This window comes from Papio anubis, chromosome X (assembly GCF_008728515.1).
Source record: "Papio anubis isolate 15944 chromosome X, Panubis1.0, whole genome shotgun sequence".
Taxonomy (NCBI): Eukaryota; Metazoa; Chordata; class Mammalia; order Primates; family Cercopithecidae; genus Papio; species Papio anubis.
Window position 1 is genome coordinate 84,440,385 of NC_044996.1, and position 72,089 is coordinate 84,512,473.

The following is a 72,089-nucleotide window of genomic DNA, read 5'->3' on the forward strand; positions in this document are numbered from 1 at the left end:
TCACAATTGCTTCAGAGAGAGTGAAATACCTAGGAATCCAACTTACAAGAGATGTAAAGGACCTCTTCAAAGAGAACTACAAACCTCTGCTCAGTGAAATAAAAGAGGACACAAACAAATGGAAGAACATACCATGCTCATGCATAGGAAGAATCAATATCGTGAAAATGGCCATACTGCCCACCGTAATTTACAGATTCAAAGTCATCCCCATCACGCTACCAATGTTTCTTCACAGAATTGGAAAAAACTGCTTTAAAGTTCATATGGAACCAAAAAAGAGCACGCATTGCCAAGACAATCCTAAGTAAAAAGAACAAAGCTGGAGGCATTACGCTACCTGACTTCAAACTATACTACAAGGCTACAGTAACCAAAACAGTGTGGTACTGGTACCAAAACAGAGATATAGACCAATGGAACAGAACAGAGTCCTAAGAAATAATACCACACATCTACAACCATCTGATCTTTGACAAACCTGAGAGAAACAAGAAATGGGGAAAGGATTCCCTATTTAATAAATGGTGCTGGGAAAATTGGCTAGCCACAAGTAGAAAGCTGAAACTGGATCCTTTCCTTTCTCCTTATACAAAAATTAATTCAAGATGGATTAGAGACCTAAATGTTAGACCTAATACCATAAAAACCCTAGAAGAAAACCTAGGTAATACCATTCAGGACGTAGGCATTGGCAAGGACTTCATGTCTAGAACATCAAAAGTAATGGCAACAAAAACCAAAATTGACAAATGGTATCTAATTAAACTAAAGAGCTTCTACACAGCAAAAGAAACTACCATCAGAGTGAACAGGCAACCTACAGAATGGGAGAAAATGTTTGCAATCTACTCATCTGACAAAGGGCTAATATCCAGAACCTGCAAAGAATTCAAACAAATTTACAAGAAAAAAACAAACAACCCCATCACAATGTGGGCAAAGGATGTGAACAGACATTTCTCAAAAGAAGACATTCATACAGCCAACAGATGCATGAAAACATGCTCATCATCACTGGCCATCAAAGAATTGCAAATCAAAACCACAATGAGATACCATCTCACACCAGTTAGAATTGTGATCATTAAAAAGTCAGGAAACAACAGGTGCTGGAGAGGATGTGGAGAAGTAGGAACACTTTTACACTGTTGGTGGGATTGTAAAGTAGTTCAACCATTATGGAAAACAGTATGGCGATTTCTCAAGGATCTAGAACTAGAAATACCATATGACCCAGCCATCCCATTACTGGATATATACCCAAAGGATTATAAATCATGCTTCTATAAAGACACATGCACACATATGTTTATTGCGGCACTATTCACAATAGCAAAGACTTGGAATCAACCCAAATGTCCATCAGTGACAGACTGGATTAAGAAAATGTGGCACATATACACCATGGAATACTATGTAGCCATAAAAAAGAATGAGTTCTTGTTCTTTGTAGGGACATGGATGCAACTGGAAACCATCATTCTCAGCAAACTATCGCAAGAACAGAAAACTAAACATCGTATGCTCTCACTCATAGGTGGGAACTGAACAATGAGATCACCTGGACTCGGGAAGGGGAACATCACACACCGTGGCCTATCATGGCGGGGGAGGGGGGAGGGATTGCATTGGGAGTTATACCTGATGTAAATGACGAGTTGATGTGTGCTGACGAGTTGATGGGTGTAGCACACCAACATGGCACAAATATACATATGTAACAAACCTGCACATTATGCACATGTACCCTAGAACTTAAAGTATAATAAAAAAAAAAGTGCTGAGTGCTCCAACCTATCAATATATACATGTGTAATAACGAAAATAAATGCTAGATTAAAAAAAAAAAGAAGAAGAAAAAGTTCCCTACTATTCATGTATAAGTGTATTATTTCCCTCTAATTCTGTCAATTAAAAAATATTTGCCTCATGTTTTGGAACATTGATTTCAATGTGTATGTGTTTATAATTTTCATATCTACTTAATTAATTGACCTTATTATTGTTATATAATATCAGATTTTTCTATACTAACAGTTTTTTACTCAAAGTCTATTTTGTCTGATATTAGTAAAGTCAACCCAGCTTTCTTTTGATTATTGTTAACATGGATATCTTTTTTCATCCTTTCATTTCAGCCTATTTGTATTATTACATCTAAACTGACACTCTTGTACATCCAACTATACAGGATTTGTTAATGTCTTCATGTAATTCTCTTTGCGTTTATCCTAGTTTTTGGTAAATTCATGTCTTTGCTCAAATTTGAGAATTTTTTTTCATTATTCTTTCTTCAAACAATCTTTTTGCCTCTCTCTCTCTTCTTCTAGGAGTCCCATTATATGTATGTTTGTCTACTTGATGGTGTCTCTCAAGTCCTGCAAGTTCTGTTAACTTTTGTATATTCAATTTTTTTCTCTGCTCCTCTGAATTTCTAATTTAAATTTTATTTTCTTCAAGTACACTGTTTTTCTGCCTATTCAAATCTTCTGTTGAAACACAGAAACTTCACAGCCAGTCAGACTAGGGTTAGAATCCTAGTTTTGTCACTTACTAGAGAATAGTCATTAGGGAAATTACTTCATCTCTTTGAGTTTTAGTTTCCAAATCTGAAAAAAACACCCACCTGTATCAGAGACTGCTAATTATCCTCTTACAGTTATATTCTCTGATTACATGGCAATAAAAATTTTAGCTGGTATGTAGTCACTCAGCGAAATTTTAGATTTTTGATCCTCCTTTGGATGTTGGTATGGCTATATGACTAATGATTGGCAAATAGATATGAATGGAAATGACATAAATAGCTTCTCAGCAGCTCCCTCTTTTCTGGGTAGAATACAGATGACATGGTGCGAACTGGGGCAGTTGCCTTGAACCATGATTAAAGTCCTCACTCTACTGAATACTTGGCAAGTAATTTTCCATTTCCTTTTCTTTTTAAATTATATATTAAGTTCTGAAATACACGTGAGGAACATGCAGGTTTGTTACATAGGTGTACGTGCCATGGTGGTTTGCTGCAACCATCAACCCATCATACATATTAGGTATTTCTCCTAATGCTATCCCTGCCTTTGACCCACCCCTCAGCAGGCCCTGGTGTGTGATGTTCCCCTCCGTGCATCCATACGTTCTCATTGTTCTACTCCCACCTACGAGTGAGTACATGTGGTGTTTGGGTTTCTGTTACTGTGTTAGTTTGCTGAGAATGATGGTTTCCAGCTTCACCCATATCCCTGCAAAGCACATGAACTCAATGTTTTCTATGGCTGCATAGTATTCCATGGTATACGTGCCACATTTCTTTATCCAGTCTATCATTGATGGGCATTTGGGTTAGCTCCAAGTCTTTGCTATTGTGAATAGTGCTTCAATAAACATATGTGAGCATGTGTCTTTACAGTAGAATGATTTATAATCCTTTGGGTACGTGCCCAGTAATGGGGTTGCTGGATTAAATGGAATTTCTGGTTCTACATCCTTGAGGAATCGCCACACTGTGTTCCACAATTGTTGGACTAATTTACACTCACAGAAACAGTGTAAAAGTGTTCCTATTTCTCCACATCCTCTCCAGCATCTGTTGTTTCCTGATTTTTTAGTGGTTGCCATTCTAACTGGCATAATATGGTATCTCATTGAGGTTTTGATTTGCATTTCTCTTACGACCAGGCATGATGAGCTGTTTTTCATGTATTTGTTGGCCACATAAATGTCTTCTTTTGAGAAGTGTCTGCTCATATACTTTACCCACTTTTTGATGGGTTGTTTGTTTTTTTCTTGTAAATTTGTTTAAGTTCCTTGTAAATTCTGAATATTAGCCTTTTGTCAGATAAATCAATTGCAAAAAATTTCTCCCATTCTGTAGATTGCCTGTTCAATCTGATAACAGTTTCTTCTGCTGTGCAGAAGATCTTTAGTTTAATTAGATCCCATTGACGAATTTTGGCTTTTGTTGCCATTCCTTTTGGTGTTTTAGTCATGAAGTCTTTGTTCATGCTTATGTCATGAATGGTATTGCCTAGGTTTTCCTCTAGGGTTTTCATGGTTTTAAGTCTTACATTTAAATATTTAATCTATATTTAGTTAATTTTTGTACAAGATATAAGGAAGGGGTCCAGTTTCAGTTTTCTGCATATGACTACCCAGTTTTTCCAAAACCATTTATTAAATAGGAAGTCCTTTCACCATTGATTGTTTTTGTCAGTTTTGTCAAAGATTAGATTGTTGTAGATGTTTGGTGTTACTTCTGAGACCTTTGTTCTGTTCTATTGATCCATATATATATTTGGGTACCAGTACCCTGCTGTTTTAGTTACAGTAATTTTGTAGTATGTTTGAAGTCAGGTAGCATGTTGCCTCCAGCTTTGTTCTTTTAGATTAGGATTGTCTTGGCTATACAAACTGTTTGTTGGTCCCATATGAAATTTAAAGTAGATTTTCTAGTTCTGTGAAGAAAGTCAATGGTAGCTTGATGGGAATAGCAGTGAATCTATAAATTACTTTGGGCAGTATGACCATTTTATGATATTGATTTTTCCTATCCATGAGCATGGAATGTTTCTCCATTTCTTTGTGTTCTCTATTAGTTCCTTCAGCAATGGTTTGTAGTTCTCCTTGAAGAGGTCCTTCACATACCTTGTATGTTGTATTCCTAGTTATTTTATTCTCTTTGTAGCAATTGTGAATAACAGTTCACTCATGATTTGGCTCTCTGCTTGTCTCTTATTCGTGTATAGGAATGCTTGTAATTTTTTCATATTGATTTTGTATCCTGAGACTTTGCTGAAGTTGCTCATCAGCTTAAGGAGTTTTTGGGCTGAGATGATGGGGTTTTCGAAATATAGAATCATGTCTTCTGCATAAAGAGACAATTTGACTTCCTCTTTTCCTATTTGAATACCCTTTATTTCTTTCTCTTGCCAGTTTGTCCTGGCCAGAACTTCCAATACTATTTTGAATAGGAGTGGTGAGAGAGGGCATCCTTGTCTTGTGCCAGTTTTCAAAGGGAATGCTTCCAGCTTTTGCCCATTCGGTATGATATTCGCTGTGGGTTTTTCATAAATAGCTCTTATTAATTTGAGATACTTTCCATCAATACCTAGTTCATTGAGTGTTTATAGCATGAAGCGGTGTTGAATTTTATCGAAGGCCTTTTCTGCATCTATTAAGATAATCAAGATGTTTTTGTCATTGGTTCTGTTTATGTGATGAATTAAGTTTATTGATTTGTGTATGTTGAACCAGCCTTGCATGACAGGAATGCAGCCACCTTGATCTTGGTGAATAAACTTTATAATGTGCTGCTGGAATTGATTTTCCAGTATTTTGTTGAGGATTTTCACATCAATGTTCATCAGGAATACTGGCGTGAAATTTTTTGTTGTCGATGTGGTGTGTCTGTTAGGTTTTGACATCAGGATGATGCTGGCCTTGTCAAATGATTTAGGAAAAATCTCCTCTTTTTCTATTGTTTAAAATAGTTTTAGAAGAAAAGGTTTCAGCTCTTCTTTGTACCTCTGGTAGAATTTGGCTGTGAATCTGTCTTATCCTGGGATTTTTTTGGTTGGTAGTCTATTAATTACTGACTCAATATCAGAACTTGTTTTTGGTCTATTCAGGGATTCGACTTCTTCCTGGTTTAGTCTTTGGAGGGTTTATTTTTCCCAGAATTTATCTATTTCTTCTACATTTTCTGGTTTATTTGCATAGAGGTGTTTATAGTATTCTCTGATGGTAGTTTGTATTTCTGTGTGATCAGTGGTGATATTTCCTTTATCATTTTTTATTGTGTCTATTTGATTCTTCTCTCTTGTCTTCTTTATTATTCTGGCTAGCAGTCTATGTATCTTGTTAATCTTTTCAAAAAACCAGCTCCTGGATTCCTTGATTTTGGAAGGGTGTGTGTGTGTGTGTGTGTGTGTGTGTGTGTATCTTCTTCAGTTATGCTCTGATCTTAGTTATTTCTTGTCTTCTGCTAGCTTTTGAATTTGTTTGCTCTTGCTTTTCTAGTTCTTTTAATTGTGATGTCAGGGTGCCAATTTTAGATCTTTCCTGCTTTCTCATGTGGGCAGTTAGTGTTATCAGTTTCCCTTTAAACACTGCTTTACCTGTGTCCCAGCGATTCTGGCGCATTGTGTTTTTGTTCTCATTGGTTTCAAAGAACTTATTTATTTCAACCTTAATTTCATTTTTTACCCAGTAGTCATTCAAGAGCAGGTTGCTCAGTTTCCTTGTAGTTGTGCAATTTTGAGTGAGATTTTTTCCTTTTTTTCCCCAGCAATCTAATACTTCATTTATTTATTTATGTTATACTTTAAGTTCTGGGATACATGTGCAGAACGTGCAGGTTTGTTACATAGGTATACACGTTCCATGGCGGTTTACTGTACCCATCAACATGTCCAATATACATTAGGCATTTCTCCTAACACTTTCCCTCCCCTAGTCCCACACCCCCTAACAGTCCCTGGTGTGAGATGGTCCCCTCCCTGGGTCCATGTGTTCTCATTGTTCAACTCCCACTTATGAGTGAGAACATGTGGTGTTTGGTTTTCTGTCCTTGTGATATTTTGCTGAGAATGATGGTTTCCAGCTTCATCCATGTCCCTGCAAGAACATAAACACATCCTTTTTTATGGCTGCATAGTATTCCATGGTGTATATGTGCCACATTTTCTTTATCCAGTCTATCATTGATGGACATTTAGGTTGGTCCCAAGTCTTTGCCATTGTGAACAGTGCCACAATGCATGTGTCTTTAGAGTAGAATGGTTTATAATCCCTTGGGTATATACCCAGTAATGGGATTTCTGGGTCAAATAGTATTCCTGGTTCTAGATCCTTGAGGAATTGCCACACTGTCTTCCACAATGGTTGAACTAATTTGCACTCCCCTCAACAATGTAAAAACATTCCTATTTCTTCACATGCTCTCTAGCCTCTGTTGTTTTCTGACTTTTTAATGATCACCATTCTAACTGGAACGAGATGCTATCTCAGTGTGGTTTTGATGTACGTTTCTCTAATGATCAGTAATGATGAGCTTTTTATTAAATGGTTGTTGGCTGCATAAATGTCTTCTTTTGAGAAGTCTCTGTTCATATACTGCACCCACTTTTTGATGGAGTTGGTGTTTTTTGTAAATTTGTTTAAGCTCTTTGTAGATTCTGGATATTAGCCCTTTGTCATATGAATAGATTGCAAAAATTTTCTCCCATTCTGTAGGTTGCCTGTTCAATCTGATGATAGTTTCTTCTGCTTTGCAGAAGCTCTTTAGTTTAAATAGGTGCCATTTGTCAATTTTGGCTTTTGTAGCCATGGCTTTTGGTGTTTTTGTCATGAAGTCTTTGCCCCTGCCTATTTCCTGAATGATATTGCCTAGGTTTTCTTCTAGAGTTTTGTGGTTTTATGTCTTACATTTAAATCTTTAAATTAGCTTGAGTTAATTTTTGTATAAGGTGTAAGGAAGGGGTCCAGTTTAAGTGAGTTTCCTAATCCTGAGTTCTAATTTGATTGCACTGTGGTCTGAGAGACTGTTTGCTACAATTTCCATTCTTTTGCATTTGATGAGGAGTATTTTACTTCCAATTGTGCCATCAATTTTAGAATAAGTGCTATGTGATGCTGCAAAAAATGTATATTCTGTTGATTTTGGGTGGATATTTCTGTAAATCTCTATTAAGTTTGCTTGGTCTAGAGCTGAGATCAAGTCCTGAATATCCTTAATTTTCTATCTCTTTGATCTGTCTAATATTGACAGTGGGGTGTTAAAATCTCCTATTCTTGTTGTGCTGGAGTCTAAGTCTCTTGGTAGGTCTCTAAGAACTTGCTTTATCAATCTGGGTGCTCCTGTATTGGGTGTATATATATTTAGATTACTTAGCTCTTCTTGTTGTATTGATCCCTTTACCATTATGTAATGCTCTTCTTTGTCTTTTTTGATTTTTGTTGGGTTAAAGTCTGTTTTATCAGAGACTAGGATTGCAACCTCTGCTGTTTTTTACTTTTCATTTGCTTGGTTAATCTTCTTCTATCCCTTTATTTTGAGCCTATGTGTGTCTTTGTATGTGAGATGGGTCTCCTGAATATCACACACCAATGGATCTTGACTGTTTATCCAATTTGCTAGTGTGTACCTTTTTATTGGGGGCATTTAATCCATTTATATTTAAGGTTAATATTGTTATGTGTAAATTTTATGTTGTCATTATGATTCTAGCTGGTTATTTTGCCTATTAGTTGATGTTCTTTCTTCATAGTATCAATGGTTTTTACATTTTGGTATCTTTTTGCAGTGGCTACTACAGGTTTTTCCTTTCCATATTTGGTGCTTCCTTCAGGAACTCTTGTAAGGTAGGCCTGGTGGTGACATAATTCCTCAGCATTTTCTAGTCTGTAAAAGGTTTTCTTTCTCCTTCACTTATGAAACTTAGCTTGGCTGGGTATGACAGTTGGTGTTGAAAATTCTTTTCTTTAAGGTTGAATATTGACCCTCACCCTCTTCTGGCTCGTAGGCTTTCTGCAGAGAGATCTGCTGTTATTCTGATGGGCTTCCCTTTTTGGTTAACCAGAGTTTTCTCTCTGGCTGCCTTTAACATTTTTTCCTTCCTTTCAACCTTGGTGAATCTGACAATTATGTGTCTTGGAGTTGCTCTTCTCGAGGAGTATCTTTGTGATGTCCTCTGTATTTCCTGAACTTGAATGTTGGCCTTTCTTGCTAGGTTGGGGAAGTTCTCCTGGATAATATCCTGAAGTGTTTTTTCCAACTTGGTTCTATCCTCGTCATCACTTTCAGGTACACCAATCAAATGTAGGTTTGGTCTTTTCACGTAGTCACATATTTCTCAGAGGCTTTGTTCTTTTCTTTTCATTCCTTTTCCTCTAATCTTGTCTTCATGCTTTATTTCATTAAGTTGATCTTCAATCTCTGATACCCTTTCTTCTTCTTGATTGATTTAGCTATTGGCACTTGTGTATGCTTCACAAAGTTCTCGTGCTGTGTTTTTCAGCTCCATCAGGTCATTTACATTCTTCTCTATACTGGTTATTCTAGTTAGCATTTCCTATAACCCTTTATCAAGGTTCTTTGCTTCCTTGTATTGGGTTAGAACATGCTCCTTTAACTCAGAGGATTTTGCTATTACCCACCTTCCAAAGCCTACTTCTGTCAATTCGTCAAACTCATTCTTCATCCAGTTTTTTTTTTTTTTTTTTCCCCTTGCTGGTGAGGAGTTGTGTTCCTTTAGAGGAAAAGAGGCATTATGATTTTTGAAATTTTCAGCCTTTTTGTACTGTTTTTTCCTCATCTTCGTGGATTTATCTAACTTTGGTCCTTTGGTCTTTGATGTTGGTGATCTTCAAATGGGTTTTTTGCCTGGTCATCCTATGTTTTTATGCTGATGCTATTGCTTTCTCTTTGCTAATTTTCCTTTAATAGTTGGGCCCCTCTTCTGCAGGTCTGCTGGAGTTTGCTGGAGGTCCATTGTAGACCCTGTTTGCCTGGGTATCACCAGCAGAGGCTGCAGAACAGCAAATATTGCTGCCTGCTCCTTTCTCTGGAAGCTTCATCCCAGAGAGGCACCCACTAGATGCCAGTTGGAGCTCTATATGAGATGTCTGTCAATCCCTGCTGGGAGGTGTCTCCCGGTCAGGAGGCTCAAGGTCCAGCAACCCACTTGAGGAGGCAGTCTGTCCCTTAGCAGAGCTCAAGCACTGTGCTGGAAGATCTGCTGCTCTCTACAGAGCCAGCAAACAGGAATGTTTAAGCCTGCTGCAGCTATGCCCACAGCCACCCCTTCCCCCAAGTGCTCTTTCCCCGGAAGTTTGAAGTTTTATCTATAAGCCTCTCACTGGGGCTGTTGCCTTTCTTTCAGAGATGCCCTGCCCAGAGAGGAGGAATCTAGAGACACAGTCTGGCTACAGAGGCTTTGCTGTGCTGTGTTGGGCTCTGCCCAGTTCGAAATTCCTGGTTGCTTTGTTTACACTGTGAGGGGAAAACTGCCTACTCAAGCTTCAGAAGTGGTGGATGCCCCTCCCCCGACTAACCTCGAGCATCCCAGGTTGACTTCAGACTGCTGTGCTGGCAGCGAGAATTTCAAGCAAGTGGATCTTGGTTTGCTGGGATCCTAGAGGGGTGGCATCCACTGAGCAAGACCACTCAGCTCCCTGGCTTCAGCTCTCTTTCCAGAGAAGTGAACAGTTTTGTCTCACTGGCATTCCAGGTGCCACTGGGGTATGAGAAAAAACTCCTGCATCTGCCCAAACAGCCACCCAGTTTTGTGCTTGAAGTCCAGGGCCCTGGTGGTATAGGCCCCCAAGAGAATCTTCTGGTCTGTGGGTTGTGAAGATTGTGGGAAAAGCATAGTATCTGGGTCAGATAGCACTATCCCCCATGGCACAGTCCCTCACAGCTTCCCTTGGCTAGGGGAGGGAGTTCCCTGACTCCTTGCACTTCTTGGGTGAGATGACACCTTACCCTGCTTCTGCTCACCCTCCATGGGCTGCACTCACTGTCTAACCAGTCCCAATGAGATGAACTGGGTACCTCCGTTGGAAATGCAGAAATCACTCGCCTTCTGCATTGGTCTCACCTGGATCTGCAAACCAGAGCTGTTCCTATTCAGCCATCTTGCCTAGGAATCAATTTTCCATTTTCTGCATGTATAAAATGGCGACAATATTGACCTTTTAGAGATGTTGGTAATGTTCAGTGAGAGAAGGATTTCAAACATACATTGGAGATGGTCAAGTAATTATGATTATTTTTAGGAATAAAATACAACCTGAATATATGGAAGGAGACTTCAGATTTAAAAATCATTAGGGTCTAATTTCATCTCAGTCACTTATAAATTGTGTCATACTATGTAGAGTCCATAAAATTTCTCAGCATCATTTTTTCAACTGTAAGATGGGAAAAATCATACTTCCTCTTAAAGATACAGAAATAAGTCATTGACATAGTTTCTGTGAAAGTGGCACATAGTAAGTGCTCAGTATTATTTTTTGTTTTTCCTTCTTTTCTTTTATAGACATCTACTGTACACAACCCTGTCTGGGTAAAGACACTCATGGACATCGTGAAGACAATTAGGTCCTGGTGAAGAAGTGAGAAATTTGGTAACATTGGAAGATGAACGAAAAGCAATTTGAACATTGGCCCATTCTGTTTTATTTTGTATAATTCCTCTTGAGCATTTGTTTTGTTCTCCTTAACATGAACTGAGCATTAACGTAGTAGGTCATTACTGCAGTTACTTTGCAACATAGACACTTTTGGCAGTCTGATAAAGTGTACTGACCTTTCTTAGAATAATACTTTGAATGGATAAAATAAAATATAGAAGATTACAATGAAAACAAATTGTGTTTAAAAGTACTTATCAAATTATACAAAACAAAGTTTGTGATAAATAAATATATATATTTCTTTATTAGTACACTAAATAGCAATATCTAATTACAGGTTTAATAACCACCATAATTTCAAAGTAGTGATGAGCATACATGATATTCCAAGATATGCAACAACAGTTGTGTGATGTGAGCATTTTGTGATGTCTACTGGCTGTAGAACTCAGACATTATCAAAACTACTCTGGTTTGTTGTGTACATTCATAATTGAAGGGAAAGCTAAGTTTCAGTTAAACGTTAGTGAAAGTAAAAATGTACATGTTTTCATTTATGTTTACAGATACCTGCCTTAACCTCCGCATGAGAGAGCCTTTATGACAAATATTTTATAATATGGAAAAATACGACTGACAGGTAAAATTAAAAATGAAAAAAATCCTTTGAACATATTTGGTACTACATATACCAAACTGATTGATAGAAAGCAGAATTAAACTTGTAGGAGATCTTAGAAGCTATTTATTATATCTACTCTATTTCATAGCTTATGGATGCAGAAGTGAAATGAGTTGTTTATGGTTGCACAATTAGATAGTGGTAACAAACCAGAACACAGATCTCTTCAGTCCCAGATCAATGTTTTAATTACATGAAATTAATTTTGAAATATAGATATGTGACAGTTTTGCAATCTCAGAAAGGTAAGTGATCAACAATATGAGGCAGCAATGTACTCTCTATGCATTTTATACTGGACTTAAGTCACTGATTTTATTACTCAGACTACCAGACTAAAAGTTTAATATAATCACTTGCTTAGAGGGTATCTCAATTTTGGCCTAGTGTTTGGCAAAGTATCTAAGGATATTTCTATTGATATGATTGAGAAAGAATGCACTTGACAGTGCAGTGAAGATTTGTAAATGGCTAAAGCCTCATAACCAAGTAGAGTCAATTCAGTCAACCCAGTTGGAGTTTTTTAAAGTGTGCTGCAGGTGTCGGTCCTTAACTCCGACTCAAAAATTTTTAAATAACTTTTGTTGAGGACTTTAATAGCATATAACAATTGCAGATGATAAAAAGCTGGGTCAGGGAGTATAGAATAAATGAATTAGGAGATAAAGTCAGGATCCTAGAAGATGTCCACAGGCTACACAATGACAGATTAGGTAGAACCAGATGGAATTGAAGAGAGGTTTGTGTGAAGCTGCCATTTGGTCTTGAAAATTGCACAGACACAGAAAGGGAAATTCTGGGGTGGCATTGGTATGTGAGGAAAAGTAAGAGAAGGTGTTTCAGCAAAGCTCAGCAGTGGAAAGTGTAGCTATAAAAGCTATTGTGTGTATGTTTAGCTAAGGTAACAAAACTGCTTTGAATAATAATTCTGAAACCTCAGTCACTTAACACAGTGATTTTTTTCACCAATAGAAAGTTTAATAAGTGGCAACAGAGAAAGGTACTGATCTTCACGCAGTTACTGATCTTCATTCAGACTGACTGGAGGTTCTGCCATGCTCAAAGTGTGACTCTCAAGATCTTTAATGGGAGTTAATACCCAGCTGGGAGTTTAGAAAAAAAGTATGGAAGTATTTACATGCCAGGGCTAGAAGTGGTGAGTATCACTTCTACCTATATTCCATTTCCTAGAATTCAGTTAAATGGCTACACGCGGCAACAAGAGCGGTTAGAAAATGTAGTTAAATGTGTGACAAGCAGTAAAGTAAAACATGTTAAATGAACATCCAGTCTGTCTTTGCCTTAGGCCAAAATGGCTAAAAGTGGGTTATGATGGTTCTGATCTCTTCTACCCTGACTGTGAACTTTAAAGGAGAAACAGACTAACTGTATAGGAGTAAGTAGGCTGGGGACAAAGCTGAATTTCAGATTCCAGAAATAGTGGTTGAAAGGAGCTGGGGCAGCATGTCTAGAGAAGAGAAGGTTCAGAAATGTGGTCTCTGTCTTCAGACCTCTGAAGAGCTGTCATTGTAAAGAAGAAGACGAGGTCTGCTGTGGCCTGAATGTGTCCTTCCGAATTCATGTGCTAAAACATAATGGCCAATGTGATAGTATTAAAAGGTGGAGCTTTTAGGGGATAAAATTAAGTCATGAGGGCAGAACTCTCATGGCTGAGATTAGGGATCTTAAGGAAGGAAGGCCTTTGGAGAGCAGGTTTGTTCTCCTCTGCTCTTCACTATGTGAGAGCACAGCATTTATCCCCCTTTTGCCTTAAAAAAATTCTTTCCACCATATGGGGATGCAGCAAGAATGGCGTCACTAGGCACTAAATGCTAGCAACTTGATATTTGACTTCCCAGGTTCCACAGCTGTAAGAAATAAATTTCTTTTGTTTATAAATTACCCATTCTATGGTATTTTGTGATAGCAGCATGAATGGACTAAGACAGGAACTGTGTGATTACAGGTTGTAGAGCTCGGACTTGTGGGTGAAAGCCACAGGGAGGTTGGTTTCAGCTCAATAGGCGGAAGAATTGTCATCAGATGAAAGAAGCTGCTTTTGGAAATAGTGAGCTGTTCAACACCAGAGATATGCAAAGATTGGATGATGCATCTCACAGGGATAATGTTGAAATGATTCCTCTATTGTGTGGAAGATTGCACTACTAGATCTAGGACTCTTTACACTTCTGAGATGCTGTAATTGTACATTTTTCCCTGCTGTAGTTTTAGGCTTATTTGTCTCTTTCTAGTATGTGAAGAAGAATATTAGCTGAAGAAAATGAATAAAAATAAAAGTTTATGAAAAAAATCAAGACAAAAGGCAGTATTAGCTCACTGTCAAACTATGGATGAATTGCACTTATCAACTATGACTAACAATAGAAAAATTGTGTCTTTTAAAGCAGAGCTTCATTGCAAATTTTAAGATAGAACTATCCAAGTGACTAATCTTTGAACAATTTGCTAATTTCAGGTCTATATTCATACCAAGTGGCTACTGGAGGATGTAACTAATTCTGAGTGCCAGATCTGAGATATCTATTGGATTTAAGCTGGCAGTTTCTAGTATACTTTATCCAGAAAAATTCAGTGATTGCAGAAGCTTACCCTAAGCAATAATATTAGAGAAATGAGTCCCTATCACATTACCAAAAGAAATAGTAAAATGGCTGCAGTAAAATGATTAGCAGAAGTCTCTGAAGTTGCATTTTATGGCATGTCAGGACTGCATACAAGTTCAGACAGTCATGCAAGGAATCCAACCCCTTAAACCTAAACATAAAGACTCAAAGGGAGATGACTTTTAGCAGGAGAATCAGGGGCACCTTTGTAGAAAGGGTGACATTTAGCTTCAGTATAAAAGATGGGTATAATTTTCTCAGGTAATAAGAAGACATATTTATTCAGTTCTTTATTCATTTAATAATACAACAAACATTTATCCACCAGACATTGGTAGGCTCCAGGGACACAGCTTGTCTTTGTCCTTGTGAAGCTTACATTGTAGAGAAGTAGATAGGTGAGAAATAAACAAAGAATTTCCAATGGTAATACATGCTTTGAAAAAGAATAAGGTAGAGTAATGCGTCAGGGACTATATCAGGTGGGATTTTGTAGACCACAGAAAAGAACTTAGTTATTGCTCTAAATGGGAAGGTATTGAAGGATTTCAAGAAATATTACACTTAACTGCTATTTTAAAATATGTGTTGGAGAAGGGCAAATTACAAGTGGAGGGACCAGTTGGAATACTGCAGGAGTAGGCCTGGGAGGTGGACTAATTCTGAATACAGAAATTTCTATCACTCCAGCTCTTTTTAGAATAGCCACTCAGCTCCCCAAGAGGTAGCTGAATTCAGTTTCTTAACTGTTGGAGCTCTCCAGTTTATGTAATCTATGTGACACTAAGGGCACAACCTAGCAGCTATCGTCCCAGATGTCAACTCAGGAAATACACTCAAATAAGCGTATTTGGTTTATTTCAAAGAATTCAGGGTGTAGCTGGGAGAAAACTTGCCTCAGATTACTTGGTCATTAGCAGGGAAGCATATGTGAATAAGGAGTAATGCAAGTATTAGGGCTCTGCAAGTCTCTGTGGGCTCCCACAGTTCCCGGACCTCCCCTCTGAGGATGTTGATCACACCATTTGGTTTTTGAATGGTTTTTAGCCTGCCTTGCCTCACTAAAGGGTAAGCCTCCCCTCAGCAGGACCTAATTTGCAAATATTTGTTGAGGGAATGCATACAACTATAAAAGAACCTTGAAATTTAACCTGCCACTTCTGCTTTGTATTATATCTACACCAGCATGATTTGTAAAGTTGTGTAAGAACTTTGCAAATTTGGCCATTCAGTGTTCTATCATACTACAACTGTTTCTTCAGCTTCCCAACTCTTTAGCAAAATGTCAAATATATTATCTTTTTACTAATCAGCATTGCCTTGCTAGAGTAGCCTATTTACAAACCAACTCATTCCCCTTTTCCTCCTGCTTATCCCCATTAAAACATTCATTAGCCTCTACTGTAATTGTCTAGTTATTTGTTATTTTTCCTGCTTGACTTGTGAGAACTTGTAGACTTTCCATTCTGCTTGAGATCTGGGATCACACCATTCATTTGCGCATCTCTAAAGGCTTAATGGCCTAGAGAAGATAAGGCATGTTTGAACATTCTCATACCATGCTGAGCTATATCTTTTGATATTCACCCCCATTTCCTCCAGTGTCATCACATTTTCTCCTCACAATAACACTTAGTTCTCTGTCTTCACTATGGTTACCTCCTCTATGTTAGGCAGACATCATACTTCCTCTTTTTGTTGCCTAACTTCAAGGAGAAGCCTTAACTTGATACCTCTATTTTCCACCACTGTGCTTTTCCTGTTATACAGTCTAGCTTTGAACTCCACCAGTGCACTGAACCTCCATCCTTGAAGACTGTGTTTAAATATTTCTTGTTAAGCCCAGTGTCCTGTTTTGATCACCTTTTTCTCCTAATCTTTTGCGGTACTTGACAGTGTTAATAACCCTTGTTCCTCAAAATCTCCTGTAATATAAAAATTTAACATGACTTAGTAAACCTTAGCCACACTGAATGTTTGGTTATAAGGCTTAAATTAAATCATATATGTGCACAGTCACTGGCAGAAAAGGTTCATTTTCTCTAACAGCAGTAGGGCCTAGGGCAAGGATAACAAATAGAGGCCCACAAATTATTTGCTTAAATATTTAGAAGTCAATCAAGTCGACTAACTGTTAAATAAGATGTTAGCTTCCTACCTTGACAAATACATTTTTCTGACAACTTTGAAGACCATATTTAAATGTAGAATTCTTGGGTGCATTTGAGTGCCATGCCAAAATGTGTTAGTATGTGGGAAAGCTGTCCCTTAGCCTGCAGTTCATCCATGTTCTCTTCCCATGACTGGCTCTGCCCAAGACGAGAGAAATTTTCCATAGACATGTGTAGAACCCTGCAATGTGGCCTGAAAACAGAAGTGTAGACTCTTAATGGGCATGTTCCTAGGGTTTATAAACTCTTCACCCTATGGATAGAAGCACAGTTAGAGGAGGGTTAGGATAGGCTTCAAAACTTGGATAATCTTGTCTGACTCATTGTAGATATTCAGTACATGGTTGTTTACTTTTAATGCAGCACACATATTAGTCATCTTTTCTCCCTATCTGTTCTCCCTCCAAGTTTCTTTATTTTTGACAATAACAGCACCACTCTATCATTTAGACTAGAAATTCTGGAGTTTGTTGGGAATCATTCATTTTCTTCATTGTCTGTATCTTTTCAGTCTTTAAGTCCAGTCCATTGTATCTTCTACCTGTAGATTCTTGTTTGGCCATCTTACTCTCAGCCTTCTCATCCAGCTGACTCATTGCCTCAAGTCAGAATTATTTTAATGAGTGTACCTAGAATTTTCTGTTTATTTGGCATCTCTTCCCCTTGGCTGGGAACCACTTGAGATGAAGAGCCATGACATTCATGTCAATATTCTTAGAAGTTGTCTGGACACCTTTAGCCTATTCGGATATATTTTGAAGTATCCAGAGTGCTGGTGGAGTTTCTTGACAAGGGTCTCATTCCAAGAAAAATTAAGAAGCTTTATGAAAAGCAAAAGTGACTGACTACTTCTGGGGCTGATAGCCAGACCTCGTGGATAAGAACTTTGAAATATCAGGTTCATAGGTCACCCCTGTGTCTTCCCCTGGCCCCATACCTCCTCCCAAGCTAAGACCTTGGCATAAAAGTAATTTACCTTTTTGAGAAGGTGAAGTACACAAGTTAGGGATTGAAAGATCATATATTGCAATAGAGAGAAGGTACTATTGGCTATTTCATGTTGAACTGTTCCTTTTGAATCAGTTTCAGTTCCCTCAAGAAAGAGGGTACTGACCATAAGCAAATGACGTAAAAGATGCCTCATTTAATTATCTACATGAAACAGAAAGGATGCTGCTGTTGTTTGTTGCCTCAAAAATTTATGTTGAAATTTAATTGCCATTGTAACAATAATAACAGGTGGGACTTTTGAGAGGGAATTAGTCCATGAGGACTCTGCCTTTATGGATGGAATTAATGCCATCATGACAGGATTAGTTACTTCTGCCATTTTTTCCCTCTTGCCTTCTCTTGCCCTTCTGCTATGTTAGGACACAGCAACAAGGTGCCATCTTGGAACAAGGTGACATCTTGGTACTGATCAAGGAATCAGCAGCTTCAATGTCTGAAGAGAAGATTCAGACATTGAAGCTGATGATTTCTTGATCTTGGACTTTTCAGCTCTCAGAACTGTGAGGAATCATTTGCTTTTTTTAATAGATTACCCAATCTCAAGTATTCTATTATAGTAACAGAAACAGACAAGACAGATGGCAGGCATGGTTTTATGGTTGGATGTCAAGTGTTCAATTTCAGCGTTGGAGCTGTTAAAGGGGAAAGAAAGGCCTATGAATTGTATACAAAAATAACATTTTTCCATATTATGTGGCTTCTTTCAGTACTGGACGGGGTGCTAGATTGGCAACAATAGCAGCATGTCATGCTACTGAATACCTAAATATCCTGCAGGCCATGTAAGGACCTGAAGAAAGAAAGTGTCTTGTCAGACTAGGTAAGAAGTATGATAATTTAGCTTCAAGTAGTAGAAAGCAAAATGAAAGAGACTTAATTAAATACTTCTATTGGTTTGTACCAATGTAAACCCTAGTCCTTTCAACAGAAATATAATAAGGTTGGCTTCTGGATTGGCTGTATCCAATCTTTGGTAGTGCCCTTAAACCAATATATTAACTTAATTTAGATAATAATTATTTATTCAAATTCAACCTATCCCAAGTCCTATTGACCGTCCTTTGTTCAAACCTATCCAACTTCTACTTTTCCCATTTTTGCAACTGGCAACACCAATCACCCCACCACTTCAGCTGAAAACTTTGGAGTCTTCTTGGAATCTTTTCTGTTTCTGTATTTCTGCAGGTTCCTTGGTTGTTTCACCTCTGCATGTTGATATTTCCTTCAGTCTGGATTTTTTTGTGGAAGCAAAATGGTTGTAGCACTTCCAGGCCCATAATGTCTACAAAAAGAAAGGGTATAGCCATTGTTTGATTTTTTTTTTTTTCCTACAAAAGTCTCCATCAAAACTTTTCTCACATTGTGTTGACATGAATTGAGTCACATGATCATTCCTGAGCCAACTGTTAATGGTTAGGAGAATGCCACTCATTTGTCTTCTTAAGCCTGGAGCTCTGAACTGACGGTGCAAGGGGGATAACACCCACAGACTAGTCTACCCTGGCCCTAGTACTGAGGTTAAGGCTGAGGGGAGAGCTCAGGTTGGACTAAATTTCCCCGAAGCACAGGAATGCTTGGAGGGAGAGATGGATACTGAAAGAACATCAGAGGCATAGAAAGTGAGAAAAAGATGCCAGGTAGACAACCAACAATGTTTGCTACAGGCCCGTTGATCCAGAGAAACAGTTGTCAACAGAATGGGTTTTCTAGAGATCTGGATCTAGATCAGTTGCTTTGTTATGGGTTTCTTTGTGTGTGTGCATGTGATAAGTTTGTTCTCAAGTGTAAAAGTCTTTAAAGCTAGCAGAAGGTTGTCTAAGAAGGTGGGACTCCTGGCCTTCCAAGACTCTATACCACTACAGAATAATTTCTCTGCAAATTCATGGACTTTTCCTCCAAAATTATCTCTGCTAGCTTGAATCATGTATTTTCTCCTTTAGAATCGTATTTTGGTTTCTTCCTAATTCTTGTTCAGAATTGGGCTTTTGCCTCATGACTTGATGCCTAATCTCAGCTCTCCTCTTGTTTCTGCTCTCACTCAGCTAGCTAAGATTTGCCATCTTGACTATTGTCTTCTGATATCTGGCTGGGCTCAGTTTACCTCATATTTACCATCTCATTACTATTGTCATGGCCTTGAGCTCTATGGAACCCCATCCTGCTATATATTGTAATAAATGCCACAGGGTTGGGCCAGTTTGAGTGAAGGGAACAATTACTGTGAACTCAATTTCAGCTTCTTAAATAACAAATAACAGCCACATCTGTCTGAAATGCATATTAAACTTTTAAAATATTTTCAGGTCTTAAGCTTCACACAATCATTCTACTATATTATCACAGAGTTTAGATTACATTACAATTAAAATTTGAGATAGATAGAATATTCATCTACTCAACAACATCAATTGAGCAAGACTGTCTAAAAAATAAAAAAATTAAGTTCAGTGTTTTCCCAGACAGCTCTCTTCCATTAATTTTGTAGGGAATCAGTCTTTCTCAATGTTTTCTCCATTCACATAACCTGTGTAATCGTCCCACTTTCCTTGGGCTAGCAAAGTTAATTACATGTCTAGGCCCCAAGTGTTTTGTAACTTGTGCTACATCTACTGTAGAAAAACTATGTAGGCTTCACCACTCTGAATTCAGAGCCTAGAGGCACAGGAAGCCCAGTCAGTTAGAATGAAGCTTCCAAATTAGCTCCAAGTGACCTAGAGCTGCTCTAGGCATAAACTTTGCTCCCAATTCAGACCACATCTATTTCACCTGCAAGAAGGGAGGCCAATTTATATAGAAATGAGTTTTTCTACTTGAGCACAAGCCATGCAAAGACTCTAAATAGGGGAAGTCATGGGGTATCTGTTTCTTATCTCAGATGACAAGGTAAAACAAGAATGCAGTCTTGAGGAACTCCTTAGTTACAAGGTAGGGAATATGCTGCCTGTCACTGTGAAGACATGAGCTGAGGACACAATGACCTTAGGAAGACTCTCCTGAGTCTTTTTATCAATACTTATTAAATGAGCTGGTCATCTGTGACTTCTTTAGCTTTGTACTAGTCACTGTGGCATTGTACTAGTCACTGTGGTGGGGAAGTAGAGATGAACAAGATACAATACTTTAGGAAACTCACATCATGAAATGTATAATTAAGAGCCAATTATGATAAGACTAGGGAAAGGGTGGTCAGGGAGAGCTTCAGGGCTTCCTGCAAGAGGTTGTGTTTGAGTTATATCTTGAAAGAAGAGTTAGTGTTTAGAGATGTGGGGAAAATAACTGCAAAGAATGGTGGGAGCAAAGGTGCCTAGGTGAGAGTGGGCACTGTAGTGACCAAGCCAAGGTGGCATAGGTGTGTGGAGAGTAGGGAAAATAGCCATTTTTGGAAGGCTGACTAGGTTGTAGATGTCCACTCCTTGATCAGAGAACACCCTTGGCCAAAAGGTAAAAGTCTAAGAGGGGCCATGAGAAGAAGAACTGTATTTTCCAGATCAAATAAACATAAACTTAAAAATCAGGCTAAACATCTTAGAAATGCAGAGACCGTTTGCCAAAAGGTAAGAACCAAAGAGAGACATGGGCCCTTGGAAACACTTTCAGGCTCTCCTAGGTTCAGAGGGGGATGAGGTGGTATCACATATGCTTAAGACAATGAGTTTTCTATTGAAATGTCCAAAGTTTATATTCCACCTCTTCTGTATTCTGTGTGACCTCTCTGTGCCTTGGTTTTCTCATATATAAAAAGGAGGATAAAAATAGTTTCTTTCTTATAGGCTGTTCTGAGGCTTAAATTACAGAATGCACATAACAAAGCACTTAGCTCATGCTTGTCCTATAAGAAGTACTTGGTAAATTGTGGCTCCTATTAGTTTTTTTTTAAATTGATATTATGCTCAAGTTTATATAGTGGCCTGGCCACAGAGATGACTCTCAAATACATGCTTTTTAAAGTTTGGTACAATACTAAGGTATTTATCCTGAGAATACCCCAGGGCACACATCCACAATTTCTCCCTGGTGACTCATTCCCTGGCTGACTGATGGTGGGGAAAACATATCTCAGTATTCAATTAGATGATTATTGTGATTGTCTGGCTCTGACAGGACCCATGAAATTTCTAATCCACTCAGTTTATAATAACTGCTATTTCCAAAGTTTTTCACTGTTTGCAAAATCCTTTTATCTCTGTCATCTCATGTGGATTTGACAAACTGGGCCATACGATGGTCAGGGACAGGTGGCTTTACTTTACAAATCAAAAACTGAAGCTCAGAGACATAAAGTGATTCACCCAAGGCCACACAGCATGAGGTGACTCTCAAACTCAGATCTTTTGATTCTATTTCAGTGCTCTTTCCCTTAAAGGACCTTGACTAAATCCTCCAGGATTAAATGAAGACTCAAATTGAGCCTTTAACTTGTCAAGTTGCCCAGGCAATGTGTGTGTGTGTAGGAGAGCAGAGTTTGGTAGAGAGAGAAATCAGGAACCTAGTCTGGACTTGGGAGTGAGGAAGGTTTGAACCCACCTATCTAGATTGGACCCAAACAAAAAAGAAAATTTACATCCTTTTAATCTATTTTGTGAAGAAGAGAGAAGACGAGGCTAAAAAGAGCACCATGAGATATGCAATAGGCCAAACATTAGAGCAACTACAATAGATTCCCCCATCCTTGAAGGAGGCTATGGATGGGTGTTTGGGATCTTTGATGTGGCACAGTGAAAGCTCTATCTCCCCTCTCTCTTCTGCTTCCCCAGCTGTACCATCAGCACCCATGTATTCTATCAGGCTTTATATTACTCTCAACAAGTTTATTGCATTGGTACTCCAAGTTCAAGAGTCCAGGCTTGAAAAGGTATTGAGGTTGGGCCAGTGCCTCCACACACTTTTGTACTTAGGCAGATTAAAGACAAGGGAATTCCCAGCACATCTATTAGATAGAGACACTTAAGCCTGAACAAGTCATGTCTCCATTCCCCTGCCCTTTGCTTGTCAATTAAGGCCTGTCTCTAGTGTGTCAGGCCAAAAAAGAATCAGCACACTGGGGGATGCTTCTTCTGGTACAATCTGAGTCTTACTACATACTAGGCTTCTGCTTCCTAGTGAGGTAGAAGACAGGGCTCAACTTTAGAGGCAAGGCTTAGACACTGGGCCAGATTGGGGACTAGGTAAAATGGCAGGGGAGGAAGCAGTTTTCAATGAAACATGCCCACCAGCATGCCATGTCAATTTACCTTTGCCATGGCAAAACTCAGGAGCTACTGCCCCTTTCCATGACAATGACCCAATGACCCAAAAGTTACTTCCCCTTCTGTGAAAATTTCTGCACAAAACATCCCTTGATCTGCATGCAATTAAAGTAGGTATAAATATGACTGCAAAACTGCCTTGAGCCCCACTCTTTGCCTAAGGGGTAGCCTTTCTCTGGTACAGTCACAGAGCTTTAACACTGCTGGAACTGTAACACTGCCTCTTCAATAAAGCTGTTTTCTTCTACTTCTAGCTTGCCCTTGGATTCTTTCCTGGGCAAAGGCAAGAACTCTCATGGACTAAGCTCCACTTTACGGCTTGCCTGCCATACATCGCCAGGAGAAGGCCTCTGGGTGGACCAGAGAGTCCTGACTTGGCAGTCCACTTTGCTTCTGACCATGAACTTCTGAAGTTCCAAGAGCAGGAAGGAAAGAGCTGAGTGCTAGCTTTTGCCTGAAGCCTGGCACAGAATTCAGGCAACTCCCAGTGTCTTGGCATAGCCATGTGGGACAAAGTCAACCGTGCAGGACATATTTGGTGGCTTCACATGAATTACTGTTGTATAATAAATATACAAGAACAGAGCTCAATTGGTCTTTTAACCATAGCATTAAAGCTTTTCTCATACCTTGGTCATCCTTCTGCTTGGGCTGGGATCTCGTTTATAAGCCCACTAAAGGTTTGCAGGAATCAAGGAAAGCCAATCTTTCTGATATCATCTTTCCAGTGGTAAGTAAAAGGCAGGAGTGATCACTCCACTGAAGCCAATTAGGAATGTTTTATTTGTTTTAAATCTTCCAAATTTCTTTGTTCTCTTGACAAATGGGCATGGCCCTTTTGGACAGGTCGACTTGGCCAAAATTCCTCAGAAGGTTATCTGTATTATTAATTTTTGTTAAATGATGTGAGATAAGTTCTGATGAATTGTGATTCTTACTTTAGTCCCCATTATCAACCAGCCCTATATTGATAATACCTGGATAAGTCTTGAATCCCTGACCCTATTATTTGTACCAGAACAGAAAGCACATCGCTCATGTTGAAAGAGTAAGTAGGAAAAAACTTAAATGTCAAGGTCTCTAAAAGCCTTCAGTGCCATCCTCATAAAAATTCATCATAACTTGCTCTCAGTAGCGATCACGAAATAATTCTTTTTTGCGGAGGGCGGAGGGCGGAGGGCGGGGGGAGCGGGGGGCGACGAGGTGGTCCTTATGTGAGAAAAGACAGTGGTTCCAGCATCCCAAACACTCTTTTATTGAGGAATTGGCTCTTTCATTTTCATTACTCAGCCTGAGCTCTTCTCAGTTGAAACCTACGAGATGCTTGGGTTTTTATACTGTAGAAAAAGATAGTTTTTTTCTTAATCAGGCAAATGGAGTGGGGATAGGTAGTAGGGAAATCCTGTCAAGAGAGAAGAATGGATAACTTAAGAGCTGGGGATATATCCTTTGGGATTTTTAAATTAAACTATTTAAGATCAAGAAGGCAGAAAATGTCACAGTCCTGGGTTGTACTTCAGATCCTTCACATGGAACTAGTGCAATTCACAGAGGTGTATTGCTATGGGAACTTGAAACTTCATGGGATATATTTTTTGTAGTGTACAACTGATGTGTTTCAGCTAGTTACTTTGGGCTCTAGGCTCCTTCAGCCAATTGGTGGCTTTCAAGAAGTAACTAAAAATCTCTCCTCACCACTTCTCTGTCCCCCTCTGAAGATCAGAGTCCTAGCCAGCACCAGCGTTTTGGCCAGGCATGAATTCTGTAATCCAGCACAGGAGAATAGGAAGCTCACGTGATTGCTCTGAATCATTGTGTGCATCATTCATTTCTATATTTCCAGTGTCTAGAATACTACCTTGCATATAATAGGTGCTCGTGAAATGTTTATTGAGTAAATTAAATGCTTAAATAAATATTTCTAAGTACTGCTCCTGCCAAGAACAAAAGACTAATCTTTTCTCAGAGTACTTTCCCATTTCCCACCTCAACTTTTCATGTGCTAAATTCTTCCCAGTTATATCAATGAAGAATGGACTTATGGATAAAAGTGGAAGAAGATGTGGATGGGCCATAATGAGCTCCAACTCAGAGTAATTCAAATAGTTAATTAGAACATTTGTACAGTATAAATTTCCCACTAGTGAGAAAAAGTCTTACTTTGCTCTTTCTTAAGTATTTAACAGAAGGAAAATACCCTCAAAACCAAAGTCTTGAGGTTCTACCTAAATATCTTACATTCCCCAGATTTCCCAAAGGCTTAACAACTCATCCTTGGAGTCTGTTTCACTCTCTAGCCAAGTCTCACAGGCATACAAAGTATTCCATAAAGAATTGATTGCATAGAATGATCAAGTGTCAAAGCTGAAAGGTAATTTAGAAAAGTCAGAGCCCAATTCCTTCTTTTTATAAGTAGGGTACACTGGAACCCAGAGAGTGGAAGACATTGGAAGCTTGGTCTGCTGACCATCAGGCTAGTGTTTTTCTCATCATACCACATGATTTCCAAGTGTTGGCCAATTTTACAAAAGGACTACAACCCCCCTCCCCTCCTTATAGGGTTATAGAATACAGGTTTCTAGGTTGGAAACACTACATGGACAGGAATAAGAGGGCCTGTGTTGCATTCAAGAACCACATTGACTGCAAATTGTAGGTTCACTTTGGCCCAGAATGTGCTATTGATGTGCTCCTATAGAAGGACCAGAATCCATGGGCTCTGTCTCCTCCCCCCAGTAAGCTAAGCCAGGTGTGCCAGGGCTTGTTGACACAGCACCCTCTCCCATGCATTGCTTTTCTGGAACACAGGCCTCAGGCCAAGTATATATTAATGCAGCTATGCATAGTATCTAGGGTTCTCAGTTCCAGAACTGGGAAGAAATGAGGCCAGGTAGAAAAGAAACCAGACTGTGAGGGAAGAAGATCTGTAATGAAAGATGAGAAAACAAGCCTCAAAGCAATTAAGAAAAGCACTGGGCTTCCAGGACTCACAATATTAATTTTGGCTGGCCCTAGTCAAGACACTTAACTTCTCTGATCTTGGTTTTCTCATCTGTATAGTGGAGGAAAATCAGATCTGGTTCAACTATTTGTATGGAACTATGAAAGTTATTTAGAAGTGATGGTGTTATGCAACAGTTCCTTGTGACTGGATCTGAACATTTTTAATCCTTTGAGTCAAGTAACTCCAGTAGAAGATATCACTGCCTTTATTCAGAAAAATGTTTGAAAGAAAATCATAGAATGGTTAATGAGTGATCGTGGGCTTACTTTGAAATTAAATATGGTGCAAAACACATGTTTCTAAACACACTGGTGTTCAGACAGGCTAAGAAGAATCACCAGGAAAATGTTTTAAAAATCCAGATGCTTAAGCTCTAACTTGGATCTGAGGTTCAGAACTGAAAAGGGAGGAAGTATGAGTTAGGCAGGACATCTGTATTTCCAACTATTAACCCCTAGAAGATAGTAATATTTAATCAATTTGGAAATCAATGATCCAGTAGACTGATTAAAGTGGTGAGATATAGGAGAAAGAGGCCAGGTTCTGGCTCCAGGCAGACAAAGTTCAAGTCTTGATCTGGAGTGAATCACATCCCTTCACAGAGCCTTCAATTTTGAATCAATAAAATAGAATTATGTACCTAGAGGTTACTGTGGGGATTGAAGGTGATAATGTAGGTAATGTAGCAGGCACTCAACAGTGTTCTCTCATTTATTGGCGTGTCTTTTCCTTATTTTGGCCTGGTTTGTTGTAAACTCCTACATGACATGGACCCCATCTGTTCAACTCATTCTGCATGATGCTCAAAGACGTAGGGTGAGAGTAGGCAGAGTTATGCAGAGGTAGCAGCTTCATAGCTGCTTTGTGATTGTTTTAGTCAGGGGCAGAGAACTTCAAGTAAAGGGGAGTTTATTACAAGCATATAGGAGACATGACATAGAAGAAGTTAACCTAAGAAGCTACAGAGACTTCAACAACTAGGGGTCATAAATGGCTTTCATTAGTGTTATCCAGCTGTCCTCTGTTTCTTTCAATTCCCTTATCAACAGGATCTCCAATAACTTCAGTGTGAACACAATACAAGAACCTTTTCTGCTCCAACTCAATCTGATGCTCCAACTCAATCTGATGGCTTTGGTATTTTAAAAAATATGTCCTAGTTCCAATATGAGAGTCAGAGAGAATCTGATTGGCTAAGCTTATCTTTTTGTGACAAGAAAACTTATAGGTTCCAGGTCTGCTTAAATATTGGTTACCCTTGGGTCGGATTCAGTTGGAGTGAGGTCATTTGGTGAAAAACCTGGCAGCCCAGGTTTTAAGAACAGTTTATCTTGGAGAGAGATATGGTTTGGGTAGGGACCATAAGATAGGATTGGCATAACATTGTCCTCTGGGGTGGAACAGTTGAGGAGACATGAACAGGGACTTGGCACTGCATGTATGCTTATTAGGTAATGCCATGACATCTCTGTTTTGGGTGGTAGTGTAGTAACCATTCTCTGGGATGTAACAAAGCTATCTATTTCCTGGAAATGGTATAGCTACCCATTCTCTGGGCTTTGTGTCTAAACCAGCAGCAGTAAAGACAAGGAGAATATCTAAATAATGGAATCTAACTTCCAGACTGCACAGAATGATGATCCATCAATGTTTAATGAGGGTCTTGGTAGAAGGATGAATCCTTTCCCTTTCTGGTAAAGAAATTGAGTATAAAAAGAGAAGCATCTCAGAGCTAAGAGCTAGAAGTCAAACATGGTCTGGCTGTTTCTCAGTTCCATACTCTTTCCATTTTACCCAAGTTTGGTCTTCCTTATTATAAATCTGAGAAGCTACAATGACTTATGCTAGTTCCCATTTTACAGGTAGAGAAACTGGAGCATAAGGAAACGCCATGGCTGGATGTGCACTGAAAAATTAAGGTAGATAATTGACAGCTTTTTTTTGGGAAAATTCAGATGAAGTTCCCACTTTCATTGCATTTACCTTAAGATACACTGGATTTCCTTGGAGGGCTTGTTAAATACAGATGGCTAGGCCCTACTTTCAGAGATTCAGATTCTGTAGGTCTGGGATGGAGACAGGGAATTTACATTTTTAACAAAATCCCAAGTAATGCTTATGCTGTTGATCCAGGAGCCACACTTCGAAAACTGCTGTTGTAAGCAATGTATTGGTTTAAATGACTGGCTTATGACATCAAGCTTTCATGCACCAGCCACTAGGATGAAGTAGTTAAAAAATATTTATATGCGAGATCCCAGACCATCTCTGTTAAAGACATCTGATGCTACCCATGACCTTCTTTTCTATAGACTCTAGCAAACACAATGATGAGTACCTAGTCCTTGATGTCAGACAGATGGGGAACAATTTCCTAGCCATGTGACCTCAAAAATATTATATGACTTCTCTGAGTCTCAGGTTCTTCATTTTTAAAATGTGGGTAATGATGTTGCTACATAGGGCTGTTGTGAAGATCATAGAAACCAATGCATGTAAAACCCTTGAAGACAAGAAGGTTTTGCATCAGTTGAAAGACATTTTTAAAAAGAGTAACAGATTTCTTTTTCTGGACCACCTCTAATTCTTGGCATTTTAAGACTCCTTGGGTGCCTGTACTTTTGTTGCAGAAGGTGGCAGACAGGAATGTCTGTAAGTGGCTGTGGAGGAGCCATCCTAGATGCTGTAGGTGTTTATTCATTCCTATGAACACAGGGTAAATTCAGGTTTCCTATGTTCTTAGCCCTGGATCCTTTTAATATGATGCCTCCAAAAGCCAAGCTGCTGCTGTTCCAAAAGCCTGAGAAACGCAGATGGTCCTGTAAATCTTATCATCCATTTTTCATTTTTAGAGGACTGACTGTTTGGAAAAAAAAAGAGGAATTCCTTAAAAGGTAGACAGAAGATATAGTCTTGTACAACTGTGTCCGATTGTTCTCTGTTAGAGAGTTAAGTGGAAAGGCAATCAGAGTCGGGAAATTTGGGTCCGAGAAAATGTTCTGCAACTGACTCACTGTGTGGCCTTGTATAAATCTCTCCTGCTTTTCAGGCCTCAATATTTTGTCTGTAAGATGAGGTACAGTACTCAGATTCAGTGGTCTTGAAGGGCCCTGCAAGATCTAAATTCTAGATTCAGCAAGACAGAAAACTTGTTCCTAGCCATAGCTATATGTATGAGCTCATTATGTGACAGAAAATCCCTTCTCATCTCTGAGCATTAGTCTTCTCAGTTACAGACTTGGGAATAATTATAAACCGTGCCTTAAATCCCGTCAAATATTTATGCTATGAACCTAATACGTACTATTCAAAATATCTAGTATAATCTAATAAGAAGTTGATATTCAGAATATATGAAGAACTCCTACAACTCAACAATAGATAAACAAATTTACTAAAAATTTTTCCAGGAACTTGAATAGACATTTCTCCAAAGAAGATACACAAATAATGGACAAGCATATGGAAAAATGTTTGACACCATTGATGCAAATCAAAACCACAAGGAGATACCACCTCATATCCATTAAGATAGCTACTATGAAAACAAAACAGAAAATAACAAGTGTTGGCAAGGATGTAGAGAAATTGGAATACTTGTGCATTGTTGGTAGTATTACAAAATGGTACACTGCTATGAAAAGAGTATGACAGTTCCTTTAAAAATTAACAATATAATTACTACATACAATCCAAAAATTCTACCTCTGGATATATACCAAAAGTGATTAAAAGCAGGCTCTCAAAGAGATATTTCCATACCCATGTTCATAGTGGCATTCAAAATAGCCAAAAGTGAAATCAACCCATGCCCACTGACAGATGAGTGGATGAAGAAAATGTGGTATAGACGTATGAAGGAATAGTATAAAGTTTTTTTAAAAAGAAGAAAAGTCTGACACATGCTGCAGCATGAAAGAATCTTGAGGACATTACACTAAATGAAATAAGTCAGTCGCAAAAGGTCATATACAATATGATTCCCTTTATATGAGGAGCCTAGAGTAGTCAGATTCACAGAGGATGGGGGTAGTGGGGATTGGACTGTTACTGTTTAATGGATAGAGTTTCAGTTTTGCAAGATGAAGGGGCACTGGAGATAGATGGTGGTGATGGTTGCTCAACAATGTGAACGTACTTAACACCACTGAATTATACACTTAAAATAGTGAAGATAGTAACTTTTGTATTACGTGTATTTTGCCATAATTAAAAATAATAGATTTCTTTGAAAACTGACAAGTGCTCTATAAATTTGGGAGTGTAGTTTGCTCATCAAGTTTATCAATTTTTTTGTTTTAGGAATATAACTTCACTTTCATTCATTTTATAATTCTTTTAAATTGAAGTATAACTGACATACCAAAAACTGTACATATTTAATGAATACATATCAATGAGTTTGAAAATACATATATAGCCATAAAACCATCATAAAAATGCCATAAACATATCTATGATCTGTAAAATTTCCATCCTCCCTCTTTTTTTTGTGACAAGGACATTTGACACACAATCTAACCTCTTTACAAATGTTTAAGTATACAATACATTATTGTTAATCACATGCATTGTGCTGTACAGTTGATCTCTAGGAGGTTTTCATCTTGCAAAACTGAAACTAGGTACTCTTTGACCAACATCTCATTTCCCCCAACTCCCAAATCCTGGCAACCACCATTCCACTCTCTGTTTCTATTAGTTTGACCGTCTCAGATTCCTGATACAAAAGGGATTATGTAGTGTTTGTTGTGTGTCTGGCTTATTTCACTTAACATAATTCCCTCCAAGTTGATCCATGTTGTCACAAATGGTAAAATTTCCTTTTTTATTTATTTTTTAATTTCATCTCAATAGTTTTGGGGATACAGGTGGTTTTGGTTACATGGATACGTTCTTTAGAGGTGATTTCAAAGACTTTTTTTTGCACCTGTCGCCCAAGCACTGTACACTGTACCCAATATGTAGTCTTTTGTATTCTTCACCCCCCTCTCAACCTTCCCTCCTAAGTCTCCAAAGTCCATTATATCTTCCTTATGTTTTGCGTCCTCATGGCTTAGCTTCTGCTTATAAGTGAGAGCATATGATGTTTAGTTTTCCATTCCTGATTTACTTAGAATAATGGCCTTTGGCTCCATCCAAGTTGCTGCAAAAGACGTTATTTTATTCCTTTTTATGGCTAAGTAGTTTTCCATGGTGCATATATACCACATCTTCTTTATTGACCCGTTGGTTGATGGATGCTTAGGTTGGGTTCATATATTTGCAATTGAGAATTGTGCTGCTATAAACATACATGTGCATGTGATCTTTTCATGAAATGACTTATTTTCCTTTGGGTAGATACCCAGTAGGGGGATTGCTGGATTGAATGGTAGTTTTTTAGTTCTTTAAGGAATCTGCATACCATTTTCCATAGTGGTTGTACTAATTGACATTCCCACCAGCAGTGTAAAAGTGTTCCTTCTTCACCACATTCATGCCAACATTAATTGTTTTTTAAATTTTTAATTATGGCAATTGTTGCAGAAGTAAGTTGGTATCTCATTGTCATATTAATTTGCACTTCCCTGATGATTAGTGATGTTGAGCATTTTTTCCATATATTTGTTGGGTGTTTGTATATCTTCTTTTGATAAATTGTCTGTTAATGTCATTTGATTATGTCTAGATGGGATTTTTTTTCTTGCTGATTTGTTTGAATTTCTTGTAGTTTCTGGATGTTAGTCATTTGTGAAATGCATAGATTGCAAATATTTTCTCCCATTCTGTGGGTTTACTCTGTTGATTATTTCTTTTGCTGTGCAGAAGCTTTTTAGTTTAGTTAGGTCCCATTTATTTATTTTTATTTGTGTTGCATTTGCTTTTGGGTGCTAAGTCATGAAGTCTTTGCCTAAGCCAATGTCTAGAGGAGTTTTTCAATGTTATCTGCTATAATTTTTATGGTTTCAGGTCTTAGACTTAAGTCTTTGATCTTGAGGTTTTTTTGTTTTTGTTTTTGTTTTTGTTTTTGTTTTTGTTTTTTTTTTGTATAAGGTGAGAGATGGGGATCCAATTTCATTCTTCCTCATGTGGCTTGCCAATTTTTCCAGCATCATTTATTGAATACGGTATCCCTTCCTCACTATATGTTTTTGTATGCTTCGTCAAAGATCAACTGTATGTAAGTATTTGGCTTTATTTCTGGGTTCTCTGTTCTGTTCCACTGGTCTACATGCTACCACAACCAGGAAATGACATAAAAAATAAAAGTACAAACCAGTGTCCCTGACAAACACAGATGCAAAAATTCTCAAGAAACTACTAGTTGGCTGAATCCAACAACATACCAAAAAGATAATTCATCATGATCAAGTGGATTCATACTAGAGATGAAGGAATGGTTAACATACACAAATCAACAAATGTGATACATTACATAAAAAGAATTAAAAACAAAAACCATGTGATCATCTCAACAGACCCAGAAAAAGCATTTGATAAAATACAGCATCCCTTTATGATTAAAACCCTCAATAAAAAGCATGGAAAAAACTTACCCCAAAGCCATCTATAGCAATCCCACAGCCAACATCATACTGAATGAGGAAAAATTGAAAGCATTCCCTATGAGAACTAGAAAAAGACCAGGATGCACACTTTTACTGCCTCTATTCAACATAGTACTGGAAGTCCTGGCCAGAACAACCAAAAAAGAAGAAGAATAAAGGGCGTCCAAATTGGAAAAGAGGAAGTCAAACTGTCACTGTTTACCGATGATATGATTATATATATCATCAACGAACAGCTTTTTGTTTCATTTATTTTTTGTAATTTTTTGGTTTCAATTTTATTTAGTTCTGCTCTGTTCTTTTTTTTTTTTTTTCTACTGGGTTTGGGTTTGGTTTGTTTTTGTTCCAATAGTTCTTTGAGGTGTGACATTAGATTATCTATTTGTGCTCTATCAGACTTTTTGATGTAGGCATTTAATGCAATAAACTTTTCTCACTTTTGCTGTATCCCAGAGGTTTTGATAAACTGCGTCACTATTATCAATCCATTCTCATTTTTAATTTCCATCTTGAGTTCATTGTTGACCCAAAGATCATTCAAAAGTAGACTATTTAATTTCCATTTATTGGTATAGTTTTGAGGGTTCCTTTAGAAGTTAATTTCATTTTATTCCACTGTCTTCTGAGAGGCTACTTGATATGGTATTTATTTTCTTAAATTTATTGAGACTTGTTTTGTGGTCTTGATATCATATGGTCTATCTTGGAGAATATTCCATATGCTGATGAAAAGAATGTACATTCTGCCATTGTTGGGTAGAATGTTCTGTAAATATCTGTGAAGTCCATTTATTCTATTGCATAGTTTAAGTCCATTGCTTATTTGTTGACTTTCTGTCTTGATGGCCTGTCTAGTGCTGTTGGTGGAGTACTGAAGTCCCCCACAATCATTGTGCTGCTGTCCATCTCATTTCTTAGGTCTAGTAGTAATTGTTTTATGAATTTGGGAGTTCCAGTGTTAGGTGCATGTATAATTAGAATGATAATATTTTTGTTTCAGACTAATTCTTTTATGATTATATAATGTCCCTCTTTGTCTTTTTTCATCGTTGCTGCTTTAAAGTCTGTTTTGTCTGATATAAGAATAGCTGCTCCTGCTTGCGTTTAGTTTCCATATGTGTGGAATGTCATTTTCCACCCCATTAACCCTAAGTTTAAGAGCCGTTATGTGTTAGATGAGTCTTTTGAAGACAACAGATACTTGGCTCATGAATTTTTACACATTCTGTCATTCTGTATTTTTTTAAGAGAAGCATTTAGCTTACTGAAATTCAATGCTAGCATTGAAATTTGAGGTACTGTTCTATTCATCATGTTAGTTGTTGCCTAAATACCTTGTTTTTTTTCATTGTGTTATATTTTATAAGCCCTGTGAGCTTTATAAGTAGGTTCCACTTTGGTGTAGTTTGAGGTTTTGTTTTAAGATTTAGTCCTCCTTTTAGCATTTCCTGTAGTGCTGGCTTGGTAGTGATGCATTCTCTCAGCATCAGTTTGTCTGAAAAAGACTTTATCTTCTCCTTCATTTATAAAGCTTAGTTTTGCTGGATAGAAAATTCTTGGCTGACAATTACTTTGTTTAAGGAGACTAAAGATAGGACCTCAATCCCTTTTGGCTTTAAGGCTTCTCCTGTGAAATCTACTGTTAATCTGATAGGGATTTTTAAGAAGTTACCTGATGCTTTGGTCTCACAGCTGTTAAGTTCTTTTCTTCATCTCAACTTTAGATAAACTGATGACTATGTGATTTGGTGACAATCTTTTTGGGTTGAATTTCTAAGGATTTCTTTGAGTTTCTTTTGTTTGGTTGTCTAGATCTTTAGTGAGGCCAGGGAAGATTTCCTCAATTATTCCCTCAAATAAGTTTTCCAGACTTTCAGATTCCTCTTCTTTCTCAGAAATATCAATTATTCTTAGGTTTGTGCTGTTTAACATAATTCCATATTTCTTGGAGGCTTTGTTAATTTTTAAACTCTTTTTTCTTTTTGTCTAATGTGGTTAATTTGAAAGCCTTGTGTTTGACCTCTGAAGTTCTTCCTTCTCCTTATTTTACTCTATTGTTGAAACTTTCTACTACATTTTGTATTTCCCCAAGTGTGTCTTTCATTTCCAGAAGTTGTGATAGTTTTTTCTTTATTATACTTATTTCTCTGGAGCATTTGTCATCCATATCCTATATTATTTTTTAAATTTCTTTAAGTTGGTTTTTGCTTTTCTCTGGTACCTCCGTAAGGAGCTTAATAATCAACCATCTGAATTATTTGTCTGGAATTTTAGAGATTTCTTCTTTGTTTAAGTCCATTGCTTGGGAGCAACTGTGATCTTTTGGGGGATATAGAACTCTGTTTTGTCATACTACCAGAATTACTTTTCTGGAGTCTTCTTGGAAAGATATGTAAGTAGCCACTGGTAAAGACACAGAGGAAACCTAGAAAGTTGTTATTAAAAATTGGGGAAAAAATCAGAGAGAGAGAGATATCTCCCATGGTTTGAGGCAAACAGACTGTTTTTTTGTATATATATTATTATAAATGTAATTGCTTTCTTAATTTAATTTTGGATTTGTTTGTTTATATATATATATATATATTTGATTATTTTATACAGATGTTGTATCCCCAAATCTTGCTGAACTTGTTTAATATTTCTAATAGTTTTTTGCTGATTATTTACCAATTTCAACGTACAATATTATGTCATCTGTGAAGAGATAGTTTCATATATTCGTTTCCAATCTTGGTGTCTTTAAAAATTTTTTTCTTGCTTACATGCTACAGCCTCCACTTTAATGTTAAATGAAAGTATTCTAGAGTGGACATCTTTGTCTTCTTCCTGATAATAGGGGTTAGTTTTTAGTCTTTCATCATTAAGTGTGACACTAGCTGTGTAGTTTTCATTGATGCTGTGTATCTAGCTGAAGAAGTTTTCTCCTATTTCTAGTTTGCTGAATGTTATAAACAACATGGTGTGGAATATGACCATATACACATTTTTGTAATTTCTCAAGGTGGAATTATAGGGTATAAGAAGATAGTCATTTTGAAGGCATTTGGTACATATTGCTGAAATCTGACCAGGGTAGGGAATCCATTTTTCCTTCTTCCAGTAGTGGAAGTGACACTGGGTCTTGGTAGTAAGGCCCACAAATGAGTAGACCCATGTGAAACACTGAGTCCTTGCATGGAGTCTACCTTGCAAATGCCTTTGTAGTAGTTATCTAAACTAGGGAGCTTTAGAATAGACATTCCTAGCAATTACCACTCTGAAGAACAATAGGTCAGAATACTTACTTAGTACAAGGGAAGATTTTAGGAAAGTCTTCTTGCCTGATGAGCAGTTGGGAGAACGAGTAGACCCTCATGCACTATACATAGGCCCTTCAACCACAGATAATTTGGCTTGATGTTGAGAATAATTAGTTCAATATGGAGCCACATAAAAATACATAACTAAAACTCATTTATCTTGGAGTGAGGAAATGCTATGTCCCATTTTTCTTGCTGTTCAACCTTGTGCAAATTACTTTACTTTCATGAGTAAATTTTTAAACCTATCAAATGGTAGTGTTGGTGGTGAGTAATTACCACTACCACTCATGTTGTGAGGCTCAGGTGAGTAAATAAATGTGAAAGTATTTTAAGAATTATGAGTAAAGGTAAACATTGTGGGGATACTACAAAAATATTTATGAATGAAGTAGTTTGTTGTCAGGCTCTGACTTCCCTTTCCCTCTCCTTCACTTCTATTGCCAACCTTTTATGAAATTCTGTTGGTTCTAACTCCAAAATATATTCTGCATTTATCTATTTGTTTCTACTTTTACTTCAACCCTGGTACCCTAATCCAAGCCACCATCACCTGCATTGATCTCTCTTCTTCCAATTCTCCCTCTTCCTCTCCTCACTGCAAAGTCAAAGGGAGCAGTAAAATCAAGTCATATCCTGTCACTTCCCTGCTTAAAACCTTCCTCTGGTACCACATCACAATTAGAATGCACATCAAATTTTTTTCTTGCCAATAGCCCCATGGCTTCTATCCTCATCTCACACTTATCGCCTCTTCACTTTTTGCATGTACTACACCCTTACCACACTGGCCCTTATTGTTTTCTCTAATGCACCCTGCTCCTCATCACAGGAATTTAGAATGTGTGTTCTCTTTGTATGGAATGTACTTTTTCCCTTGTTTACACAGTTAACTATTTAGAACTTCAGCTCAGTCATAATTTCTCCTAAGAAACCTTTTCTAAACCCATTAGATAAAATCTCCTTCTTATAGGCTCCCCTAATTTATAGCTAAATTAGCTACAAAGCATAAACTTACAGTGACAGGAGAGTAAGTATATACTTACATTGATAGGAGAGCCAAGAGCCGCATCTGGCTCTAAGCTTTATGAATTGAAATTTTATATGTATATGAAAATACAATATTCAAAATTAAAAAAAAAAACTTCATGGATGGGCTCAACAGGAGAACGGACAAATCAGAGGAATGAATGAGAGAACTTGAAGATAGACTAGATTATATTACCTAATCTAAACAACAGAGAAAAAATAGACTTAAAAAGATGAACAGAACCTTAGAGACCTGTGGAAGTATAACAAAATACTTTTGTCATCAGAGTCTCAAAGAGAGAGTAGAATAAGGATGGGTCTCAAAAAATATTTGAAGAAATAATGGCTGCAAAATCCTCAAATTTAGCAAAAAATATAAACATATGTCTTTTCAATAAGCTGAGTGAACTGAAATGGGATGAACACAAATGAATTTATGACAAGACACATCAGAGTCAAACTTTTGAAAACTAAAAAAAATGAATATTTTGAGGGAGAAATGACACTTTACCAAAATGAATGAGAGGATTTATCATCCAAAATCGTGGAGGCCAGAAAGAAGAGGCCACAACATTTTTCAAGTTCTGGAATAAAAGGTAACTATCAACCTAGAATTTTCCCTATACTAAAATATCCTTCAGGAATAAAAGGTAGAACAAGATATTCTAAGAGGAAAAGAAACTAAAAGAATTTGTTGCCTGCAGACTTTATTTAAAATATTGGTTGGGTAGATCATGGCGGACAAGAGGCAGGACTAGACTGCAACTCCAGATAGAGCAGCATTGTGCAGGCTTTCATTGTGAATTTTAGCTTCAGATCCACTGCAAGAACAAATCAGCAATCCTGAAAGGACCCACACACCCTCTGAAGGAAGTGGACCTCTCCTGCAGAATCTGGGAGACACCACAAATACTCTGAGTGCCCCAGCTGCAGAAGTGGAAGAGGGAGACCCTCCTGTCCCGAACACACACCCCCACTGGAGGAGCTGAAGGTCTGTTTTCAGGAGACTTTCCCTACTTTCCCCGGAGCTGAGTCAGTTTAGACAGCCAAACCCAGTAAAATACAGCGGTGGAGGAGGCAGCAGGGAGGTCCTGGAAGCTTGCTGAATCCGCAAGTAGCTCATTCCTGCTTGGCACCACAGGGATCCATTAGGAGGGAGGCCAGAGGAGCAGGGCATAAAACCCCACCTGGGAGACGGACTACCTGAGCTGAACTTTGTAACAGTTTGAGCTGGGCAAGAAGCCCCCTGGCCAGAACTTGGGGAAAGGTACGAATCCCACTTGCAGATTTCACAGATGGGGGAAGAACTAAAGTCCTTTTCTTTTGCAGCTTGGAGGTGGAAAGTGTCGGGCAAGTTTTCTTTTTTCTTTTTCTTTTTTTTATGCTTTAAGTTCTAAGGTACCTGTGCACAATATGCAGATTTGTTACATACGTACAGGTGCCATGTTGGTGTGCTGCACCCATTAACTCGTCGTTTACATTAGGTATTTCTCCTAATGCTATCCCTCCCCTCTCCCCCAACCCAACGTCAGGCCCCGGTGTGTGATGTTCCCCAATCTCTGTCCAAATGTTCTCATTGTTCAATTCTCACCTACGAGTGAGAACATGTGGTGTTTGTTTTTCTGTCCTTGCATTAGTATGCTCAGAATGATGGTTTCCAGCTTCAACCATGTCCCTACGAAGGACATGAACTCACCCTTTTCTATGGCTGCACAGTATTCCATGGTGTATATGTGTCACATTTGCTTCATCCAGTCTATCATTGATGGACATTTGGGTTGGTTCCAAGTCTTTGCTATTGTGAATAGTGCTGCAATAAACATACGTGTGCATGTGTCTTTATAGAAGCATGATTTATAATCCTTTGGGTGTATACCCAGTAATGGGACAGCTGGGTCAAATGGTATTTCTAGCTCTAGATCCTTGAGGAATTGCCACACTGTCTTCCATAATGGTTTAACAAGTTTACACTCCCACCAACAATGTAAAAGTGTTCCTATTTCTCCACATCCTCTCCAGCACCTGTTGTTTCCTGACTTTTTGATGATCACCATTCTAACTGGTGTGAGATGGTATCTCATTGTGGTTTTGATTTGCATTTCTCTGATAGTCAGTGATGATGAGCATTTTTTTCATGTGTCTGTTGGCTGCATAAATGTCTTATTTTGAGAAGTGTCTGTTCATATCCTTTGCCCACTTGTTGATGGGGTTGTTTGATTTTTTCTTGTAAATTTGTTTAAGTTCTTTGTAGATTCTGGATATTAGCCCTTTGTCAGATGAGTAGATTGCAAAAATTTTCTCCCATTCTGCAGATTGCCTGTTCACTCTGATGGTAGTTTCTTTTGTTGTGCAGAAGCTCTTTAGTTTAATTAGATCCCATTTGTCAATTTTGGCTTTTGTTGCCATTGCTTTTGGTGATTTAGGCATGAAGTCCTTGCCAATGCCTATGTCCTGAATGGTATTGCCTAGGTGTTTCTTCTAGGGTTTTTATGGTTTTAGGTCTAACATTTAAGTCTCTAATCCATCTGAATTAATTTTTGTATGAGGAGTAAGGAAAGGATCCAGTTTCAGCTTTCTACTTATGGCTAGCCAATTTTCCCAGCACCATTTATTAAATAGGGAATCCTTTCCCCATTTCTTGTTTTTGTCAGGTTTGTCAAAGATCAGACAGTTGTAGATGTGTGGTATTATTTCTGAGGGCTCTGTTCTGTTCCATTGGTCTACATCTTTTTTTTTTGGTACAGTGTCGGGCAAGTTTTCAAGACTGCCCTCCATCTGGGAACAAACTCAGAGCTGTTGCTGGTGGCATGGTGGGAGTGGGACCAGCCCTTCAGTTTCCATGGGAGGTGGGTGAGGCCTGTGACTGTCAGCTTTTCTCTACTTCCCTGACAACCTGCATGACTCAGCAGAGGCAGCCATAATCCTCCTAGGCACACAACTCCAGTGACCTGGGAATCTCGCCCCATCCCTCACAGCAACTGCAGCAAGACCTGCTCAAGGAGAATCTGAGCTCAGACACACCTAGCCCCACCCCCACCTGATGATCCTTCTAAAGCTAACAACTTTCACAGAGTCCATTGCACCCTCCACCACCTCCACTGGAACAGGCGCTGGTATCCATGGGTGAGAGACCCACAGATGGTTCCCATCACAGGACTCACCCCTCATCACCAGCCAGGAGTTAGGTAAACATACTGGATGGCTAGACCCAGAAGAGAGACAAAAATCACTGCAGTTCAGCTCACAGGAAGCTACAACCACAAGAAAAGGGCACGAGTACTACATCAAGGGAACACCCTGTGGGACAAAAATATCTGAACAACAGCCTTCAGCCCTAGACCTTCCCTCTGACAGAGCCTACCCAAATGGGAAGGAACCAGAAAAACAACCCTGGTAATATAACAAAACAAGTCTCATTAACACCCCCAAAAATCACACTAGTTCACCAGCAGTGGATCCAAACGAAGAAGAAATCCCTCACTTGCCTGGAAAAGAATTCAGGCGGTTAGCTATTAAGCTGATCAGGGAGTGACCAGAGAAAGGCAAAGCCCAGTGCAAGGAAATCCAAAAAAATGATACAAGAAGCGAAGGGAGAAATATTCAACAAAATAGATGGCTTAAAAGAGAAAACAATAAAAACTTCAGGAAATATTGGACACACTTTTAGAAATTTGAAATGCTGTGAAAGTTTCAGCAATAGAATTAAACAGATAGAAGAAAGAAATTCAGAGCTCGAAGACACGGTCTTTGAATTAACGCAATCCAACAAAAACAACGAAAAAAGAATAAGAAAATATGAACAAAGCCTCCAAGAAGTTTGGGATTATATTAAATGAACAAACCTAAGAATAAATGGAGTTCCTGAGGAAGAAGACAATACTAAAAGTTGGAAAACATATTTGGGGGAATAATTGAGGAAAACTTCCCTGGCCTTGCTAGATACTGAGACATGCAAATACAAGAAGCACAAAGAACACCTGGGAAATTCATTGCAAAAAGATCTTTACCTAGGCACATTGTCGTCAGGTTATCCAGTTAAGACAAGAACCCTAAGAGCTATGAGACAGAAGCACTAGGTAACCTATAAAGGAAAACTTGTCAGATTAACAGCAGACTTCTCAACAGAAACCCCACAAGCTAGAAGGGATTGGGGGCCCATCTTCAACCTCCTTACACAAAACAATCTTTAGCCAAGAATTTTGTATCCAGCAAAATTAAGCATCATATACGAAGAAAAGACACAGTCGTTTTCAGACAAATGCTGAGAGAATTTGCCTTTACCAAGCCACCACTACAAGAACTCCTAAAAGTTCCTCTAAATCTTGAAACAAATCCTAGAAACATATCAAAACAGAATCATTTTAAGCATAAAGCACACAAGACCCATAAAACAGAAATACAAGTTAAAAAGCAAAAACAAAAAACAAAGTATGCAGGCAACAACAAGCGTGATGAATGCAATGGTACTTCACATTTCAACACTAACATTGAATGTAAATGGCCTAAATGCTCCCCTTAAAAGATACAGAATTGCAGAATGAATAAGAACTCACCAACTATCTGCTGCCTTCAGGAGACTCACCCAACACATAAGGACTCACAGAAACTTAAAGGGGCGGGAAAAGGCATGCCATGCAAATGGACACCAAAAGTGAGCAGGGATAGCAATTCTTATATCAGACAAAACAACTTTAAAGCAACAGTGGTTAAAAGAGACAGAGAGAGACATTATATAATGGTAAAAGGCCTTATCCAACAGGAAAATATCACAATCTTTAACATATATGCACTTAACACTGGAGCTCCCAAATTTGTAAAACGATTACTAATGACATAAGAAATGAGATAGACAGCAACACAAAAATAGTGGGGGATTTAAACACTCCACTGACAGCACTACACAGGTCATCAAGACAGAAAGTTAACAAAGAAACAATGGATTTAAACTATACCTTGAAACAAATGGACTTAACAGATATATACAGAACACTTCACCCAACAACTGCAGAATACACATTCTATTCAACAGTGCATGGAACTTTATCCAAGATAGACCATATTATGGGCCATAAAATGAGCATCAATAAATTTAAGAAAATTGAAATTATATCAAGCACTCTCTCAGACCATAGTAGAATAAAATTGGAAATCAACTCCAAAAGGAACCCTCAAAGCCATGAAAATTCATGGAAATTAAATAACCTGCTCTTGAATGAGCATTGGGTCAATAATGAAATCAAGATGGAAATTAAAAAAATTCTTCAAACTGAATAACAGTAATGACACAGCCAATCAAAACCTCTGGGATACAGCTAAGGCAGTGTGAAGAGGAAAGTTCATAGGACTAAACACCTACATCAAAAAGTCTGAAAGAGCACAAACAGACAATCTAAGGTTATGTCTCAAAGAACAAGAACAAACCAAATCCAAATCCAGCAGAAGAAAGGAAATAACTAAGATCAGAGCAGAACTAAATGGAATTGAAAGAAAAAAAAATTACAAAAAATAAATGAAACAAAAAGCTGATTCTTTGGAAAGATAAATAAGATTGATAGACCACTAGCAAGATTAACAAAGAAAAGAAGAGAGAAAGTCCAAATAACCTCACCAAGAAACAAAGAAGCAGATATTATAACTGACACCACTGAATACAAAAGATTATTCAAGGTTACTATGAACACTTTTATAAACATAAACTAGAAAACCTAGAAAGAGATGGGTAAATTCCTGGAAAAATACAACCCTCCTATCTTAAATCAGGAAGAATTAGATAACCTGAACAGACCAATAACAAGCAGAGAGATTGAAATGTTAATTAAAAAATTACCAACACAAAACAAATCCAGGACCAGACAGATTCACAGCAGGATTCTATCAGACATTCAAAGAAGAATTGGTACCAATCCTTGTGATACTATTCCAATAGATAGAGAAACAAGGAATCCTCCCTAATTCATTCTATGAAGCCAGAATCACCCTAATACCCAAATCAGGAAAGGACACAACCAAAAAAAAAAAAAAAAAGAAAGAAAAAGACGGATATCCTTGATGAACATAGATGCTAAAATCCTTAACAAAATACTAGCTAATGAATCAAAAAATATACCAAAAAGATAATCCACAAAGATCAATAGTTTCCATAGCAGGGATGCTTTAACATACACAAGTCAATATTTGTGATTCACCGCATAAACAGAATTAAAATGAAAATCACATGATCATCTGAATAGATGCAGAAAAAGCATTCAACAAAATCCAACATCCTTTTATGATCAAAACCTTCAGTAAAATCAGCATGTAAGGGACACACCTTAATGTATAACAGACATCTATGACAAACCAATAGCCAACATAATACTGAATCGGGAAAAGTTGAAAGCATTGCTACTGAGAATGGGAACAAGACAAGGATGCCCACTCTCACCACTCCTCTTCAACTGGAAGTCTTAGCAAGAGCAATTTGAAATAAGAGAGATGAAGGGTATCCAAATCAGTTAAGTGGAAGTCAAACTATCCGTTTGCTGACAATATGATTGTTTACCTTGAAAACCCTAAGGACTCCTCCAGAAAGCACCTAGAACTGATAAAAAAATTAAGCCAAGTTCCCAGATACAAGATTAACATACACAAATCAGTAGCTCTTCTATACACCAACAGTGACCAAGCAGAGAATCAAATCCAGAACTCAATCCCTTTCACAATAATTGCAAGAAAACAAACAAACAAACAAAAACCTTACAAATCTACCTAATAAAGGAGTTGAAAAACCTCTACAAGGAAAACTACAAAACACTGCTAAAAGAAATCATAGACAACACAAACAAATGGAAACACATCTGATGCTCATGAATGGGTAGAATCAATATTGTGAAAATAACCATATTGCCAAAAGCAATCTACAAATTTAACACAATCCCTATTAGAATACCATGATCATTTTTTACAGAGTTAGAAAGAACAATTCCTAAATTCGTATGGAACCAAAAAAAGAGCCTGCATAGCCAAAGCAAGAATAAGTAAAAAGAACAAAGCTGGAGGTATCACACTACCTGATTTCAAACTATACTATAAGGCCATAGTCACCAAAACAGCATGGTACTGGTATAAAAATAGGCACATAGACCAATGGAACAGAATAGAGAACCCAGAAATAAACTGAAATGCTTACAGCCAACTGATATTTCACAAGGCAAACAAAAAAATAAATTGAGGCAAGGACACCCTTTTCAACAAATAGAGCTGGGATAATTGACTAGCCACATGTAGGAGAATGAAACTGGATCCTTATCTCTCACCTTATACAAAAATCAACTCAAGATAGATTAAAAACTTAAATCTAAGACTTGAAACTATAAAAATTCTAGAAGATAACTTTGAAAAAAACCCTTCTAAACGTTGGCTTATGAAAGGATTTCATGATTAAAAACCCAAAAGCAATTGCAATATAAACAAAGACAAATATCTGAGACCTAATTAAACTAAAGAGCTTCTGCATGGCAAAAGAAACAGACTGCAGAGTAAACAGATAACCCACAGAGTGGTAGAAAATCTTCACAATCTATACAACTGACAAAGGATTAATATCCAGAATACACAACTAACACAAACAAATCAGTAAGAAAAAGACAATCAATCCCATCAAAAAGTGGGTTAAGGACATGAATAGACAATTCTCAAAATAAGATATACAAATGGCCAACAAACATATGAAAACCTGCTCAACATCGCTAATGGTCGGGGAAATGCAAATCAAAACCACAAAGAGATACTACTGTACTCCTGTAAGAATTGCCATTATCAAAGAAGCAAAAAACAGTAGATAGTAACTCAGGAATGGAAAACAAAACATCATATGTTCTCACTGATATGTGAGAGCTAAGCTATGAGAATGGAAAGGCATAAGAATGATGATAAGAATGATGCAATGGACTTTGGGGGCTTGGGGGGATGAGTGGGAGGTGGCCAAGGGATAAAAGGCAACAAATATCGTGCAGTGTATCCAGCTCAGGTGATGGGTGCACCAGGTTCTTACAAATCTCCACTGAAGAACTTACTCATGTAAACAAATACCACCTGTATCCCAATAACTTATGAAAAAAATAAAATGCTGGCTACAGAATGTTCTCTAAATAGATAAGATAGAATAAAAGAAGGAGCCTTGCAACATCAGGTGGAAGAAATAAACAACAGAAAGTGCAAAAATATGTGTAAAGACAATGGACTTTTCTTCTCCTTTTGAGTTGTCTAAATTATGTTTGACAGGTGAAGCAAATATTATTATACTCTCTAATGTGATTCTCGATATATGCAGAGTAAATTTTTTTGAAAATTTATTGAAAATCAGAGAGGGTAAGGGCATGTAAAGGGAGGTAAGGTTTTTATATTTTATTTGAACTGGTAAAATGTTGATATTGATAGACATGATGGGTAATTTATATATAATGTAATGTATAGAGCAAGAAAGTTATATGAAAAAGCTATGCAAAGAAATATTTAAAAACTCCAGATAAATCAAATGGAATTTTAAGAATGTTCAAAAAATTCACAGGAAGGCAGGAAAAAAAAAAAAAAAAAAAACCACAGAAACAAACAAAAAACAGAGAACACAAACAGAAAACTAAAACTAAAGTGACAGACTTAAGCCATAAAACACTATAAATTACATATAATGTAAAGAACCAACATACACCAATTAAATACGGAGATTGGTAAAGGAGATTAAAGACAAATATCCAACTATATGCTGAAGGGGGTGGGGGGCTAGGGGATGGATACCTTTAGGAGAAATAGCTAATGTAGATGATGGGTTGATGGGTGCGGCAAACCACCATGGCATGTGTGCACCTATGAAGCAAACCTGCACGTTCTGCAAATGTATCCCAGAACTTAAACAACAACAACAACAACAATAATAATAATAATAATAATAATAATAAAGAATACAACAGGGATGCAATCCACAGAACTCAGACCTGAGGGAAACGCTACAGGACAGACAGACGAACACAAAAACAAAAGCCAAAAAAAAGTAAAAATCACCCATTTCTTCAACAAATACATTTTAAGGAAGAAAAAAATATGAATAGCAGTGGGTCAAAAAAAAGTTAAGAGACATATCTGCTAACAGTAGGTATGGACCTCACTGGATTTGGATCATGGAAATCTTTAAAAACAATTAAGAGATAACTAGGCAGATTTGAACACTCACTAGATATTAAGTGATATTAAGGAATTATTTTTCTTTTGGGATGTGATAATTATATTGTTACTATACCTTTAAAAAGAGTCTATACTTTTTGGAAACACCAAGAAATATACAAATGAAATGAAATAACTGCATCAAAAGAGTCTGCGGGAGAGGCAAAAGGTGTGGGTAGGGGACAGAGGAAACCAGACTGTCTGCTGAGGTGTCGTAACATGAAACTGGTGATGGGTATGAGGATTTATTTTGTTGCTCTCTGTACTTCTGTATATTTTTAAAATATTCTATAATAAAAAGTTTTAAAAAACAATTGCACTTATAGGCATTTATCCCAGAGAAATGAAAATGTATGTCCATACAAAAATGTGTGTACTATTTTTTATAGCAGCTTTATTAGTAAATTCCAAAATTGTAAAGAACTGAAATAAAAACTTGGATGGATCTCAGTCATTGTTCGCTTGAAATGACAAAATTATAGAGATAAAAAACATTAGCGGTGGCCAGGGGTTAAGTAAAATCAGGCAGGGGATGATTATAAAAGGGTACCATATTTGAGATATTTGTAGCCATGAGAAAGTTTTGTATCTTGATTTCAGTGGTGGTTACAGAAATCTAAATATATGATAAATTGATATAGAACTCTACACATATATTGTACCAATATCAATTTTTCTGATATCATAAATAGTTGTATAAAACATAACAACTGGGGGAATGGTACACAGGGCCTCCCTGTATTTCTTTACAGCTTCCTGTGAATCTATAATTGTTTTTTTTTTTAAGTTTACAAAATGGCAGTCCCTGCTTTAACAGAAGGGGAAAGTACATGTAATTTTCTGAGGTAGAGGAGAAAGCGTAAGTGAGAGAGGAGAAAATTCTTCTAGATGAAGGAGATGATGGTTAGGTTTTTCTCTGAATGGTTAACATTTTTGAGTTGTAGAAATTCGAGGCCTGGCATTCTTAACCACAGCAAAGATTTCTCTGCTCCTTAGATGGTGTTGAAACCACAGAAGCACTGTACCTGAATGGAACATGTGAGCTAGAATGACAGGCGCTTCAACTGTACCTACTGTTGACCAAGTATCTGAGGGTTTTCATTGTATTTTGCCATGTCCCAAAGCCTCCCAGAACCTTTGAACCTAGAACTGACTCCAGTCATGACTATACTCAAATTGCCAACACAAATTGATGCGCAAAATTAGATTTCATTTAATTTAAAAGAAATAAAGTAATTTCAACCATTTATTTATTAAACTAACTGTTTATTGTACACCTAATAGGTTCCTGGCACTGAGCTAGATATGATCCCTGCCTTCATACACTTCTGTGTATGATAGACATGATTCTGAGGCTGGGTGCTCACCGTCCTGTCTGCATATCTTCCAGTTTTCCATGAAGGGATGCTGCTGGCGTACCCTTCTCTCTTCTTTATCTACTATAAGGTTTCAGCTTCAGGTGCTGGTGAGGTTGCAGAGATAAAGGAACACTATAGACTGTTTGTGGGAGCATAAATTAGTTCAATCATTGTGGAAGACATTGTAGCAATTCCTCAAAGACCTAAAGACAGAAATACCATTCAATCCAGCAATCTCATTATTGAGTATATATCCAAAGGAATATAAATTGTTTTATCATAAAGACAGATACACATGTACATTCATTGCAGCACTATTCGCAATAGCAGAGACATGGAATAAACCTAAATGCCCATCAGTGCTATACTGGATAAAGAAAATGATACATATACACCATGGAATATTATGCAGCTGTTAAAAAGAATGAGATCATGTTCTTTGCAGGAACATGAATGGAGCTGGAGGGCATTATCTTTAGCAAGCTAAAACAGGAACAAAAGACCAAATACTGCATATTCTCACTTGTAAGTGGGAGCTAAATGATGAGAACACATGGACACATACAGGGGAACAATACACCCTTGGGCCTCTCAGAGAGTGGAGGGTGGGAGGAGAGAGAAGAGCAGGAAAAATAACTAGTAGGTATTAGGCTTAATACCTGAGTGACAAAATGATCTATACAACAAATCCCATGAAACAAGTTTACCTATGTAACAAACCTGCACATGTACCCCGAACTTTAAATAAAAGTTAAAAAATAAATAAATATTAAAATGCATGTCTTTCTGAGTAGCATGATAAAATCTCGTGCTGTCCTACTCCATCCCCCCAGCACATGAATCATCCTTTTTTCCAGTGTATCCATGCTTTATATGCTACTTGCTTGTTAGTCATTGACATCTTCTGCTCCTGTTCTCCTCCTGACATGTAACCATTGACATCACCATGGCTTGATGATCCAAGATTACCTGATGCTGATGATCCTACTTCTGACCTACTGTCAGAAGGTCGATAGTAACCTAATGTTTCATCAAAATTTCTATGTCATTCCTAATCACATAGACATTTTATTATTTTACATCATCACGAGGAGTCTGAGTACAGTAAAGTAAGATATTTTGGAAGACAGAGACTACATTTACGTAACTTTTACTACAGTATATTGTCAAAATTGTCCTATTATTAGGAGTTGTTAAACTCTTATTGTTCTTAATTTAGAAATTAAACCTTATTATAGATATGTACATATAGGAAAAACAAAGTACTGTGCATAGTACAGTATTATATACAATACATAGTATAGACATACACTGCATAACGACAACGATAGACTACATATATGACTGTGGTCCCATAAGATTATAATGGAGCTAAAAGATCTCTCATCAAAATGCATAACTCATGTGTTTGTGGTGATGCTGGTGTAAACAAATCTACTGTGCTTCCAGTCATATAAAAGTATAGCACATACAATTATGTACTACATGAAACTCGATAATGATAATAAATGATTATGTTACCAGTTTATGTATTTACTGTATCATATTTTTTATCATTATTTTAGAATGTACTCCTACTTACATATAAAAAAATAAACTGGCCCAGCGTGGTGTCTCAGGCCTCTTACCCTAGCACTTTGGGAGGCCGAGGTGGGTGGATCACTTGAGGGTCAGAAGTTTGAGGCCAGCCTGGCCAACACTGTGAAACCCAGTCTCTACGAAAAATACAAAAATTAGCAGGATGCGTGCCTGTAATCCCAGCTGCTCAGGAGGCTGAGGTGGGAGGATCGCTTGAACCTGGGAGGCAGAGGTAGCAGTGATCCGAGATTGCACCACTCCACTCCAGCTTGCGCAACAGGGCAAGACTGTCTCAACAACAACAACAACAAAAAAGTGAACGGTAAAACAGCTTCACACAGGCCCTTCAAGAGGTGTTCCAGAGAAAGGCATTGTTATAATTGGAGATGACAGCTCCATGTATCATTGTTCTTGAAGGCTTTCCAGTGGAACAAGATGTGGAGGTGGATAACAGTGATATTGATGATCCTGATCTTCTGTAGGCCTAGGATAATGTGTGTGTTTGTGTATTGGTTTTAACAAAAAAATTACAAAGCAAAAAAAGCAAAAATGAAAATAGGAAACAGCTTACAGAATAAGGATATAAATGAAAATATTTTTGTAGTGGTACAATGTGTTTGTGTTTTAAGCTGAGTGTTATTAGAAAAGTATAAAAAATTTAAAAAATTAAAAGTTTATAAAGTAAAAATGTTACAGCAGCCTAAGTTTAATTTATTATTGAAGAAAGAAAATTTTAAAATAAATTTAGTGTAACTCAAGCATATAATGTTTATAAAATTTACAGTAGTGAACAGTAACATGCTAGGCCTTCACATTCACTCACCACTCACTGATTCACCAAGAGCAGCTTCCAGTTATGCAAGTTCCATTCATGGTAAGTGCCCCACACAGGTGTACCATTTTAAAAAACCTGGTATGTGGTATTTTTACTATATATTTTGTATGTGTAAATATATTTAGACACTCAAATACTTAGCACTGAGTTATAATTGCCTACACTATTCAGTACAGTAACATGCTGTATAAGTTTGTAGCCTAGGAGCAATGCCCATACCATATAGGCTAGGCATGGAGCAGGGTATAACATCTATGTTTGTGTAATTACACTCTATGATGCTTACACCATGCTGAAATTGCCTGTGGGTGCATTTATAGGATGTATCCATGTTGTTAAGTGATGCATGATCATATAAGATGATATGCACCTTAAGTTATGAATGACCATATAAGGTCACATCTGTGGTTTCAGGCATCCACTGGAAATCTTTGAACATATCACCCACAGATAAGGGGGAACTACTGTATCACAAATTCTAGAGAAATCACTAAAAACAGTTTAAAAAGATATATAACTAATATGCTAAGGGTAAAGACGAAATGGAAATCATATAAATGCTCAATAGTGAAGCCTTTAGGGTTTTCCATATACAGTATAAGGTAATACCATATGCAAACGAGGATACTTTTATTTCTTCCTTTTCTATTTGGGTGCTTTTTATTTCTTTCTCTTGCCTAATTGCTCTGGCTAGAACTTCTAGTACTATGTTGAATAGAAATGATGAGAGTGGACATTCATGTCTTGTTCCTAATCTTAGAGGAAAAGCTTTTGACTTTTCACCATTGAGTATGATGTTAGCTGTAGGCTTGTCATGTACGGCATTCATTGTGTTGAGGTACAGTTCTTCTACACCTAATTCATTAAGAGTTTTATTTTTTTTTTTTCATGAAAGGGTGTTGAATTTTGTCAGATTTTTTTTCTGCAACTTTTGAAATGATCACATGGCTTTCATTCTTTATTATGCTAATGTGCTGTGTCCCATTTATTGATTTGTATATGTTGAACCCTCCTTGCATCGTGGAATTAGTTGATCCACTTGATCATGAGGAATCATCCTTTTAATGTTCTTTTGAATTTTGTTTGCTAGTACTTTGTTAATGATTTTTACGTCTATTTTCATTAGGGATGTGGGCCTGTAATTTTCACTTTTTTTAGTGTTCTTGTCTGGCATTGGTACCAGAATAATGCTAGTATCATAGTATTAGTTTGTGAGCATTTTTTCTTCTTTAATTTTTTGGAGGAATTTGGGAAGGATCGGTATTAGTTTTTCTTTCTATATTCGTCCTATGTTTCTAATTCAGCAGTGAAACTGAGTTCAGGTCCTGAACTTGTTTTGATAGGTGACTTTAAATTATCAGTTAAATCTTACCCATTATTGCTCTGTTCAAACTTTCTGTTTCTTCATGATTGGTAGGCTGTATGCTTCTTGGAACTTACCTATTTTGGAACTTACCTATTTCTTCTAAGTTATACAATTTGTTAGTAAATTATTTGAGGTAGTTTTATATTTTATGATCCTTTGTATTCATGCAGTATCAATTATAATGTCTTCTTTTGCATTTTTTTTTTTTTTTGGCTGCATAAATGTCTTCTTTTGAGAAGTGTCTGTTTATATACTTCGCCCACTTTTTGAAGGGGTTGTTTTTTTCTTGTAAATTTGTTTAAGTTCCTTGTAGATTCTGGATATTAGCCCTTTGTCATGTGGATAGATTGCAAAAATTTTCTCCCATTCTGTAAGTTGTTGGTTCACTCTGATGATAGTTTCTTTTGCTGTGCAGAAGCTCTTAAGTTTAATTAGATTCCATTTGTTAATTTTGGCTTTTGTTTCCAAAAATTTTGGTGTTTTAGTCATGAAGTCTTTGCCCATGCCTATGTCCTGAATGGTAAGAGTCACGCAGTGGAAGCATGCTGGGCTCATATATTTTTTATAATTCATGAATTAGTTTTATTTAAGTATAGATTCCCCTGCTATCTTTTGGTTTGCACTTGCATTTAAATTTTTATTATTATTTTTTTTCACTTTAAGGTCGAGTGTCCTTAAAGGTAAAGTGAGTCTTATTGACAAAATACAGTTTGGACTTCTAAAAAATCTATTTATTCACTCTTTAATTCTTGATTGGATAATTTAATCTAATTTTATTCGAGGTAATTATTGATAGGTAAAGACTTTCTATTGACATTTTGTTACTTTTTTTCTGAATATTTTATATAACCTTTGTTCTTTATTTCTTCTCTTGCTGCCTTTCTTTGTGATTACATGATTTTTTTTTAGTGATATACTTTGATTTCTTGCTTTAGATATTTTGTGTCTCTACTGTAGGATTTTGGTTTTTTGTTACCATGAAGTTCACATAAAACATATTATAACTGGCTATTTTAAGTTGAAAACAACTTAAATTGATCACATGTAAAAACTCTACACATTTACTCCCTCCCCAACATTTCATGTTTTTGTTGTCATTGTTTAGATATTTTTATATTATATAATCCCTTAAGACATTTTTGTAGTTGTTATTATTAGTTATTTATAATTGTTACATCCTTTGGAAGAATTTCTTCCTTTATCACTATACAGTGACCTTCTTTGATTTTGAATGAAAGTCTATTTTGTCTGATGTAAGTATGACTACTTCTCTTTTGATTACTGGTTGCATAAAATATACTTTTCTAACCCTTCACCTTCAGTCTATGTGAACTCTGTCATATAGTTAGGTCTCCTATTTTTAAACATTTATTCAGTCCCTCTGTGTCTTTTGATTAGAAGCTTTAATTCAGCGATGTTGCAAGTAATTACTGATAGATGAAGATTTATACTGGCAATTTTGTTAATTGTTTTCTATCAGTTTGATAGTGTCTTTGTGTCTTCATTCTTGCTTTTCTGTCTTTCTTTGTTATTTGTTGTTTTTTCAGTTTTATATTTCAATTTTTTTCTTTATTTTTTGTGCGCCTACTAGAAGCTTTTTAATTGCGTCATGAGACTGAACAAAACATTTTATAGTTATAACCATCTATTTTGAGCTGATAACAATTAACTTTAATCAAATAAAAAATCTCCACACTTTTTATGTTTCTCTATTCCACACTTTATGCTATTAATGTCACATTCTACATCTTTTCATGTTGCATAACCATTAACAAATTATTGTAACTATAAAAATTTTTCATATTTTTGTCTTTTAACCTTTATACAAAAGATATAAGTGATTTACATACCACCATTACAACATTAGAGTATTCTGAAGTTGACTATGTACTTACTTTTATTAGTGAATTTTATACTTATGTATGCTTTTATACTATTAAGAGTCATTCTTTTCTTTCGACTTGGAGAACTACCTGTCAAATTTTTTGCAAGGAATGTCCAGTGTTGACAAATTCACACAGCTTTTTTTCTTTGGGAAAATTCTTATCTAGTCTTTATTTTTGAAGGGCAGACTTGATGCATATAGTATTCTTCTTTGGCAGATGTTTTCCTTCAGCACTTTGAATATATTATCTCAACTTCTGCTGATCTGTAAGGTTTTTACTGATAAATCTCCTGAGAGTCTTATGGAATTTCCCTTGTATGCAATGAGTTGGTCTTCTCTTGCTGCTTTCAAAATTATTTCTTTGTCTTTGATTTTGATAACTTGATTATAATGTGCCTCAGTTTGGATCTCTTCATATTTAATTTACTTGGGATTCTTTTGGATTCATGAATCTAGATGTTCATTTTTCTCTCATATTTGGGACTCTTCTGTCATGATTTCTTTAAGCTTTATCATTTTCTGTTCTTCTAGGATACCTGCCATATATACATTCATTAGATTGATGGTGGCCCATAAGTGCCATATGCTTTCTTCATTTAAACATTATTTTATTTTGTTCTTCTGTCTAATTTCAAATGATCTGTTTTTTAATTCACTGATTCTTCTGCATCTTCAATCTATGAATTTTCTCTATTGATTTTTTTTTTTTAATTCTGTGATTGTATTCTTTAGATCCAGAATTTGTGTTTGGGTCTTTTTTATGGCTTCTACTTCTTTATTAATCCTCTAATTTTGCTCATATATTTTTTCCTTAATTATATTTAGTTGTATATCTCTGTTTTCTTACATTTCACTGAGCTTTTTCATTATGATCATTTTGAATTCTTTTTGAGAAAATTAGGTCTTTATTTTTTTTGGATTGGTTACTGGAGTTTTGTGTTTCCTTTGACGGTGGTGTATTTGTCTGATTCTTCATGATCCATGTAGCCTTGCACTGGTGTCTGTGCATTTGAATAGAAAAACACCTTTTCTAGCCTTTACATAGAGGTATTGCCAAAGAAAAAACTGTCTGTTGGGTCCCTGGGCTGATAGGATTGCCTCGTAAGCAAAAAGGATTGGAGCCAGGTCACACAGCTTCTTCTGTGTCTTCAATATGGATCATGGTTGGCAGTACTGTTACCAGGGGCTTGGGCAAGTTTGGATCCTGTCTGTTCCCTGAGAAGACTGGATTGCCTCTAGGACCTGGGACATTTGTGCTGGACCTAGGACATAGTTCTGCCTGAGGGAATACCATGGGGTCTACAGACAGTAGGCCAATTATCAGTTGTGAAAATAGATAAGGTTCCCGTCAGGTCCCTGAGAAGGCACCTTATAAATCACTGGGTAGGTTCCTACATGGGCAGAGCTGCCCCTGCACCATGACTAAGAGATTCTGGAGCTGAATTACAGGAATGTATCAGGATCTACAATTGGACTGATGTCAGCAAGGCTGCCACTGGGGGCATGGGAAAGCATATCTTCCAATAGGTCCCTGGACAGGCCCGATAACACAACTCAGAAGGGGTTGGAACTGGGTAACAGGGCTGTTTCAGGATATGTTTTGGAGACCAGGTCAAGAGACCTGCCAACTTGGGCATAGATAGACATGTATCCTGACAGGTACCCAGGTGTGAATAACTACTCCTGGATCACAGATGAGAGGAACTAGAACTGAGTTAGGTGATCATTGCAAAATCTGCTGTGGGACAGGCTTGTTGGCCTTTCTCTTGGGACATGGACAGTGAGTGGGTACCCGTGCAGGCAGAACTTCTCTCTGACCATAGCTAAGAGGAATTGGAACCACTTTAGGGTTCATAGCTGAAACTGAGGTCAATGGGCCTGTTACCCAAGACATAGATGGGCATGGCTCCTCCCAGGTCTCTTGATGGATCATGCAGATGGCAGGACCAAGGCCAAATGGGTCTGTAACCAAGTTAAGAAGGTGAGGCCAATTCCAGGTCTGTATCCAAGACTATGGTCAATGAGCCTGCCACTTGAGTGTGGACACTCCTATTCAAAATGACTTTCCTCAGTCTTGAGCTCAACCAGAGCTTCACAACCTCTTACCTAAATCCAAAGTTCCCAGGAAGGCACTTTTGTCTGTGAATGGCTGTCAAGTTATTGTTAATGTTGGGGGATATGAGAAGGCACTCGCTTATTCTGCCATCTTACTGATGTCACCTACATTATTGAAACTTTCAAATAATATAAATAAACAAAAATAATAGCACATACGTATGTAGTGCCCATTTGTGTGTAAGATATAAGCATTTAAAATAGACATCTACAGGATAAAAATTGCAAAAGCTCTTAAGCTCCTTTACCAACCTTTCCCCTTACCAATTACATTCTTCTCCTCAGAGGTAACCACTATTTTACAATTGGCTTGTATTCTTCCAGGCTTTTTTCTGTACATTAAAATTATATGTGTTTTGCATTTGTTAATATGTAAATTTTATACAAATAGACTCATTCTATTCGTATTATTCTATAGTACTTTTTTATTTTACTCATCTTGGAAATTGTTCTCTCAGTCCATATTGAGCTGTTTCACTCTCTTACGGGTCAGTATCATATTCCATTATTTGGCTGTACCATAACACATCAAACGAATCCTCAGTTGATGGATATTAAACTTGCTTAAAATATTTTGTAATTACAGTATTGTAGGAAATAGCCTAGGAGACATCTTTTTGCACATGTGCAAATATTTCCATAGGATAGATTTCCAGGGGTAAAATATTGAGACATATAGTATGAACCTTTCTCATTTTGTCATTCTTCCAAAGTGACATCACAAAACAGCTGTACCAATTTACTCTACTATCAAAAGGCCTTTGCTAACAGCGAATATTATTATTTAAAATATTCATTAGTCTGGTGCATTAAAAATAACTCATTGTTGATCTAATTTGCATTTCTTTGCTCACTAGTGTGTTAAAGTTTCTTCTCATATGTTAATTGGCCACTTGCAATTGTTCTTATGTGAATTGCTTTTTTTCCTGTTTATCCTTTTTCTTTTTCCTTTTCTAGGCTTTTTTTTTTTTGCCTTTTATATATATATTAATCTTTTCTATGTTAATAACATTGGAAGTTGAGTCTCTCAGTCTGTTGCTCACTTTTAAATTTTGTTTTTAATCTTAATGCAGTCAAATATGTCACTAAAAAATATGCCTCCTGGGGTTAAACTTTATGAAGACTTTTCCACTCCATGATGCTGATACCCTTCTCCTTTATTTTTCTTTTACTACACTTTGCTTTTTTGCTTCCTAAATTCTTTTTTTTTTTTTTTTTTATTATACTTTGAGTTCTAGGGTACATGTGCATAACGTGCAGGTTTGTTACATATGTATACTTGTGCCATGTTGGTGTGCTGCAATCATCAACTCGTCAGCACCCATCAACTCGTCATTTACATCAGGTATAACTCCCAATGCAATCCCTCCCCCCTCCCCCCTCCCCATGATAGGCCCCGGTGTGTGATGTTCCCCTTCCTGAGTCCAAGTGATCTCATTGTTCAGTTTCCACCTATGAGTGAGAACATGCGGTATTTGGTTTTCTGTTCTTGTGATAGTTTGCTAAGAATGATGGTTTCCAGAAGCATCTATGTCCCTACAAAGGACACAAACTCATCCTTTTTTATGGCTGCATAGTATTCCATGGTGTATATGTGCCACATTTTCTTAATCCAGTCTGTCACTGATGGACATTTGGGTTGATTCCAAGTCTTTGCTATTGTGAATAGTGTTGCAATAAACATACGTGTGCATGTGTCTTTATAGCAGCATGATTTATAATCCTTTGGGTATATACCCAGTAATGGGATGGCTGGGTCATATGGTACATCTAGTTCTAGATCCTTGAGGAATCGCCATACTGTTTTCCATAATGGTTGAACTACTTTACATTCCCACCAACAGTGTAAAAGTGTTCCTATTTCTCCACATCCTCTCCAGCACCTGTTGTTTCCTGACTTTTTAATGATCGCCACTCTAACTGGTGTGAGATGGTATCTCATTGTGGTTTTGATTTGCATTTCTCTGATGGCCAGTGATGATGAGCATTTTTTCATGTGTCTGTTGGCTGTATGAATGTCTTCTTTTGAGAAATGTCTGTTCATATCCTTTGCCCACTTTTTGATGGGGTTGTTTGTTTTTTTTCTTGTAAATTTGTTTGAGTTCTTTGTAGGTTCTGGATATTAGCCCTTTGTCAGATGAGTAGATTGCAAAAATATTCTCCCATTCTGTAGGTTGCCTGTTCACTCTGATGGTAGTTTATTGTGCTGTGCAGAAGCTCTTTAGTTTAATGAGATCCCATTTGTCAATTTTGGCTTTTACTGCCGTTGCTTTTGGTGTTTCAGACATGAAGTCTTTGCCCATGCCTATGTCCTGAATGGTACTACCTAGGTTTTCCTCTAGGATTTTTATGGTATTAGGTCTAACATTTAAGTCTCTAATCCATCTTGAATTAATTTTCGTATAAGGAGTAAGGAAAGGATCCAGTTTCAGCTTTCTACTTATGGCTAGCCAATTTTCCCAGCACCATTTATTAAATAGGGAATCCTTTCCCCATTTCTTGTTTCTCTCAGGTTTGTCAAAGATCAGATGGCTGTAGATGTGTGGTATTATTTCTGAGGACTCGGTTCTGTTCCATTGGTCTATATCTCTGTTTTGGTACCAGTACCGTGCTGTTTCGGTTACTGTAGACTTGTAGTATAGTTTGAAGTCAGGTAGCGTGATGCCTCCAGCTTTGTTCTTTTGACTTAGAATTGTCTTGGAGATGCGGGCTCTTTTTTGGTTCCATATGAACTTTAAAGCAGTTTTTTCCAATTCTGTGAAGAAACTCATTGGTAGCTTGATGGGGATGGCATTGAATCTATAAATTACCTTGGGCAGTATGGCCATTTTCACGATATTGATTCTTCCTATCCATGAGCATGGTATGTTCTTCCATTTGTGTGTGTCTTCTTTTATTTCACTGAGCAGTGGTTTGTAGTTCTCCTTGAAGAGGTCCTTTACATCCCTTGTAAGTTGGATTCCTAGGTATTTTATTATCTTTGAAGCAGTTGTGAATGGAAGTTCATTCATGATTTGGCTCTCTGTTTGTCTGTTACTGGTGTATACGAATGCTTGTGATTTTTGCATATTAATTTTGTATCCTAAGACTTTGCTGAAGTTGCTTATCAGATTAAGGAGATTTTGGGCTGAGACAATGGGGTTTTCTAAATATACAATCATGTCATCTGCAAACAGGGACAATTTGACTTCTTCTTTTCCTAACTGAATACCCTTGATTTCTTTCTCTTGCCTAATTGCCCTAGCCAGAACTTCCAACACTATGTTGAATAGGAGTGGTGAGAGAGGGCATCCCTGTCTTGTGCCAGTTTTCAAAGGGAATTTTTCCAGTTTTTGCCCATTCACTATGATATTGGCTGTGGGTTTGTCATAAATAGCTCTTATTATTTTGAGGTACGTTCCACCAATACCGAATTTATTGAGCGTTTTTAGCATGAAGGGCTGTTGAATTTTGTCAAAAGCCTTTTCTGCATCTATTGAGATAATCATGTGGTTCTTGTCTTTGGTTCTGTTTATATGCTGGATTATGTTTATTGATTTGTGAATGTTGAACCAACCTTGCATCCCAGGGATGAAGCCCACTTGATCATGGTGGATAAGCTTTTTGATGTGTTGCTGAATCCGGTTTGCCAGTATTTTATTGAGGATTTTTGCATTGATGTTCATCAGGGATATTTGTCTAAAATTCTCTTTTTTGGTTGTGTCTCTGCCAGGCTTTGGTATCAGGATGATGTGGGCTTCATAAAATGATTTAGGGAGGATTCCCTCTTTTTCTATTGATTGGAATAGTTTCAGAAGGAATGGTACCAACTCCTCCTTGTACCTCTGGTAGAATTGAGCTGTGAATCCATCTGGTCCTGGACTTTTTTTGGTTGGTAGGCTATTAATTATTGCCTCAATTTCAGAGCCTGCTATTGGTCTATTCAGGGATTCAGCTTCTTCCTGGTTTAGTCTTGGAAGAGTGTAAGTGTCCAGGAAATTATCCATTTCTTCTAGATTTTCCAGTTTATTTGCATAGAGGTGTTTATAGTATTCTGATGGTAGTTTGTATTTGTTGGGTCGGTGGTGATATCCCCTTTATCATTTTTATTACATTAATTTGATTCTTCTCTTTTCTTCTTTATTGTCTTAAGTAGCGTCTGTCAATTTTGTTGATCTTTTCAAAAACCAACCCTGATTCATTGGATTTTTGAGGGGTTTTTGTGTCTCTATCTCCTTCAGTCTTGCTCTGATCTTAGTTGTTTCTTTTGCCTCAGCTAGCTTTTGAATGCGCTTTGCCTTACTTCTAGTTCTTTTTTAATTGTAGGGATGTTAGAGTGTCAATTTTAGATCTTTCCTGCTTTCTCTTGTGGGCATTTAGTGCTATAAATTTCCCTCTACACACTGCTTTAAATGCGTCCCAGAGATTCTGGTATGTTGTATCTTTGTTCCCATTGGTTTCAAAGAACATCTTTATTTCTGCCTTCATTTCATTATGTACCCAATAGTCATTCAGGAGCAGGTTGTTCAGTTTCCATGTAGTTGAGTGGTTTTGATTGAGTTTCTTAATCCTGAGTTCTAGTTTGATTGCACTGTGGTCTGAGAGACAGTTTGTTACAATTTCTGTTCTTGTACATTTGCTGAGGAGTGCTTTACTTCCAATTACGTGGTCAATTTTGGTGTAAGTACGACGTGGTGCTGAGAAGAATGTATATTCTGTTGATTTGGGGTGGAGAGTTCTATAGATGTCTATTAGGTCTGCTTGCTGCAGAGATGAGTTCAATTCCTGGATATCCTTGTTAACTTTCTGTCTTGTTGATCTGTCTAATGTTGACAGTGGAGTGTTGAAGTCTCCCATTATTATTGTATGGGAGTCTAAGTCTCTTTGTAAGTCTCTAAGGACTTGCTTTATGAATCTGGGTGCTCCTGTATTGGGTGCATATATATTTAGGATAGTTAGCTCTTCCTGTTGAATTGATCCCTTTACCATTATGTAATGGCCTTCTTTGTCTCTTTTCATCTTTGATGGTTTAAAGTCTGTTTTATCAGAGACTAGGATTGCAACCCCTGCTTTTTTTTGTTCTCCATTTGCTTGGTAAATCTTCCTCCATCCCTTTATTTTGAGCCTATGTATGTCTCTGCGTGTGAGATGGGTCTCCTGAATACAGCAGACTGATGGGTCTTGACTCTTTATCCAGTTTGCCAGTCTGTGTCTTTTAATTGGAGCATTTAGTCCATTTACATTTAAGGGTAAGATTGTGATGTGTGAACTTGATCCTGCCATTATGATATTAACTGGTTATTTTGCTTGTTAGTTGATGCAGTTTCTTCCTAGCATAGATGGTCTTTACATTTTGGCATGTTTTTGCAATGGCTGGTACCGGTTGTTCCTTTCCATGTTGAGTGCTTCCTTCAGGGTCTCTTGTAAGGCAGGCCTAGTGGTGACAAAATCTCGAAGCATTTGCTTATCTGTAAAGGATTTTATTTCTCCTTCACTTATGAAACTTAGTTTGGCTGGATATGAAATTCTGGGTTGAAAATTCTTTTCTTTAAGAATGTTGAATATTGGCCCCCACTCTCTTCTGGCTTGGAGAGTTTCAGCCGAGAGATCTGCTGTTAGTCTGATGGGCTTCCCTTTGTGGGTGACGTGACCTTTCTCTCTGGCTGCCCTTAAGATTTCTTCCTTCATTTCAACTTTGGTGAATCTGGCAATTATGTGTCTTGGAGTTGCTCTTCTCGAGGAATATCTTTGTGGCGTTCTCTGTATTTCCTGGATTTTAATGTTGGCCTGCCCTACTAGGTTGGGGAAGTTCTCCTGGATGATATCCTGAAGAGTGTTTTCCAACTCGGTTCCATTTTCCCCCTCACTTTCAGGCACCCCAATCAGATGTAGATTTGGTCTTTTTCCATAATCCCATACTTCTTGCAGGCTTTGTTCATTTCTCTTTCTTCTTTTTTCTTTTGATTTCTCTTCTCGCTTCATTTCATTCATTTGATCCTCAATCGCTGATACTCTTTCTTCCAGTTCATCGAGTCGGTTACTGAAGCTTGTGCATTTGTCACGTATTTCTCGTGTCATGGTTTTCATCTCTTTCATTTCATTTATGACCTTCTCTGCATTAATTACTCTGGCCATCAATTCTTCCACTTTTTTTTTCAAGATTTTTAGTTTCTTTGCACTGGGTACGTAATTCCTCCTTTAGTTCTGAGAAGTTTGATGGACTGAAGCCTTCTTCTCTCATCTCGTCGACGTCATTCTCCATCCAGCTTTGATCCGTTGCTGGTGATGAGCTGCACTCCTTTGCCGGGGGAGATGTGCTCTTATTTTTTGAATTTCCAGCTTTTCTGCCCTGCTTTTTCCCCATCTTTGTGGTTTTATCTGCCTCTGGTCTTTGATGATGGTGACGTACTGATGGGGATTTGGTGTAGGTGTCCTTCCTGTTTGATAGTTTTCCTTCTAACAGTCAGGACCCTCAGCTGTGGGTCTGTTGGAGATTGCTTGAGGTCCACTCCAGACCCTGTTTGCCTGTGTATCAGCAGCAGAGGCTGCAGAAGATGGAATATTGCTGAACAGCGAGTGTACCTGTCTGATTCTTGCTTTGGAAGCTTCCTCTCAGGGGGGTACGCCACCCTGTGAGCTGTGGGGTTTCAGACTGCCCCTAGTGGGGGATGTCTCCCAGTTAGGCTACTCAGGGGTCAGGGACCCACTTGAGCAGGCAGTCTGTCCCTTCTCAGATCTCAACCTCCGTGTTGGGAGATCCACTGCTCTCTTCAAAGGTGTCAGGCAGAGTCGTTTGCATCTGCAGAGGTTTCTGCTGCATTTGTTATTGTTTACTGTGCCCTGTCCCCAGAGGTGGAGTCTATAGAGACAGGCAGGTTTCCTTGAGCTGCTGTGAGCTCCACCCAGTTCGAGCTTCCCAGCAGCTTTGTTTACCTACTTAAGCCTCAGCAATGGCGGGCGCCCCTCCCCCAGCCTCGCTGCTGCCTTGCCCGTAGATCACAGACTGCTGTGCTAGCAATGAGGGAGGCTCCGTGGGCGTGGGATCCTCCCGGCCAGGTGTGGGATATAATCTCCTGGTGTGCCCGTTAGCTTAAAGTGCAGTATTGGGGTGGGAGTTACCCGATTTTCCAGGTGTTGTGTGTCTCAGTTCCCCTGGCTAGGAAAAGGGATTGCCTTCCCCCTTGTGCTTCCCAGGTGAGGCGATGCCTCGCCCTGCTTCAGCTCTCGCTGGTCGGGCTGCAGTAGCTGACCAGCACTGATTGTCCGGCACTCCCTAGTGAGATGAACCCAGTACCTCAGTTGAAAATGCAGAAATCACCGGTCTTCTGTGTCGCTCGCGCTGGGAGTTGGAGACTGGAGCTGTTCCTATTCGGCCATCTTGCTCCGCCCCCTAAATTCTTATTTTTAAAATCAACAGTATTCATTTTAGCGTATGCTGTAATGTAAGTGTCTCACTTTTTTTAATGAAAGAATAAGTAAGTGTTCATATATCATTTATTGTATAGCCTATCCATCCTTCTTTACACTCATTTGGAATATTGCCTTCATCGCTAGTAAATTCTCATATATGCATGAACTAGCTTCTGAACTCTATTCTGCTCTCTCTGTGTGTTTATATCTCTTTAATTTATTAGGGTTCCAAATATGAAGAAAGTTTGTTATAAGAAAATTTCTTCATTCTAAGTTTTTAGGGGGGTAGTGAACACCTCAGTACTACCTCAGTGACTTCTCAATCTTACTGATCATCCAAATCAACTGGGATGCTCTTTCAAAAGTTCCACTTCTCATGTGCCACGGTCTTGTCTGGACCCCATGATTCTTGTACAGTCAGGTTTGGAAACCATTGGCCTAAATGATTTTGAATAATCTATTTAGATCCTCCGATTCTCTGCTTTTCTTTCCTTCACTGAATACTGAATTTTTAGCAGTGTAGTGAAGTAGGATCAGAACAGACCAGTTTTTTTTCCTAGGTCTGTTCATCCCAGCATCATACCACGTAGTCAAGGCTGCTTATGAATTGTCTGGTAATTGGCAACCACTAGATGGGTCCCCATCCTCTACTACTCCTTTGTCCTTCCAGGAATCCTTTGATGAATGTAGAATGAAGCTCATTTTTCTTTCTGTTTACTGTGCTGCAAGGAGGCTAGCATTTTTAGTATAATGGTCATGTGACAGGGTAGCTCACAGCCAGGGTGCAGTCAATGCCTGGAGTCATGCTTCTCAGCCTTCATCATGACCTACTTTGTTACGTGGGGTTCTGGCTCTTGCTCTGCTCCTACTCTAAATTATCCAGAAATTGCTGCTGGATGTTCCAGCTTATCCTGAGATAACCCTGACATCTCCCATCTAGAAAAAAAATGTCTGGGAGTTAGAAGATTCTGGTAGGTTTCCTGTCTGTCATTGTAAGTGTGGAATGAGACTTTGATCATGTCTGTTGAAAATAAACAGTTAATATTTAATAATAACTAATGATATAGCTAAAATTTTCTGAGTAGCTAGTATGTGAAACTCTTTATGTATATTATTTCCAGTCCTCATAATAACCCTGTGAATTATAAATTACTAACTTCAGTGTAGATATAAGATAATTAATATTCAGAGAGGCAAAATCACTTGCCTAAGTTCACACACTTAGAAGCCAAAAGAGTGAAAGGATACAGTGTGATTCCAGTACAAAAAAAAAACATGAACTTTGGGACCAAGCAGAGTGGAGTCAAACTCTAGCTCTGCCACTTGCTACATGAGTGACCTTGGGTAAGTCACATTCTTTTCCTGAGTCTCAGCTTCCTTATCTGTTGAAAGAGAATCCCTACCTTGCCTCCTCATACAGCAATTGTAAGGATTAAATGTAATAATAATAATGAATATAAAGCACCGGATCCAGAGTAGATATAAAAAAAATAGTAATTTTTATTACTCAAAGTCACCATGACCTGGATTACTACCCAGGCATTTGGATCCCACCCAGCCTCTGCATCTTTGTATTTTAAAACCAGGAAAAGTTTCTGCCTCTTTTAATATGAAGAGAAATGGCCAGGGAGGGACTCTATTCAAAGCAAGAGAACCATTTCTCCTGAACTAGTGCCTTAGACCTATTAGAAAGATGAGTGTTGAAAAGCTTGCATATCAGCAAGAGGCTAGATTTCATTGGTATGGAAATAAAAGCACACTCACTGATCTGTAGCTTATCTTTCAGCCTTATCTTCCTTCTTGTTCTAAATAGTCTTAATTCAGTGTAGCTAAGAGACACAAAATACCTACTGTATATAAAGCTCTGTATTGAAATTTTTTATTGTATATTTTCTCATGTAATCCTCAGAGTTCTCTGAGATGTAGATAGTCATTATTACTTTCATTTAATTTCTGACAAGTGACTTGCCTGAGGTCAAATAGCTAGTGATTGATGGATAGAGCTGGAATTCGAATACTAATTCTTGCTTCTCAAACTGCTCCTTATGCTAATCTTAGTCTCCCCAGCCCCTTTTGTTTAAACTAAGAGCCTCCTAGGATTCTTCTTCTCCACACTCAAAACCACACAAATACGTAGTCCAAGAAGCCTTATTAATTTAGGTGACTAAAATGTATGTTTGTTACTCCTAATCCTCTGCCTATCAATCATTATGCTTGGGGACCTCCACTGAAGTATGGTTTTTAGGGTGCACAATTCCTGTGTGAGACAGGGCTTGGGAATATTTAAGTTCAGACAGACATGAATTTGAATTCTAGCTCTCCCTCTTATGTGCTATGTGACTTTCTACAAATGGAATTCAGAGTCTAACACTTCTAGGTTTAAAGCCATACAGCATCTTCTTACCATTGCTTTTGTAATAAAATCCAGTCTGTATTAGCCCACAAGGTGCTGCATGGCTTAGGTCTTTCTGAATCCATACTATCCTCCCCTTTGCTGAGAGTTCTTGAGACACACTGGTGTTCTTGAAATACAAAAAACTCATCCAACCTCAAAATCTTTGCATTTAAAATTTCTCCTTTCTGGCACTCTTAACGTGACTGGCTTTGTCTTCTATGTTCAGGTCTCAACTTCAACATCTCCTGTTTAGAGAGGGTTTCCTCAACCAAATTATCTAACTCATTCCTGGCCTCTTTCCCGTTACTTCGTGTTCATTACTTCATTGTTTTCTCCATAGTGTTTATTGCTATTTGACATTTTATTATCTGTTTAAGTGTTTAGTTATTTATTTTCTGTTTCTGTTGTATGTTTATGACAGCAGGGACTTTTCTGAGCAATTCACTGTTATATTTTCAAAACTCCAAACAGTGCTTGCACCAAAGCAAATGTTGAATAAATCGGTATTAAATCAATGAACGAATGAATTGCTCCTGAATCTCATCTATGAAACAAGATAATCATGCTTGGGTTTCTGTGACATACTTAGTATAGAGTGAAACCAAACAATCGTAGTTTTTGTTATGCTGTGTTCTCAGGTTTGCCATGCAAACTCAGCCTTGTTGAACTGACCCATCCAGGGTGTCATGGTTCCTTGAGGTTTTCTTTTAGGCCCAAATAACTGGGTCTATCCTCACCCTTTCATACATGCAGCTGTCATCTTTGGGTATTTACCATGGCAGAGGAGGCAGAAGGGCTTTCACCAAATGGCACTGTTGTAAGAAATAGGACATCATGACTAGCCATCAGAGAAATGCAAATCAAAACCACAATGAGATATCATCTCACACCAGTTAGAATGGAGATCATTAAAAAGTCAGGAAACAACAGGTGCTGGAGAAGATGTGGAGAAATAGGAACACTGTTACACTGTTGGTGGCACTGTAAACTAGTTCAACCATTGTGGAAGACAGTGTGGCGATTCCTCAAGGATCTAGAACTAGAAATACCATTTGACCCAGCCATCCCATTACTGGGTATATACCCAAAGGATTATAAATCATGCTGCTATAAAGACACATGCACACGTATGCTTATTGCAGCACTATTCACAATAGCAAAGACTTCGAACCAAATGAAATTTCCTTCAATGACAGACTGGATTAAGAAAATGTGGCACATGTACACCATAGAATACTATGCAGCCATAAAAAAGGATGAGTTTGCGTCCTTTGTAGGGACATGGATGCAGCTGGAAACCATCATTCTCAGCAAACTGCCACAAGAACAGAAAACCAAACACCGCATGTTCTCACTCATAGGTGGGAATTGAACAATGAGATCACTTGGACACAGGAAAGGGAACATTACACACTGGGGCCTGTTGTGGGGTGGGGAGAGAGGGGAGGAATAGCATTAGGAGATATATCCAATGTAAATGATGAGTTAATGGGTGCAGCACACCAACAGGGCACATGTATACATATGTAACAAACCTGCACCGCAGAACATAAAATATAATGAAAAACAAAGTGCTATATAGTAGGAGGTAGTAAGAATAAGAATTAAAGCTTTATCTAAAAATTAAAAAAAAAAAGAAAAAAAAGAATTAAAGCTTTATCTAAAAATTTTAAAAAAAGAAAAAAAAAGAAATAGGACATCACGGCTGGGCGTGGTGGCTCACGCCTGTAATCCCAGCACTTTGGGAGGCCAAGGCAGGGGGATCATGAGGTCAGGAGATTGAGACCATCCTGGCTAAGACGTGAAACCCCATCTCTACTAAAAATACAAAAAATTAGCTGGGCATGGTGGCTGGTGCCTGTAGTCCCAGCTACTCAGGAGGCTGAGGCAGGAGAATGGCATGAACCTGGGAGGCAGAGCTTGCAGTGAACCGAGATCGTGCCACTGCACTCCGGCATGGGCAACAGAGTGAGACTCTGTCTCAAAAAAAAAAAAAAAAAAAAAAAAAGGAAATAGGACATCATGCAGGAAATCCCAATCCCCATTTATTGATAGGCAAACTGAGGCCCTAGGAGGGGAAGGAATTTTCTTTAGGAACACGAGGATTATATTTAAAATGTCCCACCCCTGGTCCAGTGGTTGGAGCTAATTTGTATTCTCTACAAAAATAGTCCTCATGTTTTCAGGACTTCTTTAAAGTATTTATGCAGAGCGATGAATCTGATGTTGGCAATAGAAAGGAGGTGTGTAGTTTGAAGAAAGATATTTGAAAGACTTATTAAAAGGAAATTTGGACAAAATTTTCTGAAAGTGGAAACTACCCAGAAGCTAGAATGATGATGCATATAAAGTCCATGAGTTAAAATGTTGAAATACATGGTAATTCAATGGCCTTCCTACACTTCTAATAGCTATATCTAAAGGAATAATTTTTATTTGTATAGTAATGGCTTTTAGAGGATTTTCATATTGAATTTTCTCATTTGATCATCAAAGCAGGCAGTACTGTGACCCTTGCCATATACTGGCATTTATTCCTATAACCTTCCTTCAAAATAATCATCATAGTTTATTGCTGTAATGTGTTTTTCTTCAGCACAACTGGCCTTTATCACTATTTCCCCAGCACCTAGCACAGTGCCTGGTACTTAATAGGCATTCAGTGTGTGTGTGTGTGAATATATATATACACACACTCTTTTTTTTTTTTTTTTTGAGATGGAGTCTCACTCTGTCACCCAGGCTAGAGTGCAGTGGCACAATCTCGGCTCACTGCAACCTCCACCTCCCAGATTCAAGCTATTCTCCTGCCTCAGCATCTAGAATAGCTGAGATTACAGGCATGCACCACCATGCCTAGCTAATTTATTTTATATTTTTAATAGAGACGGGGTTTCACCATGTTGGGTAGGCTGGTCTCGAACTTCTGACCTCAAGTAATCCACCCACCTCGGCCTCCCAAAGTGCTGGGATTACAGGCATGAGTCACTGTGACTGGCCTCAGTATATATTTGTTGAATTAAGGAAGTAATTTCTGTCTTACAGATGTACAAATTAAGAACAAGAGAGAAGAAATGTTTTGCCTAAAGTCAAATAGTGTCAAAGTGGCAGAGCAAAGGTCTCTAACTCATGTATCCTGATTTCTAGCCAGATCAGGGATCTTTCTGTCAGTGACTATATGGTAATAGTAGGAACAATAACAATCATTGGTACCAGTTGCTGTTGGCATACCAGGTATAATACATTATCCAATAAAACTAAGTAACATCTTTAGAACTTTACAGCTGATCCTTCTGCTTAGAACACATGTCTATTTGTCTTGTTTCCCTTCTACTCATTTTTAAAGAGAGTTTCAGGGAGTTTTCTCTAGGAAACTTTCTCTAATCCTATCTACGTAAGATTATCACTTTGACCTCTGTACAAACTTCTGTCCTAGCACTTGTCCAACTATATTGTCATTATTTATTTTATCTACTTCGACTATGAGGCTATTAAGATTAGGCATCATGTTTTATTTACTCACAGAGACCAGCTTATGTCATCAGAAAATATTTCATACATAAATAAATGATTAAATCTTCATTCTCCTCTTCACTCCTTGGGAAAAGTAGCAAGAATTATTTTTCTAAGACAATGGGCCTCACACTTTATTGTACATTAGAGCACTTGGCATGCTTTTTAAGCATAAAGATTTCCAGTGTCTCTTCCCTCAGATTCAGATTCAGATTCAGTAGGTGTGGACCGTGGACAGGAATTTGTTTTTCTAATGCACGCAGTTCTTGGAACATATTTTGAGAACCCATGGACCAGGGTAAAATTTTGAGTTATCCTATCCGTGGAAATGGTTCTGGCAGGTTGGTGGACCCGAATAAATAAGCGAGGATGCAGTGACAACTTTGTTCAGTGTTGCAGTTTGCAGCTGTGAATTTCAGAGGCTATCTAGAAGATTGACTGCTGCAGACACCCTTGAAAAAGGCTCCTCTGTTCACCACCCTCAATATTCTTCACTCCTTAAGACATCATGGTTTGGTGGAGGGCATATTGTTCTGGAAGTAAGGCCATCTGGGTGATGACTGGGTAACCTGAGGCATGTCTCTCATGGTCTTTGAGTCTTAGTTATACATCCGACAAATGGTGTCTATTGTTTTGCTTTGTTTTGTTTTTAATGTAGTACCTACCTCACAGGAATGTCTTAAAAATAACATGAAATAAAATAGATCAAAAAGCTAACACAGTGCCTGGCACAGTATGGGGGCTCAGTACATAAGAGTGAAATGTAAAAAACCTTATCATCCCAGAATTGCCTTTAATAATTGAGCCTTTTCTGTGTTCATCAGTTTCTCTGTCTGTTGATGTAAGGACGCATCAACAGGATGATTTTCAAAGCGTGTTTCAGTCTCTTACTGTGATTCAGATCTCAGTCTTGCATTGTGAGTTGTGAAACAGGGTTCAATCACAGGCTTATTGCAGGATTTTGTTTGTTTGTTTGTTTGTTTGTTTTTAAATAGGCCATCATCTTGTCACCGTGTAATATGGCCAACAAGCTCTGATTTGATGCATTGCCCTCAACTTTTCCTGTCTCCTTGTTCTTTGACCTTGTTCTCCATTCTGCTGAGAACGGCACATGTTATTTTGAAAGCAGGCAGAAAGAAGGAGTTTTACAAGGCAGGAGAAAGAACAATGGAATCAGCAAAAGATGAAATATTTCCTTTTCTGTCATTTTGATTACAATCTGAGTAATTTTTTGTAAAAGGTGCATTGGTTGGTGTTTCAAAGCCTCCCGGGAGGTTTGTTTGGGTAGTTGCATTGAATACTAACTACGATATTAATTCTTGGAAGAGGAGGAGAGAGGTCAGGAAAGAGTGAGTGATTTGATTGTGAAATTGTTTGCTTTATAGCTCCAAACAGGCAGTGGCTTAGAAATCATTGCAAAATTGGTGGAGTTGAACATTGTGGATTAATGCTTATTAAAAGGGGTTTCAATGGGTCAGAAGATCAGAAGCTAAAAAAAAGGGTCAGCATTCCCATGCACACTCTAAGAAAGGATGACGTTGCAACATAATGCTAATAATAGCCAATACTAAATTTCTATAGTGCTTTCCCTGTGCTAGGCACTAGTCTAAACATATTTCCCCATATTAACTTTTAAACCTAATAACAATCTATGGGGTACATCACTTGCATATTCAGATGAAGAAACTGAAAGATCTAGTGATTTTCCCTGGGTTATATATAATGTAAGTCACTGAGTATAGATTTGAACCTAGAATATCTGGTTCTAGAATATATGCTATTGCCACTGTGCTATACTGCCTCTTATGCTTGGGTAAAACCCGTCAGGAGGCAAAAGAATACTGTACTTCTGTTTCAGGGTACTTTTTAACCCCTGATAAGGTCCAATTGTCCTCTATCAGTCTACATTGACTGGCTTTTCCCTGACTGTTTCTTCCTCCTCCCCTTCCCTCCATATAACATGAGCTAGGCAAGCAGTTATATCCTTTGGGGAATTTCTTTCACCTAGGCTCTCTAAATGTTAATTATCTCTAACAGGTGCGCAGAACATCCATATATATTCTCTCATAGGTCATGTGCCCCTCAACAACTTTGTAGGGTAAGCTTAGCAGGAAATATTGTCATATCATTTTACAAATAGGACAATTGAAGCCCAGAGAGAGTAAGTGACTTGCCCAAGGTTCACACAATAAATTAACAGCAGAATGTAAGTCAGTAAGCCCCATATACTTATTACACACTTATTAGGTACCAGGCATTGTTCTAGGAACAATTTTCAGGATGTCTGACTTCAAAGTCAGTGCCCTGGCAAATAAATCACTGTCTCTCTCTCTCTGTCTTGGAAGCCATTCAGAATGATCACCTAGGTCCCTTGATTAGAGAACAGAACAAGCATTTGTTGAGCCTCTATCATGACAAGTACAGGAATTTGATTTACATCTTGTTGTTGTTGTTGTTCTACTGAATCCTTCTGCTAACCCTGAAAGTTTGGGATTTGAATCTTCATTTTCAAATAAGAAAGCTGACAAGTAAGGTAGACCCCAGTTTGAGCTGGCTCCCTTTTTCCTCTCTAGAGCTCCATGTCAGGCTTCCGTTGCAGCACTGGAACATCCCTCTGGCAGACTCTGCTGAAAACATTCCTAGGAATGCTGAGGCCAAGATGAACACATCTTTTCATTTATCATTTGCTGCTTCCTTAGGTCTTTCAGCAGAACCATAAACAAGCAAGTAGAAAGCAGTCAGGTTAGTAAGGGAGAAAGGAAATGAAGCTTAGTCCTTGGGCTATATTCTGCTTCTCCTGGCCGACTAATGCCCTCCCAGCCCAGGTCACAAATGGATGAAAAGTCTTCTGCAGCAGTCCTCTGAGGCCTGGCCTAGTTCTGATGCACAAGACTCTGCTGGCTATTCCAGCTGCTGCTTCTCATTCCTCAGGCCTGGCCAGCACTGTTAAGAGGAGGAGTTGAGAAAGACAAGAGCGTGTGTAAAAAGAGGTTCGCTCACCACCAGATCATGCTTCTCAAGGGCATGGAGTTTGGTTCTGTTGAGAAAGCTTCTCTTGTTTACTTGTGAAAAAGGCCCGAGGGTCAGTCTCCTGCTGACATTTTCTCTGGTAGTGGCCAGACTTCAGAGGATGACAGAATTGGGGAAATGACATGTTTCAGTTCAGCTTGCTTACTTGCCTTTACTCTCACTATCTGGGCAATCTCCTTCTTCTCAGTCCTTGGACCTTTTTACCTTAAACTTTAAGAAAAGTTGTAGAATCATGTAGTCTTTTGGCGAAAAGAATCTGCTACCACTTACCTAAGAGCATGATTCCCTTTGAGTATTCATACCTACATGTCTTCATTCTGCTCACAAAGATCCTGTCAAAAAGTGATTCTATAGCTTCCTTTGATTAATCCAATAACCTCCACACTTTGAATGCCTTCCTTGCATGCATCTTGTTTCCTCTTGTTCTCAATTAGCATCATTTCTTTTTCAGGTCTTCGAAAGTTAGAACTAGAAGGGGCTGTTAGTATTATATGAGAAGCTTTTCAATCCATAAAGAGCTACACAGATGTAATTGATTATTATTGCTATTTAGTCCAGTCTCTACATTTGAAAAATGAGGTTAACTAAGACCCCTTGGGATACAGTGATTTGCCAAAAATTACACAGCTCATAAGAGACAGCTCCAGGCCTCAAATGTAAGTTTTCTGGGT